General features: G+C 28.5%; 24 protein-coding genes across 24 annotated transcripts in view; 15 read left to right on the forward strand and 9 right to left on the reverse strand.

Moving 5' to 3' along the window:
* Positions 1-624: 624 nt before the first annotated feature.
* Positions 625-1122, reverse strand: GO595_001523 (uncharacterized protein; the record flags this gene model as incomplete). The annotated part of the gene is made up of 1 exon (XM_067914331.1): positions 625-1122. One exon carries the CDS (start codon positions 1120-1122, stop codon positions 625-627), a length of 498 nt encoding a protein of 165 aa, XP_067778313.1.
* Positions 1123-1402: 280 nt separating this feature from the next.
* Positions 1403-1918, forward strand: GO595_001524 (trafficking protein particle complex subunit 3; the record flags this gene model as incomplete). The annotated part of the gene is made up of 1 exon (XM_067914332.1): positions 1403-1918. The coding sequence occupies one exon, from the start codon at positions 1403-1405 to the stop codon at positions 1916-1918; it is 516 nt and encodes a 171-aa protein (XP_067778314.1).
* A 221-nt stretch (positions 1919-2139) lies between these two features.
* On the forward strand, positions 2140-3234 carry GO595_001525 (MOSC N-terminal beta barrel domain containing protein; the record flags this gene model as incomplete). The annotated part of the gene is made up of 1 exon (XM_067914333.1): positions 2140-3234. The coding sequence occupies one exon, from the start codon at positions 2140-2142 to the stop codon at positions 3232-3234; it is 1095 nt and encodes a 364-aa protein (XP_067778315.1).
* A 410-nt stretch (positions 3235-3644) lies between these two features.
* On the reverse strand, positions 3645-4256 carry GO595_001526 (surface protein; the record flags this gene model as incomplete). The annotated part of the gene is made up of 1 exon (XM_067914334.1): positions 3645-4256. One exon carries the CDS (start codon positions 4254-4256, stop codon positions 3645-3647), a length of 612 nt encoding a protein of 203 aa, XP_067778316.1.
* An 18828-nt stretch (positions 4257-23084) lies between these two features.
* GO595_001527 (Importin-beta N-terminal domain containing protein) lies at positions 23085-25739 on the reverse strand (the record flags this gene model as incomplete). Its single annotated transcript, XM_067914335.1, has 1 exon — positions 23085-25739. One exon carries the CDS (start codon positions 25737-25739, stop codon positions 23085-23087), a length of 2655 nt encoding a protein of 884 aa, XP_067778317.1.
* A 224-nt stretch (positions 25740-25963) lies between these two features.
* GO595_001528 (uncharacterized protein) lies at positions 25964-27211 on the forward strand (the record flags this gene model as incomplete). Its single annotated transcript, XM_067914337.1, has 1 exon — positions 25964-27211. One exon carries the CDS (start codon positions 25964-25966, stop codon positions 27209-27211), a length of 1248 nt encoding a protein of 415 aa, XP_067778318.1.
* Positions 27212-27779: 568 nt separating this feature from the next.
* Positions 27780-29060, forward strand: GO595_001529 (PH domain containing protein; the record flags this gene model as incomplete). The annotated part of the gene is made up of 1 exon (XM_067914338.1): positions 27780-29060. One exon carries the CDS (start codon positions 27780-27782, stop codon positions 29058-29060), a length of 1281 nt encoding a protein of 426 aa, XP_067778319.1.
* Positions 29061-32106: 3046 nt separating this feature from the next.
* GO595_001530 (uncharacterized protein) lies at positions 32107-33084 on the reverse strand (the record flags this gene model as incomplete). Its single annotated transcript, XM_067914339.1, has 1 exon — positions 32107-33084. The coding sequence occupies one exon, from the start codon at positions 33082-33084 to the stop codon at positions 32107-32109; it is 978 nt and encodes a 325-aa protein (XP_067778320.1).
* Positions 33085-35604: 2520 nt separating this feature from the next.
* On the reverse strand, positions 35605-36066 carry GO595_001531 (uncharacterized protein; the record flags this gene model as incomplete). The annotated part of the gene is made up of 1 exon (XM_067914340.1): positions 35605-36066. One exon carries the CDS (start codon positions 36064-36066, stop codon positions 35605-35607), a length of 462 nt encoding a protein of 153 aa, XP_067778321.1.
* Positions 36067-41853: 5787 nt separating this feature from the next.
* On the forward strand, positions 41854-42543 carry GO595_001532 (uncharacterized protein; the record flags this gene model as incomplete). Its single annotated transcript, XM_067914341.1, has 1 exon — positions 41854-42543. One exon carries the CDS (start codon positions 41854-41856, stop codon positions 42541-42543), a length of 690 nt encoding a protein of 229 aa, XP_067778322.1.
* Positions 42544-43914: 1371 nt separating this feature from the next.
* Positions 43915-44274, reverse strand: GO595_001533 (uncharacterized protein; the record flags this gene model as incomplete). Its single annotated transcript, XM_067914342.1, has 1 exon — positions 43915-44274. One exon carries the CDS (start codon positions 44272-44274, stop codon positions 43915-43917), a length of 360 nt encoding a protein of 119 aa, XP_067778323.1.
* Positions 44275-45020: 746 nt separating this feature from the next.
* GO595_001534 (ARM repeat-containing protein) lies at positions 45021-46499 on the forward strand (the record flags this gene model as incomplete). The annotated part of the gene is made up of 1 exon (XM_067914343.1): positions 45021-46499. One exon carries the CDS (start codon positions 45021-45023, stop codon positions 46497-46499), a length of 1479 nt encoding a protein of 492 aa, XP_067778324.1.
* Positions 46500-50067: 3568 nt separating this feature from the next.
* GO595_001535 (Calcineurin-like phosphoesterase) lies at positions 50068-51156 on the forward strand (the record flags this gene model as incomplete). Its single annotated transcript, XM_067914344.1, has 1 exon — positions 50068-51156. One exon carries the CDS (start codon positions 50068-50070, stop codon positions 51154-51156), a length of 1089 nt encoding a protein of 362 aa, XP_067778325.1.
* Positions 51157-51822: 666 nt separating this feature from the next.
* GO595_001536 (RhoGAP domain containing protein) lies at positions 51823-52488 on the forward strand (the record flags this gene model as incomplete). Its single annotated transcript, XM_067914345.1, has 1 exon — positions 51823-52488. One exon carries the CDS (start codon positions 51823-51825, stop codon positions 52486-52488), a length of 666 nt encoding a protein of 221 aa, XP_067778326.1.
* Positions 52489-52866: 378 nt separating this feature from the next.
* On the reverse strand, positions 52867-54452 carry GO595_001537 (uncharacterized protein; the record flags this gene model as incomplete). Its single annotated transcript, XM_067914346.1, has 2 exons — positions 52867-52877; positions 53234-54452. 2 exons carry the CDS (start codon positions 54450-54452, stop codon positions 52867-52869), a joined length of 1230 nt encoding a protein of 409 aa, XP_067778327.1.
* A 143-nt stretch (positions 54453-54595) lies between these two features.
* GO595_001538 (uncharacterized protein) lies at positions 54596-56917 on the forward strand (the record flags this gene model as incomplete). The annotated part of the gene is made up of 1 exon (XM_067914348.1): positions 54596-56917. One exon carries the CDS (start codon positions 54596-54598, stop codon positions 56915-56917), a length of 2322 nt encoding a protein of 773 aa, XP_067778328.1.
* A 3145-nt stretch (positions 56918-60062) lies between these two features.
* On the forward strand, positions 60063-61052 carry GO595_001539 (serine/threonine-protein phosphatase alpha-2 isoform; the record flags this gene model as incomplete). Its single annotated transcript, XM_067914349.1, has 1 exon — positions 60063-61052. The coding sequence occupies one exon, from the start codon at positions 60063-60065 to the stop codon at positions 61050-61052; it is 990 nt and encodes a 329-aa protein (XP_067778329.1).
* Positions 61053-61346: 294 nt separating this feature from the next.
* On the forward strand, positions 61347-62198 carry GO595_001540 (Ubiquitin family protein; the record flags this gene model as incomplete). The annotated part of the gene is made up of 1 exon (XM_067914350.1): positions 61347-62198. The coding sequence occupies one exon, from the start codon at positions 61347-61349 to the stop codon at positions 62196-62198; it is 852 nt and encodes a 283-aa protein (XP_067778330.1).
* A 467-nt stretch (positions 62199-62665) lies between these two features.
* Positions 62666-63154, reverse strand: GO595_001541 (KH domain-containing protein; the record flags this gene model as incomplete). The annotated part of the gene is made up of 1 exon (XM_067914351.1): positions 62666-63154. One exon carries the CDS (start codon positions 63152-63154, stop codon positions 62666-62668), a length of 489 nt encoding a protein of 162 aa, XP_067778331.1.
* A 490-nt stretch (positions 63155-63644) lies between these two features.
* On the forward strand, positions 63645-64460 carry GO595_001542 (protein SEC13-like; the record flags this gene model as incomplete). Its single annotated transcript, XM_067914352.1, has 1 exon — positions 63645-64460. The coding sequence occupies one exon, from the start codon at positions 63645-63647 to the stop codon at positions 64458-64460; it is 816 nt and encodes a 271-aa protein (XP_067778332.1).
* A 1296-nt stretch (positions 64461-65756) lies between these two features.
* GO595_001543 (Sas10/Utp3/C1D family-domain-containing protein) lies at positions 65757-66077 on the reverse strand (the record flags this gene model as incomplete). Its single annotated transcript, XM_067914353.1, has 1 exon — positions 65757-66077. The coding sequence occupies one exon, from the start codon at positions 66075-66077 to the stop codon at positions 65757-65759; it is 321 nt and encodes a 106-aa protein (XP_067778333.1).
* A 677-nt stretch (positions 66078-66754) lies between these two features.
* GO595_001544 (uncharacterized protein) lies at positions 66755-67468 on the forward strand (the record flags this gene model as incomplete). The annotated part of the gene is made up of 1 exon (XM_067914354.1): positions 66755-67468. One exon carries the CDS (start codon positions 66755-66757, stop codon positions 67466-67468), a length of 714 nt encoding a protein of 237 aa, XP_067778334.1.
* Positions 67469-70736: 3268 nt separating this feature from the next.
* GO595_001545 (60S ribosomal protein L26-1) lies at positions 70737-71147 on the forward strand (the record flags this gene model as incomplete). The annotated part of the gene is made up of 1 exon (XM_067914355.1): positions 70737-71147. One exon carries the CDS (start codon positions 70737-70739, stop codon positions 71145-71147), a length of 411 nt encoding a protein of 136 aa, XP_067778335.1.
* Positions 71148-71297: 150 nt separating this feature from the next.
* Positions 71298-71362, forward strand: part of GO595_001546 (histidine acid phosphatase) — a gene marked incomplete at both ends in the record, with an annotated part of 1116 nt that continues 1051 nt past the window's right edge. The window contains one exon of the mRNA XM_067914356.1: positions 71298-71362. This exon is cut by the window's right edge and continues 1051 nt beyond it. Within this exon, the coding sequence (XP_067778336.1) occupies positions 71298-71362 (65 nt within the window).

A 71362-nucleotide genomic window follows, 5' to 3' on the forward strand; every position in this document is an offset into this window, starting at 1 on the left:
AATTAACCATCGAATAATAAAATAATAACATAAATCACTGTTTCGACGTGTACAAACTCCAATAAATTGTGTAGGTGACTTATCTAAACTTTCTGATATAAAACGTTTAAATAATGAAAACTCAATACCATCTGGAAGACGTCCTTTAGGAAGATAAATAATTTTATACTCAATAGGACATGGATTAGGAAATTCAACTGTTTGACGAAATAAAAAAATAACTGTGGGTAAAAATGGACTTCTTCCTCGTAAAAATTGATTAACCTCTTGTAATGTAATATTTCGTCCATCTGGAAATGGAATTGGGACTAATGGTGAATTCCCTATATTTCGTAATTTTTCCATTCTGTCTTTCTTCCCTTAAAAAATTAACATCGTATGTGAATTAATTTCAATTGAAAATTGTAAACGTGCTTTTTTCTTTCAAGCATTATTATTACTCCTCGTGTTCTGATAATTTATTAGGTTAAATGAATATAACACATTCATGGTATCATTGTAAACAAATTCAAAAATACATTGGAATGAAAAGAAAAAATTCATTCGCAAATTGAATGTTAATTATCATTTGAGAATAAAAACATGAAAAAAAAATATTTACAAAAAATTATTTATAAATCTATATCATTTGGATGCAATTGCATCCAGTTCTTCCCTCAAAAGCAAACAAACATTATCAATTTCAGATGCGCCAAATTTTTCTCTTTCGAACGAAATCCATTGGAAAATCTCTTCTGGAAATGGGATATTTTCAAATGAATTAATAGTGGCTGCCACCGCCATGATTTCCGCTGGATAATTTATGCAACGTTCTGAACATAAGATAACACAAAGATTACATGGCAATTTGTTTTGAAGATTTTTTTGTATTTCCAGGTCAAGCTTAGAAAGATAAGGTCTAACGTATTGATCAACGTAATCAAATGGAAGCTTATAGTCGAGTTTGAAATCAAGTGATTCAAGAAGATCAAGTTCACATTTATTAATTTGATCAACCTCAACATCAGGAATTTTCTTTTCATCAAGATTGTTTGTTTCTAAAATGGCTGAAATAAATTCTGGTGTTGATTTCTTTGAAAGATTTCTACTGCAATAAAGTAAAGCTGAGTAAATACTTTGCATAGAATGTGGATCTTCGTGTGATTTACATGACACGAAAATCGAAGAAGTAATTAAAGTTAAAAGTCCGTATTCTGTATTAGGGTATCTTTGATAATATTTGTGAAGCATTAAAAAAGCTGTTGATATATGAGGATGTATGCTAATTTTTAGCATTATTCTTGAGTGTGACATTATTGACCATGCAATTCTTCTTCTTTGTACAGTATATTTTGTTTTCCCATCCTCTGACATTTGATATGAATTTTTACACTGAAATGTTATGTGAAATCGTCAATTTGCTATGGCAACTCCTTCGATCGAGTTTTCATCATTAATTTATGGATCTCTCGTCAATTCCTTATTGGAAACAGAGGAAAACGTTGAAGAAGTAAACAAGAAACTTTACGAAATAGGATGTAGAATTGGTGTTCGACTTGCACATGAATTTGCCCGTGATCGAAGTCTTGAACGCATAGATACACCTACTAAAGTTATCAAAGAAATAATTGTCAAGAACTGGCCAAGTGTAGCAGGTAAAGGAACAAATGTTTCATACTCAGTATTAAGTGATTCTGATCCAAAGAAGTATTTGCTTACATTCGACCAATCAATTTTCACACAAAATGTAACTGTTCCTGAACGTTATGCTGGTCTTCGCTATACATCAATGCTCCCAGGTGTTATCTGCGGTATCTTCAAAATTTTCCACTACGAAGTCAGCGCACAACTCAAAGATTCACAGCAGAAGCCTTGTACGGAAGTAATTCTTGAAATTTTGAAGGAAATTCCAATAGCTGTTCCTAAAGAGGACAACTAATTTTGCACCGAAAGTAAAATAAATCCAAAAACGAAAAAATTACAAATTCTGCATGACTCAATATATCACTATTTTTGAGATATTTAATCGTTCATTAAAAAACCAATTCTTAACGTTTTTATTCCATTATATACCGAACTCTTATGCCCTGATTTGCTTCTCATTCTTTGTAATGTGACTTTGTGTTTCTTTTGGTCATAATCAAAAAGTGACAAAATCCTATGTCATCAGATTTTGAAGAATTTATAGATAAAGAATATCCTCAACTAAATAACACAGCTTATTTTGATTACAAATCCTCAGGCCTTGTTTCAAATTCTCAACGTGATAGATTAAATGAACTTTCTCAACAGATTCTTTCATCTCCACATTCATCGGAAGACCAAAGTGAGTTTGACAGAATTTCTGCTTTATTCCGCAAGTCAATTGCTGATATGTTTTCGACAAGTTTAATCAATTATACTGTTATTTTTTTTCCATCTCCACAAGCTGCACTAGATTGCATATTTGAAGGTTTTCCATGGACTAGAGGCTCACATTATATTTTTCATGAATCTTTTCAGATTCAAAATGATACAGCAATTTTATTTGCCGAAAAACTTGGCGCTTCTCTTGCTTCTACAGAGTCCTCATCATCAGCACATTCATTATTCTGTGTCACATACACGCCTACCAATTTAGAAAAAGCCAAGAATTTCGCCAAGAAAAGTTCAGGTCTTAACCATATTCTTTTTGATGCCACACAAGCAGCTCCCTTTGATTTGATTGATCTCTCTAACAATAGTGTTGACTTTATTTTACTTTCGATGAAGAAAATTTGTGGAATTGAATTATGCCCAACGTTAATTCGATTAGATACAGCAGAACAAATTTCGCCTCTGTTTTATGGCGGTGGCGCTGTTGCCTTCAGTTGCGCGCGTGGTTTAATCCACAGAAGCTTCAAGTCGCACGTTAAGAGACTCGAGAACGGTACTCCGCCAATGATAAACATATTTGAAGCTTTCGAAGGCTTAAACCTAATGAGGAAAATGAAAAGTCAATATGACGTTGTTGGAAATGTGAATGAAGTGATGAAATTTTTTATTGATGTGCTACAAAAATATCCACAAGTAAGATTTAAGGTGAATGAAGAATTAAAATTAGTGGCATTTGAAGTTGACGGAGTCGATGCAAATGAGCTACGAATGGAATTTATCAGAAATAAGGTAATATTCGGAATAGATGGAAATGATTTGGTTGCTTCCTTTGGAATTGCAAACAGAAAAAGAGATGTTGAAATGTTTGATAATGTGTTTCAAAGAGTTTTAAATAAATAATTTATATTTTAGATATGATAATAATTGGGATAAACATTTCAAATTCAACTTATTTTATTTAATTTTATAATGTATTGTAATTTAGAATAATTTATTTTAAAATTATCAGCAGGGGCTGTAGCATAATGGCATTGCGTGAGACTCCAGATCTCAAGGTTGGGGGTTCGAGTCCCTTCGGCCTCAAAATTTTTTTCTTTTGTTGGAATTAAAGAAAGATTTTTCAAGATTAAAAAAACAGATCTAAGGAATAATTTTTTTTAATACAGCCACTTAGTAACATTTACTATATTGTGTATATTAGAAAATTAAAATTTCTATTCTATCTGATTTTTAAATGTGTATCTATATTTAACGCACTAAAGATCAAGAATCATTAGCGCAATGTCTGATTTGCATTGTTAAAAGTCCGTCTAATCTTCTGTGAGAACATTTAATAGAACACGATTTCTCATTTTTTGTTCTTCAATTGTTTCATCTTCATTAACTCTCACACCAAGTACCTGAACGAGTGAGAAGCTAATTGGATTTAATTCATTTTCGAACAATTCTTCAAATCCTGATACCCATTGATATATAACTTCACCTTTTGTTGACGGAGAGAACTTTCTTTGAACTCTCCTTCCATTGGGTAGAACTACTGCAATGCAAACACCGTTTTCAGGTTCTTCGGGAATTTGTCTTGCTAATTCTAATATTGCACTTTTTTGTAGAACCATTTGTTCCCTTTCTTCTTCTATCTTTTGGTCTTCTTCTTTTTTCATTTTCTCTATTTCGCGCATTTGTGATTCGAGTTCCATTTCTTTAGCTTTTTCAAGTGATAAGGCTTCAACATACTCTGAGTCTTGATTACTTTTGATTACAGCAGATGCTGTATCTCTTTTTTTGGGTTTAGGCTTTGGTTTTTCAATTGGAGGCTGATCAAGGATAAAGTTTAGTTTTTGTTGGAATTCCTGAATTGGCATCGAAGCAACTTGTTTTGGGGTCAATCCGAAGTATTGCTTAAACTTTGGAGCATATTGCATTCTTTCTGATGCCTTCATCTTGTGTAAAAGTGTCTCCTCATCTCTAAAATTTTCATAAACCATTCAAAATCATCTAAAATTCATTATTGATATTATCATTTATTTAATACTTTTAAAGACTATAACATAACAACTATAAATACTTAAGTATTATAAATAAGAAATATCAAACGAAATGTTTTATTAAATGAAGAAAAAAATAAAATAATTATTAATAAAAAAAGAATTTACAACGAAGTTGTTTACATAGCATTTTTAAATTTTTCAAGATATTTAATAGTAAATTAATTCGAATCATATCCATTGATCTTGTTCTTCCTGCAATAAATCATTAAATTCTTGATTGACGATTTCATTTTGATGATTATTTGAAGCAGAACTTTTTGATGTTGTTTTATGCTTTGAAATTTGCTTTTTTTTGTTTCTAATTAAAAACACAACAATTCCAACAATCAAAATAAGAACATATATCGAAATGCATATAATGCCAATCATAAGGCCATTAGATAACTTTTGGTCTTGTTGGAAATAACTTTGAAGCACTGTAAATAAGTAGGAATAAAAAATGTAATATGTCGAATATTGGTGAACTTTGTATTCATACAAAACATAATCGGATTGGATATAATAATATGAAGAGTTGAAGAAAGTAACAACAATTGTGTTTGTGAAGATAGTAATGGGGATAATCGTCTGCGTAATCGAGTGCTTTGAAATTAATATTCGAGTGAATGTACCGTCAAGTGGTAATGAAGCGGAAAATGTGTTGGAAATAGTAAATGAATTTGACTTTGTGAAAGTGTTTGATCTTGTGAATGTATTACTTTGTGTGTATGTGTTTGATTTAGTGAAAGTGTTTGATCTTGTGAATGTATTACTTCGTGTGTATGTGTTTGATTGAGTAAATGTATGCGTTGGTGGGAGGCATTCATCGTTTATCGTACCTTTGATTACATTTAATTCGCCAAATGTTTCATTTTCATATCCTTCAGGCACAATCACAGATGCTGATACATTAACAAAACATGAATCGCTGAAATCTGGTGAAGTTTCACCATTATAAAATATACATTTGAGTGAAGTACAATACGAAAATGCATTAGTTCCAATATTATTCACATTTTTACCAATGACAACAATTTCAAGTTCAGCACATTCAGAAAATGCTTGTTGTCCAATACCTGTTACAGAATCTGGAAGTATTATGTTTTTAAATGCACAAGATTGAAATGCAGCATAACCAATCGTTTCAACACTATTTCCAAATGAAATTGAAGATAAATTGGAACATGAAATAAATGCACAATCTGCAATTGAAGTTACTGAATCTGGAATTTTGTAATTTTCTGAGATATTTCCTGGAAGAAATTGAATGAGTTTTGTTATATCTTTATCATATAATACTCCATCACATTCATAATTAGAATATTTTGAATTATTTTTAGAAACATTTATGAATTGAAGACTTTTGCATCCAAAAAAAGAAGAACTTGTTAATGAAGAAACTGTACTTGGTATTGTAATTGTCTGAAGATTGTGACAGCCAGAAAACATATAATCTCCAATTTTTTCAACACCTTCACAGAAAAATGCTGTTTCAAGACTGATGCAATCACAAAATGCATATTGTCCAACTGTTTGAAGTGGACATTCAATTGTTATATTTTTTAATGAAGTGCAATATTGAAATGCATATTCTCCAATATATGTTATACCTTCTCCAAATGAAACTATTTCTAAATTAGAACAATAACCAAACGCATTTGATTCAATTGAAGTGACTGATTTATTAATCACTGCTGAAATTAATGATGACCATTCATAAAAAGCTTTGCTTGGAATAGCATATGTTGGATTTGAAATGATAACATGTTCCGCAGTGCTTTTGTAATTATCTGTAAATTCATCTGAATTTGTTATAGTTAATGTTGATGTTTTATCATCAAACATTTGTATAGAATGAGAAAAAAAGAAAGTAAATATTATCAAACAATTTATAATATTATTTGAATCAAATTTTATTCTTTTGAATCCTTTAATAAAAAGCATAAAAACCAATAATTCTTTAATTTTAATATAAATAGACTTTAAAATGTTTATAAAATAATGATAAATAAACCTTGTTAAATATTGACATTTGAAAAAAATAAACATTTGCAAACATTCAAAACATTTGTAATGGTTGCTTGAAAGATTGTATAAAAAATGATAGTGGAAGTTATGATTTCTGAATAAAAAAAATTTAATTCGATCATTTTTTGAAAATTGTTTTAAAAAATTCCATGATAATTTATGTTGATAATCTCTAACTATCATTTGCATTGATGTCATCCCAAAGTAAGTTCGGGTTAAAAATAATGAATGAAGAAAGTTCAGATTCATGCCAAAGCACATTGTATCAAAATTTTTGAGAAAACGCCGAAAAAAGCCGTTGAAATCACTTTTCAGTTAACATTTTTTTTCTGAAAAATCTGAAAGCAGGTAAAAAATTGTTTTCGTAAACTTGTTGTAAAAAATCAATAGCAGCCAAAATTTAACAGCCATGTGAATTATTTCAATCATCGCATGTGATGTGAAATATTTTACAAATGTTCTTTATATCCATAAGATGATACTACGAGCCGCAGAATCAGTTTGATCACCAATGGATGTATAATTGGAATAACACTTGAACCCTTACATGAGTTAAACCACATTTCTTTTGAGTTTCCAAGATTTGTAAAAAATCAGTACGTTTATGTTTATTTATATACTTGAGTTATTCATTATTTAATGTTTTCTTAAAATACTTTAACAAAACTGATTCATTCATTAAAATTATACAAAACTAGAATTTATTAAATCATATAATTAATGTTAAAAACATTAACATAAAAATTTATATATTTCTGATGAATTCGTTTTCTTTAAAATCGTTAGCAAATGGATCTTCTTCAACGTTAGATAAATTCATTACGTTATTCATTAAAACATTAATGTTGTCTTTGTTATCTTCATTTACGATACTTTCTTCAGTGTTTTGTTTCTTATTTTTATTGTGAAAACGAACAAGTAAAATTACAATAATTACAATAATTATAATTACTATAACACAAACGCAAACAATAATAATGATTTGATTAGTTTTGTCATGATCAACATCATCAGCACCTTGATGAAGAATTGTGTAAAAGCCAGAATAATATGAAATATATGATGAATATTCAATAACCACGTACTTATAGTATATAAATATGGTTTCAATATATGAAAATGTTGAACCTAAAGCAGTGAATGTGATGGAATTGGACAAGATTGACTGAAAAGTAAATGTCTTGGTGAGTAAATGCGTATAAAATATTGAATAAGAAAAAGTAATATCAAATTGTAATGATTCATAAAATGTATATAATTCAGTAAATATATCTGACTCAACAAATGTATTACTTCGTGTGTATGTGTTTGATTGAGTAAATGTATGCGTTGGTGGGAGGCATTCATCGTTTATCGTACCTTTGATTACATTTAATTCGCCAAATGTTTCATTTTCATATCCTTCAGGCACAATCACAGATGCTGATACATTAACAAAACATGAATCGCTGAAATCTGGTGAAGTTTCACCATTATAAAATATACATTTGAGTGAAGTACAATACGAAAATGCATTAGTTCCAATATTATTCACATTTTTACCAATGACAACAATTTCAAGTTCAGCACATTCAGAAAATGCTTGTTGTCCAATACCTGTTACAGAATCTGGAAGTATTATGTTTTTAAATGCACAATATTGAAATGCAGCATAACCATTGAGAACGAAACGATAATAACCGTATAAAATTAACGGTTAAGATTTCTATTTTTTTGTGTGATTTATGCAATTGTTTCAATGGACTCAAAGATAACGTGTTCTTTTTCCCCTTACAAAAAATTTTTAATTATTGTACGTTTTAATTCTGGTTGGATCCATGCTTTAAATAGCAAAACAAGATTAATAAAATAACACTGTTTATTTACATTTCTGAAATACCTAAACGTTTTAACAAAGATTCAATTTCTTCAGGACAAAATTCCTTCAATAATTCGAATGATCTTCTGTATGTTGGGCTCTTCATGAAGACTCTAATAGGTTTTCCAATTTCCAATCCGCTTAATATATATTTTGCCATCAATGTTCTTTCATTTTCCAATATATCCCATAACACGTTTATCAACTTCAAATCCAATATTGACTTCGGTTTTTCTGGTATATTCACATTATTTGGAATTATATTTTCATTAAATAAACTCAAAAGCACGTTAACGTCTTCTTCAGAATAATTTTCTAAGCAATATTCAATTGAAGCCGATAACATTTCAGTTTTTGAAGCGAATTCTTTGAACAGAAAAACAAATTGTAAAGCGAATTCTGACACGAAATGTTTTGACATTACGAATTCAATTTTCTCATCGTTCATTTCTTCCATTAACGGTCTGTATATTGTCAAAACGTGATGTAAAACGATCAATAAATTCTGTAGATTATTTTCATTTTGACACAACATCAAACATTCAAATAACGGTTTGAATTGATGCACAAAAGCTTTTGGAGCGACATCAGCCAAATTCCTTAATAATTGGATGTATTGCTCGCAGATTCCTTCATTTCCATTATTTAGACATTCCAATAACTTCGGTATCAAACCAGTCAAGTATAAATCGAAAGTATTAATTTTCCCCAAATTATTAATCAACAAATTCAAGTTATAATTATAACACAAATTCCTTAAATAATGATTTATATCATATTCAGGGAACTTTAACATTGCGGATAATTCATCATATGTCATAACTCTAATTCTTAAATCATCAGCAAATATTAACAAATGTAAAATTTCGAAATAAAACGAAAGGTTTAAATCCAAAGCCTCATCTTCGTTATAAATCTGTGTCACTGGAATCAAATGTGTCAATAAGTTATGAGTCATTTGTGACGCATTTGTTAAGTCTTGGAATATATCCGGACGAATTTTATTAAGCGCAACTACTAATTTGGAGAAGTTTTCGCATTTTTTAATACTTGTATTAACTTTATTAATTTTATTTATATCGAACAGATTTAAAATTACTTCTATGCAACCTTTAATATTTATAATTTCATTTAATATATTTAAGAAGCTATTAAATGCATTTACATGAATCTTTTGTATTTGTAATATCGTTTCTTTTTGTTGATTTGTTAAATATTCCAATATTTTATTTAAAAGTTCATCTTCATTTAACCAATCGATATTCATTTTATTAAAAACGAAATCGATAATTCTAAAAATCATTTTAATTACATTAATTTTATATCCACTTGAATTTTCATGTAATTCCAAATTATTTAATAATATCATTAAAGGTTTTGAATCATTATTAATAATATTTAAAGTATGAATAAATAAATTAGAAAACTCTTCAGTAATTTCATCATTTGTTGAAACTATTAAATAAAGAGTTTTCCCAATTTTATCTTGAATGAAATCATAAAAATAATTACAAAAATTGGAATTAATTAATATATTATTCATTAATGTATTAATATAATCAAAGAATAATTCATTATCAAGTATTGATATTTTAAAGAATACATTTAAACCAATTTCGATTACATTTAAATCATTTGGATTTAATAACATTAAATTCCGTGAAAACTCTACAAATTGTGTGGAACTAAATATAATCGAAGGCCAATTAATTTGATTTTCTTTATTTAATTGTTCCTCGAGATATAATGGTAATTTTGGTGTTTTTTCTTCAATATCAATTCGTTTATAAAACAATAAATAACCTGTAGATGTATCATCATTATTATATCCTCCAAATGCCCAATTTGGAATCGAATTAATATCAAAATATTGGATCTCTTGATCATTACATAAATACCATTCTTTATCATCACCTTGAACAATAGTAATATAATGACCATGTTCTACATTATCACCTTGATGAATTATAATACCATTTAATATATAATCGATATTTTGATTTTTATCATTTTCTTGTGTTATATCTGAATATTTAATAATATCATTAGTCTTTAAAAATGCTGGAAATTGAAATTCATTTAATAATTTTGTACGTTCACTTGTTTCTAATTGATAATCCCAACGTTGTAATTGAATAACTAAATAATTTGGCCAATTAGAAATTAATGTTTTACGTGACGCTTGAGTTTTCTCACCATTTATTGAATAATCTTCGATAATTTCTTCTTTAAAATATTCTTTAAATGATAAATCTAATTTTGAGATATTTTTTGTAGGCATTTGTAAATAATAAAAATCTTCTTTATGTGATGATATTAATTCATTTTTCGCATAAATGTTTACTGTTATTTCACCTCGTAAATAATCAGTAATATATTTATGTTCTTCATTTAATTCATCATGTAATCTATTCACTAACATATTAAAGAATTCTTCGACATCTTGTTGAATCCTAACATCGAATTTTGGAATAGTTTTAATTAATTCTTGAATATTTAATGTGATGCCTCTACAATAATGTAATCTTGCTAAGAAATCTCGAAACTTAACAACAAATTCTGTTAAATCTTTTGTTTCTAATGAGATTAATTCCGAATATAAATTATTAAATATTTGAAATATTTGTAATAATGAGTTAAAATAACATGTTGAGCCCATATTCTTTATACCACATCTTCCTTTATATGTAAAATCATCGGATAATTCTTTAGGATAAAACATTGGGTATTTTAATGTTTGAATTAATGGTAATAATTTATTTATTGTGATTTTGTCTTTAATATAATTTAATGCTGAATTCCATGATTCAATTGTATGGATAAATGGAACTTGAAGATTATCACATGTTGGTGGTGAGAATAATCTTTGTATAGTTAAATCAATTAATTCTTCTGTTTTAGGTATTAATGTTATTAAACCTATAAATGTTTCATCGATATCTGAATAATGTGTTTGTTCGAATTGTTTTAATTCGAGATAAAATGGTATAAATATTTCTTTGTTAATATTAAATTTCATTATTAACTCATAAAACGATTTACTTTTAGATCGATTTTCTTTTTGTGTTGTGATATCAATTAATGATATTAATATTCGTTCATTATATTCATTAACTTCAATGAATTTTTGAAACGTTTTCCGAAAGATTCGACTTGGATAATGAATTAAACAATTTTCGATTAATTCTTTCGGTAAATTATTTCGTTGGAATTCATTTCGATTAATATAATTACATATAATGGATAAACTAACTGGATCATAATAATGTGATATTATTATGTTTAATATGTTTTCGATGTTAATGTTTTCATGGTTACTAACATTTAATGCATAAGGAAATATACGAATTGAATCACCAAAAATTTCAGGTGTTTCACATTCATTAAATAAAATTCGTTGTAAGTCATTTCTTATGTTTAATTTGTTTTGTTCTGTACTCAAAACATTTGTATATAATAAAAGAATTTGAAATAAGATTTCATTGATTTCATTTTCGGTTCCATTTTCTCCTAAGAAATTGAACAGGAAATCAATCTTATTTTCTAATGAGTTCATGAAAATTGGTATAATTTCATTTGTGTCTTCATGAAGAATTTCATCCGATTCTGTTTCGACGGTTATTTTTATGTCATTTGTGCCGATGATTTCATTGATGATTTGTAATGGCATATTATAAAGCAAAGGTTTATCTTCTGAGATATCTGTGATGATTAAATTAAAGTCTTGTATTTTAAGATCTAATAATTTTGAGACTTCGGCATAGATTCGTTTTGTAGAATGAAATTGATGTAATGTTATGTTACAATTAATTTCTTTGTTTATAATCATTTGTTGTGTAAATCCAAAACTTTCACCAATTCGATAAAAATCAACTTCATATATCACTGCACTAAATAATAAATAAATTGCATTTAATGATTTAGTTTCATCAGTCATTTTACTTAATATGATTTCCATCGATTTATAAACATCTTCTTCATTATCATGAATAAATGAAAATAATAACTCGATAAACCATCTCGAAAATATCGGCGGTAATGTATCATTTAATACTTTAAATAAGAACTCAATAATTTTATCTTTTTTGGAGATGTTACATTTAGATAAAATACGTGATATTAATAATGGTAATGATTTAGGACAATTAGAAAAGTCAATTTCAATTAATTTTTGCAACAATATTTCAGAATGAACTTTGGGACTATTATCAATCCAATTAGACAATATGTTAAATAATGATTCGGAATATTCATTAGTGATACCATTGATAAAATTTTCAAATACACGATTAAATAAATTAATTACCATCTTCTCTGACTTAAATTTAGGTAAAATTGGTGTAAATTTATCAAGAATTTCTAATAATTCAGGATGCGATTCACTTAATTGAATTAATTGTTTGGAAAATTTATTGATGGAATCTAATGTAGGTATGTTTAAAAAGAAAAATGATAACGAATATATGGTTTCAAAATCATTATTTGTCTTCATTGCTTCTTTAATTAATTCGTTTAAACGGTCGTTCATTTGTATTTGTAAAGTATTGAATTTTCTTGACGTTTGAATTAACTTATGAAATAATTGATGAGAAACTTCTTCACTTTCGACATGACCAATTAATTCACATAAAAAACTTGGCGATAATTCTTCATTTTGAAGAATTACTTGAGCAAATTCATCAAGTGGTCGAGTAAAACTTGAGATAATTTCTATTAAACATTCATATTTTAAACTATCATTTGTATTAGAACATATTAATAAATGTATTAAATCTTCATCAGAAAAGTCAACCTTCATCTTAGATGAAAGCGTTGGTAAAAATGAAAATATTTGTTTTAAGATAGATAAATGTGAGGAATTAGCTGTTGATTGAATTAATGATTTTTTGACAATCTCAGATGAATCACCTACACCTGCAGTTTGAACAATTTTAATAAGCGAAGATATAATGACATAACGTGTTTGAACTGGTAATTCGGCAGTAGCTAAATTTGAAAATATTGTTAAAATCTCATCTAACTTTTTTGGTATCATAACTGTATATGTTGAAAAGAACTTACAAATTTCAGATAACTCTGAGTTAAATTCTGATTTAAGGATAAAAATTGAAAATTCAATTAAATATGGTAAAAATATACTAACATAATCCTTCTTAAGAATTGGTTCAAGATAATTAAATAGATTTATGATAGGTAAAATTTGATTTATAGTTAAATTATTTTGATCAAACATTTTTTTTGCATGTTGAAAGATTCCTGATGTAACAATAGCTTGTGCTAGAGCTGTTTTTATTGCTGTTGTTTGTGCTCTATCTGGTTTAAGGACATTAATCTCTTTTGAGAAATCTAATAGTTTTTTAACTTGTGGATTTTTAAATTCTTCTATTTTAAATATATCTGGTGGTGAACTTTTCCCTAAAACAATAATTATGCTTTTGATTAAATTTGGCGGTAAATTTACATGGACTATTAGTTGACAAATTTTAGTAACAAAAATCTTACTTTCTGTAATTAATGATCTAGAATGATGTTCTGATGTAAGTGATAGCCTAAAAATTTTTGGCAAATGGTTATAAATAAAATCCATTGTATCAGATGGAATTTTATTTAATTTCATTTTTAAAATAGGCTCAATATTTTTCTCGCGGAGTTTTTTAATACATTCAATGAGCTTTTCCGTGCTGTCTGTAATGAAGTCATCTTCTTTTGGAAAGCTCTTGTTACCTCCACTCATTTATCAAAAAGTGATCGAAAATAAAAGTTGTGCGCAGAAAATGATTGTGTTTTAATGAATATTTCGAAAGAGATGATTAATACATATGAAATTTTTAATAGTTTTTAAAAATTATATATAAAAAATATCAAAAATTAAAAATTCGAAAATTTATTAACAAAAATTCTATTAATGAATTAATCTTCCAACAAAAAGAAATGGAATTTTAATATTATGTTCTGGTATATTAAATTCCCATAATGATTCAACAGTTTTTTGTGTTTGTGGTTTGAATGATATCATGAAAAAGAAATGTTTCCCACTCATTAAAAGAGCAGAAGGGTTAATAACATCAATTGTATTATCAGAATTATCATTTAATAAATTCCAATTTACATCATATGGTGATGCAGTTGGATTAATAATTTCGATTTTCTTAATGATTTTATTATCAATAGCTTTTGCAAATATTTCTATCACTTTTACATCATCAGGTAATTTATAATTTAAGTCGGTTCTCCTTCTCTTTAAATAATCTGACACTTTTATGTTGAAGTGGCATAACGGTCGCCGCGAGATACCGTTTAATTGTAAAAGTGGCGGTTTGCTTTGTAAATAAGGAATTATACATTGGAATTCACCAATGAAATCATCGACTTCTAAAGGTGAAAACTTTGCTTGGAAAAATGTACTTTGGCCTGCTTCAATAAAACCAGTATTAGGCTCTATTGTAAAAACTGGCGGTTGAGTATTAGCATAATCAGTTCTTAATGATTTAAACTCTTTTAATTTCCATTGATACATAAATCGAATTTGACTATTGTTAGTAAGCTTAAATGAAGATGTTCTAGTTTGATACATCATTGTTGGAGCAAATGAAATTTCCTTACAGCTAATTGAATACTTTATGTCGTCCGATACGACGTAAACTTTCAGAAAAAGTTCTTTTGGCTTGTTCATTAAATTCGTATAAACAGGTTCAGGAACAATTGATATCGCTTTAATAATTTGGTCAGCATTCTTTCTATCTTTCGATACTTCTGATTTTTGTACAAATCGAACAACTTTCATTGTATCGTCCCAATCTACATTTTCAGTATTTACCAAATTAATTTTAATGAATTGACATGTGACTTTTACACCTGAATACTTTGTTGGCTTATCAGAATTAAATGTAACTGTGATTTCTTTTGTCTGATTCCGATGAATATGACCTAATTTTGGTGAAAATTGTATTTCCGTTGGCGAAATCCAATTAAAACGAATTGTTTTACTACAAACATTTTTCATTATAAATGTTTTCGTGGTACTTTTACCTACTATAGTATCAGGTAAATGAATATCAAAATCATCTCCATCTAAACCATCAAATATTAATTCTTCACTAAATCCTTCGCCGATACAATTTATTTGAATTTGATTTTTGGGGTTATCCTTAACCGTCAAATTCAATTCAATTTGCGACTTCCGAATTTCCTGAGGTTTATGTATGACGATAAATGTAAACTGATGATTTGCTTCTATAACAATTTTATTTGATATCAAGCCAACTACTTCGAAATCATCGTTTTGATCATAATTTAAAGTAACTATTGCAGGTATAGGAGAATCATTTTTCAAAGAAATAATTTTTTGTTTTTCATACCCAATTAAAGTTTTACCATAGTTTATATTATTACCAAATTTTGTTATGTTTGTAACAGAAGGAATTGCGCCAATACCTTCTAATCCAAATGTATAAGTTAAATTTGATGAAGATTTAACTTGTAATTCTAATTGTGCATTATATTTATCACAAACGATTGGAACAAAATTAATTTCAGTATTTAATTGACCATTTGCTGGAACAATTAAATTTTTATTCGGTATTAATTCGAATGGAATATTTTTATTTTTCGATTTTATATTTATATCTAAGTTACAATCAACAGGTTGTGTATTTATTAATACAAACGGTATTGATTGTTTTGTATTAATTAACGAAGGTTTAAAATGTAATATATTATCATCTTCAATAAATGAAGTTATATCATTTTTAAGAATATCACTTCGAATACATAAAGGTAATTGTGGAAATATTTTCGTGTGATCTTTCATAGATAATTCGGGAGCAAAAACTTTCGCTAATAATTTAATGATATTATTTTTTGGTTGATTTGGATCTAAATCAGGTACATTTAATTGGAATGATTGCGTATATTTACCAGATTCATTTGATAAAAACTCAATAAATATTTGTTGTGAATTCGATGGTTGAATAACATTAGAAATTGGTTTAATAACAAATTTATCTAAAATCAAATAAGTTGTATTCGATTTAGATGAATTTCTTTGTTTTTGTACATTAATTTCTTTTTTATTATTCTTTTTATTAAATTTGATCAAATTCTTTTTGTTTTTCTTGAAATTGTTTTGTGTTGGTTCTTCAATATGAATATGTTTTGGTATAATTTCATATTCAAATGGAAATGGTCCTGTATTCGTAATAGTAATTTCTTTTCGTTGTGTTAAAGAAGTTTGACATGTACCGAAATCGATTTTTTTACCACAAGAAATTGTATAATCATTAAAATTAGTTTCTGCGGAAAATGTAAATTTTTGTGTTGTTACAATAGAATTTGTTTGTGTGTCAATGATTTTTATTTGTATTCCTTTTTGATTCTTAAAGGATACTATTGAAGAAGCAGTAAATTTCACTTCGACAATAATATTTTTTTCATTTGGATTACATAATCCTTCATTAGGTGTAATCGTTAAATATTTTTGTATTGATTTCTCCGTAATGAAAAACTTAAATTGTATTGGATATTTACCTTTGTTTTTAAGTTGTAATTGAAGTATTTTCGATTGTCCTAATTTAAATATACCGAAATTCATTGGATCAAATCCTGTTTTAGGTGTTATAATATCGAAATTAACATCAAATGATTCGGCGGAAACTTGAATTTGTTCTGTTTTAAATAAATGCGTTTTATTTTGATTATATATTTCGATTTGAAATGATTTCTTTAATATTTGTGACTTTTTCGAAAAATATTTTAATATTATTAATGTCGATTCATTTGGTTGAATTATACCTTCAGTTTTATCAAATGTTATAATATGATTAAATGAATTTATATTCTTTAATGACCAATAAACAGGAATTTTGCCTTGATTTTGTAACTCGAATTTTTTGATTTTTTCAGTATTTAATAATATACGTCCAAAATCAATTATTAAACTTGATAATGTTAACGTAGGAATTACTGATTCTCCAATTAAGTTAATAAATAATGGATCAGGATTATCCTTAATTAACAAAACAAGTGTTGCTTGATGAATACCTATAGAAGTAGGATGATAACCAATGATTAATTCTGATTTCTTTTCAGGTTGAATTGTTATTGTTGATTGATCAATACCCCAAAAGTTTTTACAATTATTATTTTCTGTTATTAAATTTGGTGTTATTTCAACATTTAAATATTTCGATGGATTGATTAACGTGATAATTGTTTTATATTCCATTGGTGACTTTGAATTCTTTTCTTTACATATGATACAATATCCAAAGTTTAATTCTTTTGTGTTTGTTATATATGAAATTTCGGGATTTTTAGGATTAAATTTTCGTTTGATTGAAGTAAAAATCGTTTTAATATTTCGATCGATATCAGGATAAGTTGATTCAGTATATACTTTTAATGTTGTCGGAGGTAATGAACTATGTACAATAACAAATGTTAATTCATCAATATTATTTAAAGGTAAAATTGGTAAAAATTGTATTTTTATATACGTTTGTGAATTAGGTTTAAGTTTCCATCGATGAGTTAAATAAGAATAATCATTAATATTATTTGAAATGATTTTAAGATATTTTGGAATTTTATTTGATAATTGATATTGCTGTTCATTATTATCATAAATATATGATTCAGGAATTCGAGTTTTATAAGCTGATTCTTTTAATAAATTTAATTTAGGTATAAATATCAAAACTTCTTTTAATATTTCATCAATTGTTAATTCGCCATTTATAAAAATTGTGGTTTGGATTGTTTCGGATTCTAAATTAATGTTTTGAAGTGTTTTAGGATCAATTATATGAAATCTTTCAGTTGAAGTTTGAAGTTTTTCAAGTAATGAACCTAACGATATTGAATAAATTAATGATTTTTGTTGTAATGGATCAATTATTTTAGAAATTTTACGTTTTTCATTAACTTTTACTTTAGTTTTAGTTTTAATTTTTGTTGTTTTATTTTTATTATTTTCTTCTTCATTAGGTAATTGTTTTTCTAGTAATTTTTTCCGATATTTTCTTCTTTTCTCGTCAACTTTTTCACGTTCTTCATCATTTAACTTTAAATATTCTTCTTCAGACATATTAAACAATTTCTCTTTTTCATGATGTAATTGAGCTCTTAAAATATTTTTCTTTTTACTTTGTGACATTTCAAATCGTTCCAAACTTTTTTCATAAGGAATTTTTAATGAAATATGAAATATATAATGTCCATCAAGTGACGCCAATAAATAATTTAATGCTTTTTCATATATAGATGGATGTAAATGTTGTATAACAATTGGAGGAAATTGTTTAATATCTTCATATAAATTCTTATTTTTATTAAATTGATTTAAAAATGATTCATTATCTTTATCATTATTATCAGTTTCGAAATATAAATCATCGACAATAAAACCATTTCTATATTCATCGTTTGATATAACTTCAATTAATTTATTTACGTAATCATTAAAACTTTTCCAAATTTCATTTAAATTAATTATTGGTAAATTTAATATTTTTGATAATTTATTAGCTAAAATTGTTTTACCACTTAAAGGTGAACCACTAATTAATATACATAAACCAAATTTATTTATAACATTTGAAGGAGCTTTAGCTTTAGGTGTATAAGTAACAAATGGTGATTCATTATTTCGTGGATCATTATTTAGTTCATTATTTAATTGTTCATCGAATTGTAATGAATAAAACTCGATTGGATAATTTGTAGGATTTGTTACAATAACATTATAAATCGATGGTTGTGAAGAAAATGGTTGAATTAAAGGCATATGAATTATGTTTGGTTCGAATGTTATTTGTAATTGTACGCCAACACCAAATACTTTAATATATAATGGTTCATAACCATATTTTAAATATAAAGGAAATTGCATTTTATAATGTTTTGGATGTTGAGGTTTAAAATGTATTAAAATGTTCATAAAAGATGAAGGTAATAATATACCTGATTCTGGTGATACACTAAATATTGTATTAATGTTATTATTTTTTAATGATTTATTTAATCGTTCTAATTCACCAAATTTAAATTCACATTTAATATCACTCATATTTTGTAATTGTATTGCTATAACTTTAGTTTGTCCTATTGTAACTTCTCCAAAATTTGTTGATAAATTAGAAATAGTTAATTGTGGTTGCTTTAAATTCGCATGAATTTTTAATAATATTAAATGTCCATCTGAAAATGTAATTGGTATATCATAATATACATTATTATTATCTTCTTTAATACTTTTTAATGATGGAATAAAACTTAACTCAATATCAACAGTTGAATTTGGTTGAATATCTTTAATTGATATTGGAGTTAATTTAAATCCGGTGTTTTTAATATTTATTATATTAAAATCACATGAAAATTGAAATGGAGCTTGATTTTTAATAGTAAATACTTTTGTTTGTTCTTCACTTAAAAATAAATCACCAAAATCGATTAAATATTCAGCAGTATATAATACATTTACTTTTTGTAATGAATAAGTTGAAGTTATATTCTTTTTAGATTTAATATAATCACATAAAACTTTTCTTTCTATATTAAATAATTGTTCATTATTATCAAATTCAATTTCATTTATTTCTTCTTCTTCCTCTTCAATAACATTTAATTTTTTATGTTTATATTTCTCTTTAGATAAAATTATAGCTGAAGGATCAGTTAAATTTCGAGGTAAAGATAAAACAGCAAAATTAAATAAAGAATTTATAGTAATATTAATACGTACATCTTCTAAACCATTTATTTGTATATAAAATGATTCTTGGAATTGTTGAGGAATTCCAGTAACAATTGATAATACAATTTCTTGTGATTCATTGGGTTCAATAATTCCATCTTTAGGTGAAGATGTAAATATTGAAAAATGATTTCTTTTTGGAATTTTTACTAAAAATTTTAATTTTACTTTCGATGTATTTGTCAAAAAAATCGATTTATTAATTTCTTCGACAAAATTAACATTTTCGATTTTGATTTGTAATGGTTCGATTTTATATGTAATTGTAGCAGAAGAACCTTTTAATTTAACTTGATAATCAGGTCCTGATTTAACATGGCATATTGCTATAGCTTCAAATTCTTGTGTTTTACCTTCAAGATTAGATAAGCCAAAAAATCCGAAATGTGAATCAATACTTTTTCCTTCTTCAATAAAACCTCTTAAAGGGAAAATATCGAAAACTTGATAACTTAAAGGATTATTTGAAGTTAATTCCCATTCATAATATATTATATCATTAAATTCATTTGTTAATGTGATTTTTCTTTCTTGTTCAGAATTGATCATATTAATACCAAAATCGATAAAAGGTTCTGTTGAAAATGAGATATTTGGAAACATTAAAATTCCTTTTAAATTGATATAAAACTTTTGTGGAAAATTTACTATTGTTAAAAATAATTTTTGATTAATAATTTCAGTGATAAAATTATTTTTAAATATTGTGTCAAATGTTACTTCAACATTTTCGATTTGATCTGGATTTAATGAAATTCGTTTTTTATTAGCATTAAAAGGATTTGGACAATCAATATCTACTGTTAATGGTAATTTCGACTTATTTTTTATTTCAAATGATTTTGTTATCGATTTATTTAATATTGGTGAAATTTTAGTTCGATTATCATCTTTATCATTAAATATTATTTTATATTCTAAATAAGTCGGATTAAAACTAATTATTGGCTGTACGAAATTAGCTTTAATTATTGGTGAAAATGGTTCAATTCGATTTTTATTAAATGTTACTGAACATTGGAATTGCGTTTGGATTTGTTGGATAATCGATGACTCAATAGTAATAATAAAATTTTGTGATCGAAATGGTGGAATGATTACATAATCAGGTGTTATATAACATGTGAAATTTAAATTCTCTTTTTTACTTTTAGATATCCACCAACGGACTTCATAGTTTTTATTACTTTTATTTGTTAAACAAAAAACTTTTTCCGATTTAATATCAATTAAAACATCGCCAAAATCAAATAATTCCATATCCGTTGATGATGATATTGGTGAACCAGTACCATTTGCTTTGATTGGAATTGCTATAGGATTTAAATGTTCAAATTGTAACATAAGTTTTGTTACAAATTTAGAAATATCATTTAAATCAGCTATAATTAATAACTTTAATGATTGATTTGGTTCTATTTTACCATTTGTCGGTTCTACTTTAAAAACATCAATGTTTGGATCAAAGAATGATTTAAATGATGCAGGTATAAGTGAATTGTTTGTAATTGTTAATGATTTTTCATGTGTTAATGACATATCAATATTACCAAAGTTAATATTACTTGGCGAAATATTAATTTTAGGTCCAATACAATTCGCATTTATTGTTAATTTTAATGGAGCTTCTTCAGAACCAAATATTCGGAAATAACAATCAATTGTTATTTGTCCGATATAAACACCAGTAAATGTAATTTCTAAATTCTTTGTATTATTCGCCGGTATAATTCCAGACTCTTTATTAATTTCAATAATACCATATTGTTGCGTATTTTTATCAGGTGAAATAAATTCAAATTTTCCGGGATAATCAGAAATGTTTTGTATTTGTATTGTTTTAGTATTTTTATATCCAATAAATACATTACCAAAATCTAAAATTTCAGATTTCAATTTAAACGTCGCACAAAAACAAGTAGCCTTAATTGGAATTTCTTGTATATTGTTTCCACTCTTACCAACTAAAATATCAAGAAATAAACCAAGTGAATACTCGCCGACGGTTATTGGTATGAATTCAATCGAAATTTCGGTTTTACTGAATTCCTTAACGGTCCCAGTCTCGGGATTGATTTGGAATTCTCTTCTTTCAAAGGTTCCATTATGTGAAAATCGTAGGCGATAATCAAAAGATATTTCGGACTTGTTTTCAATTTCAAATGTTTGCTTATGAAGAAAACCATAACTAATATTTCCAAAATTTATTTTTGGTGGATTTACCAAAAAAGTTGGTCCAATAACTTTACCATATAAATGAAGTTGTGGGAAATCTGTGGTAGCTCCACGAATTTTAAAAACATATGTTTCATTAAATGATCCAACAACATTTGCGATTAGTTTAACATTTAGCTTAATGGACTGACCTATAGGAATTGACCCCTTCTTTGGTGAAATGTCAATTTGAACAGATGAATCATGATCTTCCATTTCATAATCAACAACAACATTTCCGGAGTTCTTAAATTCAATTCCATATTCTTGAATAAAATTTAAATTAACATGTCCAATTGCTATAGTGTCATTTACAAAATATGCAACTGGTGGTAATCCTTGACCAGAAATTAAAATTGGTAATCTCATTGAGAAATCATTAATTTGAACATAAGCAATAACTTCGTATTTTATTGCAACTGTGGGATGAAATTGAATAGAAACTTGTTGAGAAGAATGTGGATATAATTCTAAATGGTGTGGCTCAATTGAGAAATTTTCATTTTGAAATTTAGTGTCCTTAACAGCTTGGTCCCTTTGATCAATATTAATATTATTTTGATCAATATCTATATCATCATCATTATTCGATGAATGAAATGAAATTTTTTTTATTTCATCTGATTGGTTTTCTATTTGTACTGAAAATCTAGCAACGGAGTCAATGTAAGTTTGGGGAAATATAACGAAAGTCGGCGTTACTATGACCCCATTCATTTATAACGTGTTTATCTAATTGTGAAGGTCTGTTTGGAAAAAAATAATTATTTACAACTTGAAGCAAAACATGAAAACATTTTTATGAACAAAAAAGTTAAAAATAAGTAATTCGATTTTATTATTATAATTAGATTTATTACATTTCTATTCACAATTTAGTTGCAATTTGTGGAAGTTGTTGCATGAATTGCACTAAATCAATATCTGTCTGTTCCAACTGGCCTCCAATGTTTTGCCACAATTGCAAATTTTCTCTTTGAATTGCAGTCAACAAATTATAAAATTGTTGTAATAACTCATTAGTATTATACCAAGGAGGAGGACTTTTAATACTTACTGAAGTGAACGAACTTGGATTTGTTGAGTATCCATCGAACATATCATCATCTTCATCACCTCCATATAAGTCTTCATCAATTTCATCGTTTGCGGTATCGGATATACATTTGACAGCCGATACGATCATTTCACATTGTAACGGCTCCAGCGGTTTTATCATTTTTAGCATCGAAACGATATACAATGGATAAGCGTGTCCTTCGATCCAAGCTCTTATTAAGTTTTGTGAAGCCATTTGAGCCAACTCGAAGTAATTTATGATTATTGCTGAAAAAACCATTGATACTCCATAAAAACATAATTCCGAGTTTGATGCAATTTCGATTAATTGCATTAAAGGCTGAATAATTTGTAAATTATTTGGACAACGAATAATTAAAGCTGAAGCAACCAACGAAATAGAATCGATTTCATCATTTTGATTTAATGCTTGTTGTATTTGATTTATAATTAAAGGAGATAAAGTATTAATTATTTCGATTTTGTTTTGTAGTTGTGTATCTTTAAATATTAATTGTTCAATAAATGGACAAACTTCATCAAATGTAATAACATTTGTTGTTTCGATTATTTTAAGGATTAATGGAATAACATTCCAATAATTATCATTAAACATTTGTGAAACTTCAATAATTTTTGTGCAAAAGTTCATTAGATCACTAAAATGCTCTGATTTCGCTAGTGGCTCTAATCCTTGTGAGACAATATTAAAGAAAGAGTTGTTTAGATTTGGATCTTTTCCAAGGAGTTCAATCATTTTAATGAGTGAATCAGATGTTACTGTTGAAATATCAGAGTTTGATGGATCATTCAACTCATCAATACATGCAGCTGAGAAATATGAAAACAATTGTGCAAAAAGTTGCTCGCCAAATGGATAAACAGCTTCTTGGAATAATAACACAATGTTAGATAACCCATCAGCTAAATAACTATCTTGATATTCACTTGCCATTTTAGAAAAATGTATATATAAGTTTTGGACATTTGGTAATAAACTTTGTTTAAGATTTTCTTGATATGGAGTATTAATAGCACTATTAAGAAGGTTAGAAAATGAGATAGATGCATAATATGATGCAAGAGGAAATGGATCTGTTAAATGTGAAAAACAAAGTTGTAAAATTTCTTCATTAAATTCAATCTTATGAACTTGACTTAGATATAAAAAAGCTGAACAACGAAGAATAGGACTATTATCATTAAACATTGGAAAAATTGCTTTGATAAATTCAAAGACATGATTATTTGTCTTATAGACAACTGATGAAAGAACATGAAATGCTGAAAATATTTGATAATGACCTTGAGGAGTTTGTATCGAACTTTGGTAGACGTTTAATGCAAATTGATAAACGGATCCTACAAAGGCGTCACTTTTGGATAAATTAGACAAAAAGCGGGAGCACGATGCTTTCGTATCGTCCCAATTTGGACATATTTTATGATTCTCTTGAACAAATGTAACAGGATCATTATGCATTTCTTCCATATCATTTTCTGTGAGTGAAAAGAGAGGATATATAACTTCGGTTACTAATGGCATTAAAACAAAACTAAAGTTATCAATGTTTTTGCCTTGAACAATAATTTCATTTAATAATTTTATTATTTTGCCTTTGTAATTACGTGTGTTGGCGCCTTGTTTATATGCTAATAAAGGTGGAAGTACACGAACTATTTGAAGCTTTTGTTCATCAGGAATAAGATTTGATCCAAGTTTTAATGTATGAACAATGAATTTTGATGATTGAATAATGTATCGAGGTGAATAAGGATTGTTAAGATCTAATGAAACTATGGTCGTAAGGAATGAAGAAATTAGATTTGGAATACAGGATTGAATTCCATTTGATATGACTTTGATAGATAATCTTGAAACAATATGGAAAATATAAGAATGAATAAGAATGTTGTTAAAGTTACAAATACAATGTGGAATAAAGGCTGAAACTGCTTCAGAAAATGATTGATAAAATGATAGCATATCATCTTTGGGATTTTTTAAGTACTTTGTAACTGATTTTATTAATACTAGTGAAGCTGTTACTTGGCGTTCATCATTAGAGCTCATTAAAGTATTTATAGTTTCTAAAAATGAGGAAATTGGCCATTCATTAGAAAGAACTGATGACTTAATGATGATGCTGCAAAGTGATTCAACATTTCCTAACATACCTTCTGAAGATGATATTATAATTTGTGGGATATGATTGATTATTAATTGTTTAAAATCTGGAGGAAAGTTTCCCCAATATTGAACGATGCCTTTTTTTAAGCAGTAAATTCCACAATTTCTAACCTGTGCATCATAAACATCAGGTTTATTAATAATTGAAATTGTTAATAAATAAAAATTCGGATTTGCGAGAAATTGTGTAATTTCATTTGTTGCATCTGCAATACTTGTAGATTGTTGAGTATAAGTGCATTTAAACAAATAAGCTAATTTTTCTTCTTCCATTTGTTCGACCAATTCTGTGAATTTTTTCACTGATGCACTCAAAAAAAAAGTTATTATTAAACGGTCTTTTAAGCGAAATGTTTATTTGCTTCATCTACGCAATTTATTCAAAAGCAATTAAAGCAGGAAATAGAAATTTCATTTCAACAGTAAAGAAAACACCTTATTCAATGGTACTTTTTACAAATGTTCATTGTATTCCTTGTAAAAGCATCATTTCAATCATGGATGAACTCTCCACTAAATTCAATTGCAAAGTAGGTATGATTTATGTTGATATAGGAGAAGCAACTGAAATAGTTGCAAAATATCGAATTGAATATTCTCCTCAAATCGTTGTTTTTCGTCATGACAAACTTATTAAGAAATATTATGGACAATGGACTGCTTCTAGTATATCAAGATTTTGTGATAGACTTATTTCTTCTGATATCACATATCTTAATAGCACCTTTGATGTATTTAAATTCCAACATAGAAGTCCTGCCAATCTTATATTATCATCTAATATGGTTCAGCAAGCCGATAAAATTCTTTATAATTATGGTGGAGCATTTCACATTGGAGTAATTACAAATGATACACTTTCAGAACAACTTGGTCTTCCTCCAGCTATATTTACTCGACCAAAGGAATCATTTTCCCGTGAAGTTACTAATCTTAATACTGAAGATTTAGTTTATCTTTCCACATCGCCATATGTTCACATCAAAAATCAAGAACTTGTTGGCTCAGCGACAATTCCCAACACATTATTAGCACTTGTTGATGAGAAAGATCCAATTCATTTACATGACGTCATTGTTCGTATGCAAGCGGCTCGCGATTACTTTGTTGGTAATTTATCTTTTCAATATTGCGACTTTAATACATGTTCACAGATTACACAACAAATCGGACTTGCCAATTCGTTAAATCCGATTTTTTTGATCAATATCAAATATCCAAATGGACAACAAATATTTGAACCATTCCGTAAAGTGTTAAATACTCCAAACGATTTACTTACTTGGTTAAAACTTAAAATCCAAAACATCGAAGAAGACGAAGAAGATTCTGATGTTGATGATGATATTATTATACCAAAACTTCGCGCAAATGAATTCATGCAAAAGGCTTTGGATGAAAATGTCGATGCTGTTTTATTTGTTGCGGATTCCAAAATGAAAATGTATAACGAGGCAAAACGTAACATGTGGATAACTATGAAGACTTTCGAAGATATAAAAACAGTGAAATTCTTCGAGTTTAATCCTTACACTGAAAATGTGCCCGGACTTTCAATACCAGAATCAGATATGCCACAAGTTTCGATTTGGCCCGCAACAAAAGAATATAACGGAAGGTCATTTACAGCGTGCATAAGCGCACAAGAAATTATGGATAATTTGTTGAAGTGGATAAAAACGAAAGTGGATTCGAAAACTGCGAATAAAATGTTGAGAAAGATGGAAAAGTTGCTACGAGAATGAACTTATTATTATTAAACATTTTTTTGTTAAAAATGAATTCTCAATCGGACGAATATTTTTTTGTGTTTTGAGCTTGTAAGGCTAAAATAGTAATAATTATTAGAATTTTGAAATATTATTTGTGATTTAATTAAATAATTTTTAAAAGCAAAAATGAAAGTTTAATGAACAAAATGCTACTGATGTAAAGATAATAATGTTGCATCAAAATATCGTATTTATGAATTACTTCACTGTTGAAGTATTAGAATTATAAGAATTATAGACAATTTATATCACGGAGGAAGAAGATATTTCAAAAAAACAGGTGAAGCATTTGATGATCTTAATAAGATGAGCGTATGTTAATGATAAGAACCATAAAAAATGAAAATTCTTTTTCAAAAATACCAAACATTATTATGCATTTGATAAAAACACTCAAAAAAAATTTAGATCTGTTCCTAATGATGTTTTATTTTAGTTTTATTTATTATTCCAGAAATTTATCTTACCGTTTAGAATGTCACTTTTATTATTGTGTGTCAATTCAAATTTAATTGTCACTTTTTGGTTATCTCCAATTTGAATGTCAATTGCAAAGCTTCTGGGAACAACTAATTTAAAAACTCTCACTAGATCTCTTAAGCTTTACAATTCTTACTTTGTCAGTAACATGGATGAAGTCTTCGATCATTTTTCTGATTACTTACCATTTTACATGTTTGTTTTAAATAACAGATCATCATTATCTATTGCATATTCCGACTTATCTGAACGTTTAGTCCAAGCAGTAATCAAATATGGTCCAAATATTAATCCGAATGCCATCAATCCAATTCTTACATATTTTTTTTATTGCTTTGATGCTTCAAACATTGGTTTCAAAGCCGATTCTTTCGTAGCTCATACATTTGAACCATCAGATGCGGTTCCAGCTATCACCTCAATTTTTTCAAAAGTATCACCTCAAAATTATTTGGAACCATTATTAAAACTTCTTGCATCCTCAAAGAGCACTGAAATTCTCAACATTCTTGAAAAATATCAAACTGATTTAATTCCTTTAATAATCAAAAAATCTGATGAATTAATCAACACATGTATTCAATGCCTTCTTTCACTTGTCAAAGGCATTGTTTCTTTCATTACACGCATTCTAAATGAAGTAGTTACAGTTGAACCCAATTTAATTGAACATCTTCTTCCATACAGTGGTTATATGCAAGCCAAAATTCCACAATGCCAAGAGCTGAAGACTCTTAACACCCATCTTCTTGATTATCTTTATAAACAAAAGCTTCCGCCACCTCCACCTGAGAATATGTCAGCGCCATTAACTCGTATTCTTCTTAACCAAGATGCCTTTGGTAAGCAAGCCAATGTAAGTGAGTTTAATCATGTCATTACTGCCAAGCCTAAGAAATCAGCAGGTAATTTCAACGCCATGAGCTTATCTAAGCGTCTTGATAAGTTCAATAATACTATCCCGCAAGCAAGCGAGCCTTTGAGACCTTCAATTGTCGCGGCAGCACCAGAGCCACAATTGAAGGAGATCATCGAATCAACCGCATTCAAACTCGGCGGTTTTCAAAAGAATTCGTGGCAAAGCCGTTTCTTTCAATTTTATCCCAACAACCATTGCTTGGTTTGGCGATCTAAGAAAGGAGCGCCTGAAATTAAGGGCCTTTTGCTGTTCGACTCTTCGATTAAAGTCGAAAAATCATCAAAAGGCTTAAAGGGTAAAACAAATGTGGTGACATTAACAATTGGAAAGAAACAACGTGTAATCGCTTATTCTTCGAGTGATGAACTTGACAAATGGTATAACGCTTTTAAGTCAGCTGTCGAATCGAAGGCTACAAACTAATTTTAGTTTGAAAATAAAAAATTTAATTCGAAACATTTTCAATTTTGTCAGTTTTTGTTTTTGTATAGTTTACGTGATTTGATCAGCCTTTTTTTAAAAAATAATGGATTTAATAAATTTGATTAATGAGTCACAAAATCCAAATGAAGAAAAAAGAAGTCACGCAATTAATATATTAATGGAAGTAATATCTAAACAACCATCCGATTTTTTAAATTATTTAATTTCGATTTTAGCTAATAACCAATTTTCAAAAGAAATTCATAATAATACTATTATTGTTTCATTATGGTTTTTTAAATCTAATATATCTGGATTAGTTTATACAAAGGAAATATATTCTCAATTTTCTTTTTTATTGATACAAAAAATTGTTTCAAATGAAATTAATTCTTTGATTTCTGCTGAATTATGTTCAATCATATTAAGTTATTATATTAATAATGAAAAAGATTTTTCTCCTATATTATTTTTAAATGAAATTCTAAAACAATCACAAAACAAAGAAGTTATTTCTTCAATTTATGCATTATTAAATTCATTACTAAAAAATGTTTATCCAGATATTGATATCTTTAATGAAATTATTCAAACAATATTATTTCATTTAAAATCTATAGAAGACATAGATGTATTAAATTTAATAGTTCAATTAATTAATTTAAACTTTGCTGAACTTTTCGAAGAAAATTCTGAAATTTCATTAAATATATTCTCACAATTAATTTCATTTTTTAATAATGAAAACTTAAATATTTCTTTAATGAATTGTATTAAAAAATTTGTTCCTTTTCCAGAAATAATTTCTCCTTTTTTCATTCGAATTATAGAAATTATATTTCATCTTTTTAATTCATCAAATCGTTTAATTTTAATTCATTGTTGTTTATTAACAAAGAAATTTTTACGTTATTCTGATGAATATCCATTTACAAATGATATTTTAAATCAATTCTTTAATAATATAATAAAATTTATAATCTCATGCCCACCAGAATGTGATTTAAACACAGATTGGGAACCACATATATCTGCAATTGCAACTTTATTTCCTCTTTTAAAGATAATTGAAATTGATTTATTGTCAATTATAAATATATTAATTAATTCCGAAAATTATGGTGAACGATTTGTATCATTAATTATATTAACATATATCCTTAAAAATACAAATTCTGTAATTTTCCTTCATGTATTAGAACGACTAATACAACTTATAAATGATCCAATTCCAAGAATTAGAGAATGGTCAATAATTTGTATATCTAATGGATTTACAAAAATGATTATGAACAATCCGCAAATTCCAAACTTAGAAAATATTACTGATGGAATTTTCTTGATAGTCAAAACACATTTTAATGATATACCAAATGTATCAATTCATATATATTCATTATTTTATTCAATTTTTCAAGTTGTTAATATGAAATATGATAAAGAAATGCTTGAATTAATGTTAATAAATTTACTAAATTATGAAAATTTAATTACAATAAAACATTTTAAAATCATTAGGAAAATGATAAAAGAATCACATTATTGTATTATATCATTATTTAAATTTGTTTTTTTTCTATTAGTGCAATCATTAACTAATTATAATTGGCTTGTTTATGATTTATCATTAATTATTTCTTGTTTTATTAAACGATTTCAAAAAGATTTATCAAATTATTATGAAGAAACTTCTATATTGTTTATTCAGATGTTTAATTCACCAATAAATGATATTGCAATTTCTTCAATAATTCCTTTAAGTTATATTTCATGTTTTGTTGTTCCTTTAGATAAAGTATTTCTTCAAAGTGTTCTTCAAATGTATTTTGTAATTTATCAAAGAAATAATCCGATTGAACTTAATGTTTTATATCATGGAATAAAGCAATTTTTAAAAATGAAATTAATTCCAAATGAAATACTTCCGAAATTTATCGAATTTCAAATTAACATATTAAGAAATAATGAAATTCCTTTGATAACAATAATATATACATTTGAAACATTTTTAATGAGCTTAATGAATTTTAAAGAATTATTCATCCAAATGAAAAATATCATATTTCAAATAATTAAATATATTTTTCATAATTGTTCTATAGATGATATTTCGTTTACATTAATTTCATTTATGAATTCATTAAATTTTTTGGTTGAAGCTTTCAGACAAGAAGAAATTGATGAATGTTCACATATTATATTAAAATGTATTTCTTTGTGCTTAAAAACTCAAATTTTTTCATATAAATTTAATCGATTACTTATAAAAATTTTGATGTATTTCTCAGAAAACTTTCCAAATGAATTGTTAATAATGTTTTCTGATGATAACGAAACTTTTCAAGAATATTTCGAAATGACCTCAAAAGATGCGCAATTCTTTAAAGAAATTCAAATCATCCTCAATAAAATCGGATATCAAGAAATCCAAGAAGAAAATACACAAACATAACTAAATATGATAAAAAATTTTGTTATTTTTTGAAATTCGATATTAATGATAATATTAAAAATACTTAGCTTGGAAATCACTAACATTTATGTAAATTAATTTTTAAAATAAATTATTATTAAATCATATAAAAATAAAAAATATTTTCTTTTTACATGTAATAGATTTTTAGATATCAAAAAACTACACAGCTTCAGAATATTAAATTTTTAATGTAAAAAATATGTGTGATATCTATGTCTCTTTCTGTTCAAGCATTTTAACTATTTCTGTATGACCATTTTCGGATGCGTAAATAAGTGCTGTTTCAAATAATTTAAATAATTTCCAAATATTATTTTGAAATATCAAATCATTAAAATAAATTTTAAACAAAACAAATAAATACCATTAGCATTAACATGAATTCCTTTATCTAAAAGTAATTTTAATATTTCTATATGACCAAACATAAGTGCTGTAAGAAATAATTATTTGAGCATCAATTAGTTTTGATCAAAAAATGATTTTTTTTTTTGACTTTAGATAGTATGTAATCAGTTTAAGTAAAACAAATTTATAATAAAGGATTTTTATTGTTAACAAAAACTTATTTTAATTTTTTTCCGAAAAGATTTTGTTGAGAAGTCCAACAAAAGCAACAAAATTGATGTCATCTACCCACGAAGTTAGTTCTTCTTTCTCTTTTTCGCTTTTTTTTCCAGATTTAAGCTCGATCAACTTTCCATCTGATGTTTTGATTTCAATATGGCGTTGTTCGTGAGGGCCTTGTTCAATGTAACGAGCAATACAGCCAGCAAGTTCGAACTCTTTAACAAGTTTTTTCTTGTCATAAACTAACATTTTAAGATTATCAATTTTGTAATATCGTTTTGTAGCACGAACACTACCTGATTTTCTGAGGTACCCACTATGGTCAATCATTGGTTGATCTGATGTTAATCTAAACGTGAGAAAAATTGGAATTGGAATTTCCGAAATTTGATCAAAGATACTTTTCTTTGTTTCATCAGAGAGTCCAACGTCTGATATGTATTCTTTGAAGGTTTCATAATACATTTGATTTGCTCCTATACGATAAACCGAATATAATACGCATGAAGCAAAAACTTTAGAAATCTGCGTTGTATCAATGGCATAGTAAGGATTGGCTGTATGATACGCATAAGCTAAAGTGTCAAAAATTAATTTGATTTGATTAAAATTATTTGGAAACGCAATTCTTGAAAGAAGTAAATATGCTGCTTGGTATATAGTAGTATATTCTAAATTTATGGAAGAAAAGAAGTCATATAAAAGCATTTTAGCGGAACTTTCATTAATAAAGATTGATTGATATAATTTGACGGGATAAAGATCAGAACAAAAGCAAAGATATGAAGCAAACGAGTGTGCCTTTGATGAGGATTTTTGTGATAATAATCTTAACTTTGCTTTTTCTGGATCTAAATTAAATTGCTTCGAAAATTCAGGATAAATTTCGTTGAAGTTTGCAAATGCTTTGAACTCTTCAGGAATCTTGGGGACGTCGCCGAGCCAAGAAGTTAAATTTTTGTCCTTTGCTTCAATCATAAAGTGAAATATTTTTTTTCGAACGTTTTTATTAAACTCAAAATTTTTCGTTATATAACTTGTTAAACATATATTAAATTCAAATATATAATATATTAGTAATTGTTAATAAATGCATTGCTTTATATCTGATTATACCAAATATAAAGAAAGTTATTGATATTTAAATTCTTTTAACTCCTCAATTTTTGTGGATACAATATTGAGAGGAGTATTTTACACTAAAATGTAAAGCTCTCGAAAATTGTGCGCCCCACATTGAAATGACTGTTATGGCCGTACAGTTACAGCAGCGGCATACTTGCAAAGTTTACATGGAAAATGCGATACAACTTTTTGATATGTGATTCGACGTTTTACGCAATATTTGTGATAAAACGATGAGTATTTCTGAGCTAATTTGACAATTTATAACACGAAAAGCAACGTTTTATAACATATCTCCTAAGTTCGAATTTATTTTATCTATTATTGCTTACTTATCACCATCATCATAACCCCTACAAAATCATGTCGTCAATAGCGTGAATATCAGAGTTAAATTTGGCTGCGATTGTAAATATGGAAACATTTCTAGAAGCCTTCATCTCTGCTTTGTTTGTCTAAGCAGAATTATCATCAATGTAATTTGTGTGTTGTGATGATGATTCGGGTATCAATGATTTACAAAATAAATTTAAAATAAAAATTTTCCGATAAACTAATCAGTAACTCAGTTTATCATATTGGAAATTCAGCATTTTGTTATTGCTATACATTAAATAATATTAAATTAAATGAAAATTTAACATCAATTGGAAGTTCAGTATTTTGAAATTGTTCTTCATTAAATAATATTTTACTTCCGAATTCAGTTAATCACATTTAAAAATTCGGTATTTTCTTATTGTTCTTCATTAAAAATAATCAAATTAAGTGAAAATTTAACAGAAATTGGGAATTCAGTATGTTGAAATTGTTTTTCATTAAATAATATTTCACTTCCGAATGTATTAGCATGAATTTAATATTCTGCATTTTATAATTGTTCTTCATAAAAAATAATCAAATTAAGTGAAAATTTAACATCAATTGGAAATTACGCATTTTGTAATTGTTCATCATTATTAAATCATATTATAATTCCAAATTCATTAACATCAATTGGAATTAAATGAAAATTGTTTTCAACTTGGAAATATTCGAATCAAAAAAAATAATACACAATATTCTAATTATCAAGAAGATGGTATTGTTTATGATAAAAACATTACGACTATTATCATTTATCCACCAGGCAGAACAAATGATTCAATATTCAATATATTTGAATATTCATTTTCAAGTATTTTTTATTTAGAAAATATTATATTACATGAAAATGTTACGAATATTTCAAAATATTCATTTATTAATTGTTATAGAATGAAATGTATTTATTATTTAGGAGAAATGTCACCAAATATTGAAAGTAATTCATTTGTTAATATTTCAACGAATATTGTTATTGTTCCATTAACATATTTAAATGAAACATTTGGCTCATTAAATATTGCTAAAGGATTAACGAATGAATGTCAATTATTAATAACATATACATTTTCTAATTCGAATAGATTTTCTAATTCGAATACATTTTCTCAACCTAAAACATTATCTAACTCGAATACATTTACCAAATCATTTTTAATAAATTCTTCATTAACATTTGTAAGCACTTTAACATATTTATATTCTATCACACAAACAATACCATTATATAATACGCAAATAAGTTCATTTACATTTTCATACATTAATTCATCACATACATTTTTATTTTCAAGTGATTTTCAAACAAATGAAAATAAAAATGTAATTATCATTTCTGTTTGCGTTGTAGTCGTCGGAATTATTATCATTTCATTACTTGTTATTCTTTTAGTTAGAATCAAACATAAAAAACATTTAAGTGGAAAAAGAGAGAAAGAGAGCATTGAACCAAATAATGTTGAAATCCAAAACACATTTCAAAATACATTCAAAACTAATATGGATGAAGATCCATTTGCTGATGATTTTAAAGAAGAAAAATTTATCAATCAAATTTAGAAGTTAGTAAAAAATAAAAATAATATATTTTGAAGCATTTTAAAATGCCATAACTTGTTTATATGTTTGGTTAACCAAGTCCTTTGAATAATTATCCATTGGTTTGAGATCTTAATTAAGATCTTTGTTGATCCCGACCATAATTTCAATCAACTCAAAAATTTATAAATAAAATTACTTTCGAAGATTGAAAACAAAGATCTCAAATTGATCTTAAGATCTGTTTAAACAGCCTTCAAATGCATAAGTGGAATTTATCACTTAAATGAAGAAGATAAAAAAGCGATTGTTCAATGCATCTAATCATTACACTTGGGATCATATTCATTGTCATCATTATTCGAATAATAATTTTTCCAGAGATAAAATTTGCAAATCATTTGTTACTTGTCTGACTTTTTCCATTTTATTCATACTAAAAAACGCATAATGAATCCAAAACATTATATTTTACACATCAATTCTTATATCAATATTTTCGACCTTATTCCCAATTCTTATAGCGCACGACGCGTCAGAGTTATGTAAGCAGAAGCTATCGATGTTAATATTACCCAAATAGTCCGGTCTTAGTCCATCATTAAACATCAAAGCGAACACCGAGTTATCGACCACCCCCATTCCTATCGGCAGCTGCCGGTGCACCTCAAATTGCTTAACGGTCCTCCCGAGTGAAGATCTTTCGACTTCACCCATAGCCCTCAAATCGATGATTGCCAATTTTCCATTTTCATCTGCTACCACCAAATCCATCGGCATTGATAATGACGCGTTACAACCAACGATTACATCGTTACCCCATTTAAACGATATTTCCTTTTCGTTTGTTCTTTCATCATAAATATTGATCATACAATTCGGTTGTTCTTGAATGACATAAAACAAAGAATTAAACGGTCCAAGCCATTGCATCCTCAAAACTTTGCCTTTGTCAAACATTACTTCGTTATTTCGTTTTTGTGTTTCAACGTCAAAAATATATCCTTTCCAAAATTCACTTGATGCTAATATATGATAATTATTAATGTTATAATCAGCAGTAATGAATTTACAGATATCAGGTTCAGACATCCAAAAACTACATATAGGTTCAATTGAAGAATGTGAATCAATAACTATAACTTGTGAACTATTACTTACAGCTAATATTCGATAATCATTGATATACGTGTTATATAAAATTTTCGATGGATTCGATTCACGTTGCCCAAAGAACAAATGAAACCTTTGTGGTATTATCGCATAATTAACTTTCGGGTTAAAGAAGTTATACATTTGTTCATTATTAAATGGGGTTTGACATGAAATTATCGCTTTATCATCAGAACATAATAATAATCCGGATGGTGATATTGCAGGCTTATTAATGAACTTATTATTAGTTAAACATAATAATGTACCTTTGGAATTAATTTCGATTTGTTCGTCATTAAATTTATCATTGGAATGTATGATACAAGATAAACATGACTTTGTTAAATTGGACTTTAATTCGATTGGATGTTTATCATTAATTTTGTCTTCAATATAATTTAAGAATTCGATGATTCGATTCGTTACTATTGGCGAAAGTTCAAATGGAAATATCGATAACTTATGTGAGAAATATGTAATCAATGGGTTTTGTATTGATAAACTTATGTCGAATTTCTTACAATACTCTAATAAGTCATTATCAAAGATCGACGATAATTCGATAAGAGCTTCTTCACGTACAAATGAAAATGGATTATCCAAATTCATAATTAACTCGAAGTATAATATATTTCGTAGTTTATCAGTGGGTTCTAAGTTACGTATTAATTGTGCAATCCGTGATATTAATGTGGAGCGACATAATGGATCTTCTTCTTTGTTGATATTAATTTCGGTTTTGAATGTTTCAATGTTATTCCGCATTTTACTTAGGTATAGATTGGATAATGTACGTACTTTGGATGAGCTATGTTTTGTTAGCTCAAATATTTTTGGAGATATATCTTCAAATACATCAAATTGGATAAGACAACATAACGATGATAATATTAATGACTCGGCATCTGCATTTAATATTATGTTCTTCCAGAAAGTCGTTTTGGTTAAAAAAAAAGATTTTAATTCTGAAGATAATAAGATTGATGCGGCTATAACAAATGAATAATTGGATAACGTCTTAGTGTCATATTGCTCAATTTCATTCATCTTGTTGACTAATATTGGAAACCCTTTGGTATCAAGAAATTTATGTGTGGTCTCATTAGAGATTGTAATAAACTTTTTTACAAATTTAATGGAACGCACAAAAAACTTAGGGTTCGCTAACAATGGCGCAATCCATGATAATTCTATTGGCGTTTCTCGATTTATGTTATATAATATAATCCAATTTTCAAGTTGCTGAAGTTGTTCTTCTAATATTTTGTCAAATGAAAAAATAGATTTGATGTTTGGGTTATTGATCGAGTATAAAACTCGATCGACTTGTAAATCAAATACATCCCATAATGGATGTAAACTCATATCAGGTAATGTTGGATATGAGATTGGTCCTGTTGATAAAAACCTTAGGACTCTACATGCGAATATAAAATGATAAAATAATTTTGTTGTAACTTTATCACTCCGAAATAGTCGATAAAATAACGTCAAATCATTTTTGGATAAGGTTTCAAACGCAATACAATCGATAAATTGATCCAATACTTCATCTAACGACGCTAATATCGAACTATTATCATCTAATAAAATTAATGAGTTCAGCGTTAACGGTTTTAATATTCCGAAGTTTATTCCGTCATAGTTTTGTGTTTGAATGAGCAGTGAAATTTTTGATGGGGAAAAGAGACACGAAGTGAATATGTCGTAAGGAAGGTGTGGTGTGTATGGAGTGAACTCGTTGGATAACGCGAGTACAAATATTTGGTCATTATACGTTGTTCGAAGAATATCACAATATTGTGACGAGTTTGGACAATCAAAAATGAAAATAGAAGGTGACGTTTGGATGGAACAAAAGTCAAGAAATTCATTCGGCGTAAATATTGTGTCATTTGATTTTTGATTTCGGATTTCATAATTTTCCCATATGTTTTTGGAACTGTAAGATGATGATTTATGTGTGGAAATATTAAGGGAGTAATCATTGTTGAGAAGAGGAGCATAAATATGACAAATTAAAATTTCATCTTCTTGTGAAGCTGTTAATGTTGAGAGTTTGGAAAATTCTATAGTGCTATTTGGAAATTCATATTTGTATTCTTTCTCAAGTTCTGTACAAACTGTTTTGAAGGCAACTTCATCTGCTAAATAGGAGATATCATTCCAACAAAATACTTTGGGTTCTTTGGATTTTTGGTCATGTGAAAAAGTGGAACCTGTATCAAGATTATCAGATACTTTGGAAATTATATGAACCTTTTTATTCTCAATTGATATTTGTTTTGGTAATAAATATGTTGAATCAGTTGGCTCAATTCGTTTAGGAAATTGATGGTGAGGCTTTGAAATATTTTGTTGCATCAATTCATCAAGAAGTTGGCTCCATTTCTCTGAGTTGCTCATTTCTTGATGAACGGTTATATTTAACATCGAAATAACCGCCCCGATAGTCTATCGTCTTTTTTGCCAATTGAAAAAGAAAAAAAATAAAAAAAAATGTTTTTATTCTCTATTTTTAATATCAATTACAATTATGGATATATTTCTCTTTAAATTATCTGTTATTAGTTCGAGTTTTATTAAGTCAGCAAATTCTTGAGCAGAAATATTTTGGTTTTTAGATAAAAAAGAAATTTTCTCTAATTTTTTATCCAATTTTACATTCGATATAATTATCCATTTATCATCATCAGATAATTTATTATCATTACTTTTTATTTTAATATTTCCGAATACATTTGCATTTACAATTTCTCGACTTAAATTTTGTCGAAGAATTTTCATATTTCCATTTTCGTTTATAGTTATAATTTCAGCATTACCAAAAACAAAAGAAACGAAACAATTTTCTTTTAAAGACAAAGCAGCGAAAGAAATTGTATTTGTGATAACTTCGATACAGTTTTTATTATTTATTAGTTGTGAAATAATTGGTTCAGTATATGAAATGCCGTTACTTCCATTAAATGTAACAAAAAGAGTTAAATCACTTCGGCAAATGTTTACATCGAATGAAATCGAAAGTTTATGTTTAAAAGTCGACAATGAAAACCAATTTTGTAATTCATTACCGAAAATTTTTAATTTTTTGTTTTCGTTTTTAATATTTGTGTTCGAATTTGATGTGTTTATATATTTTAATGGGAAATTTGAAACATTTAAATTTATTTCTGTGTTTGATATATTTAACTCATTAAGTTTCTGCAAATAAAAATTATTTGGAAATGTTTTAATTTTATTCGAAGAAATTGATAAACTTTGTAAAGATGGAAAAGAAAAATCTTCGGGCAAACAAATTATTTTATTATTCGAGATATCCAAATTTTTTATTTTCTTTGATAAAATTGGAAATTCGTTCAAATTATTATACGAAATATTTAACGAAATTAAATTCGGTAAAAATGGAATTGTTTCCAAATTATTTTTTGCAGCATTAAGTTCAATGAAATTAATGTTGTCAATTAACGAATTGGGTAAATTATTAATACCACAATTAAATATTGTTAAAGTTTCGAGATTTTTTGGAAGTTTATCGGGAAGTTTTGAAATTAAATTATTTGATAAATTTAATATTATTAATTCACTCTCAGAAATATCAGTTGGTAATTCAGTAATTAAGTTATCCTTAAGATTTAAAACACGTAAATTCTTTTGGCTAAAAAGTTCTTTTGTAACAATTTTAATTTTGTTGTTTGAGAGGTTTATATCAGTGATGTGATTTGGAATTTGAGAACACTCAACTTTTTCAATACAATTTGCGGTTAAGTCGAGTTTAAACACATTTTTGCAATTTATTTTTGGAATTGATGAAAGTTTGTTGTATTTAATGTCAAATATACGAAGAAATTCCATTTCAATTGGTTCAATATTTGTTATTTCATTATGAGAAAGATTTAATGTTGAAAGAGAATTTTGAAATGATCCGACATAATTAATTTGATTATTTGAAAGATCTAATTTTGTAAGATTAAGAACATATAATTGTTCTGGGATATGTTTTATTTTGTTATGTTGTGCATAAAGAATAACAAGAGATTGTGGAAAAACTGAAAGTTCTTCAATTTCGTTATGTGATAAATCAATTTGATGAAGATTTGGAGTAACATCAGCAAAAGGCGGAAGAGATTTGAGTTTATTACTTGATAAGTCAAGGACTGTTAATAAATCAAATGAAATGTTTGGATTGATATATGAGATTATATTACAATGGAGTGAAATTCTTTGGATAGAATTACTTCCAGAATCAATTGATGAAATAATGTTATAATCAGCATTTACACCGGTAATGCGAGAAAATTTTATTGGAAGTTTGGTGATTTTATTACAACCAATATCAAGCATATCAACATTTAATAATAAATCTGGAATTTCTTCGATATCATTTGAAAATAAATTTAGACGTACAAGGTTGGCACTACTCAATAAGTCACATGGAATAGTTTTTAAATGGTTATGAGAAAGATCAAGAAAAAATTGCTTATCAGTTTCCTCAATAATTTCTTGAACGAAACCCTGTGGAATTTTATCTAATCCCTGATTAGAAAAAAACAAATCAGTTATATGCTTTTTTTGGGCTTTCTTTGGCTCATTTTCCATTTGTTTTTGGATTTTTGGGTGTCCCAATAATGGGGCACCCTCGAATTTTCAAATGCAACTTCTCGCAAAAGCATGCAAACCTTTTGTAAACGAAGAATGCTGTCAAGCAATCCTAGTAAATTTCGATTTCAAAAATAAGGAATGCCTTTCATTATTTATAAGCAAAGGCATAGGATTTGGTTTAATATTTTTTTCATCAATTCTTAAAATTCCACAATTAATTCAGATTATAGTGCACAAAAGTGGCAAAGGACTTAGTGTTACTTCGTTATATATGGAAATTGTTGCAAATGTTCTTGGTCTTGCATATCATCGTCAAAAGAAATTTCCATTTTCTACGTTTGGAGAAACTATTATAATACTTATTCAGAATCTTTTGATAGCATTTTTTACAACTCATTTTGATCCCAAGTACAATTTATTTAGTTGGGACATTTTTCTTTTATTAAATTCTTTGTTAATTTTCTCGGTCGAAAGAGGCGTAATGACAGATGGAATAATGGGATTTCTATGGCATGTTTGTTTGCCGTTATCCATTGCTTATAAAATTCCTCAAATATGGCATACGTATAAGGCAAAATGTAAAGGAGAGTTATCTACATTAAGCTGCTTTTTGACTCTAATGGGCTCTTGCGGAAGAGTTTTTACAACTCTTCGTGAACTCCATGATTGGTCTGTTCTCACAATGTACATTTTAAATGTACTATTAAACGGCACAATTTTGGTTCAAAGTATCATATATCCAAAGGAAAAGAAGCCTGCAGCATTTGATTAGCTATATATGAGTATACTTAAAAAATTGTTCAAAATTAAATTTAGATTTTTTTTTAATTATATGTTTTCACAATCATTAAGCTGAATAAATTAAAAGATAAGTAGGCAGTAACTGATGTTTTTTTTCTCTTAGAAATTCGGTTTCCTTTAAATTTTCCCAAAAGAAAATTTGCCAACTTTCCAAAGAGAAAAATGATGAAAATTCATCTTATTGATTTCGAAGATCTGGACATTGAAATAGAAATCGAAGAAGGAACGACAACTATGCAATTACTATGTTATATTCATGATAATTTTGGAATTGATGTTTCTCATTCATTTCTCATTAGAAATGGAATTGAACTCGAATTTAACGAGAAACTTACACAAGAAATGTTTGCTGATGATAACTCACTTGTAGTTTTTCACCGAAAAGTTTTTCCAGAAAAATCTTTTCCAAAAGTAAATCGTTGTTTTAATTTTAAAGATACTAAATATCACGAATACTTTCAACCCCCAAAGTATTACAGCAACGACAATAATAATAATGATTTACTTACTCTCTCCGAAAATCCGTTCGAACAATTTCGACAGTTAGTAAATCGACTAAGAATTAACGACCCTTCTTCTTCGAGTGGATCAGAATCATCTAGTTCCGCAGACGATGAAAATCTAGAGGATTCTTCATCAGATGAAAATGACGAGAATGCTGAAACATCAAGAAACTACAGCCAACAAGAGAGAGAGGATATAGAGTACCTTGTTCGCTTGGGTTATGCTCCTCGAAGTTTAACAATTCAAGTCTATGAAACAGTCGGAAGAAATGTCGAAATAGCAGAAGGCGTTTTAAACGGATATGATAGAGATGGAGAAATTGATTACCAATATGCATTTTTATCATAATTTTCTCGAATAGTTAAATGATTTTATAGTAAAAATAATTATTACTGATTTGGAAGATAACTTAAATTGACCAAATTTTTTTTTTAGGTATCAAATAGTTCGGAAAGTGTTTGTTTTTATTTGAATAGTCGAAAATTAATCAATAGATGGTTCTTTGATTGAGTAATTTCTCTTATTAAATTAATAACTATTATAAAAAAATAGATAACACGGCATTATAAAAGTTTATATACGATAGAAATTGTTTTAGTACTCAACAAAAGAAATAAAAAAGATTTAAAAAATATTAAATTTTATATAACATTTCAATATGTTAGTAAAACTCATAACCAGCCCTCCTCGCAAAGATTAATACATCCAAGAAGTTTAATATTAAAATGTATGAGGTAAATTGAAATCACGATTGTGAACTTCTTAAAATATATCAATCAAATCATCATAGTTGTCTTTGGAAACACTCCTCTTAAAATTCCTTTTTGGAATTTCAACACTAATAGAGAATTTATGTTTTGGTTTTGGTAAAATATGATTGTTTCCCTTTGAAATATGTTTTATTCTGAAAACTTTTGAGTTGTGATTAGGAATTCCTTTGTAGTGGTGTGAAACCTTAAACCTCCCTTTTAATTCTGAATCTGAAGAATTTAATGAAGATGTAGATTTTTCATATTGTGAATTTTTGTTGAGAGGGGTTACATCAAGCTCGAATTTTTGGTTAGTTTCCTCTGTTGATTGAAGATTTGAAGGAATAGGAAATGAATAAGATATTAATTTGTCGAACCCTGATTTGTTATTACATGTGTACAGATCTGTATGACCTGGAATTACTATCGAATCGAGAAATAGATCATCGATAAGCTGATTTGGCGTTCCCTTCATAATTTGGTCGAAGTTTTTTTGTTTTAATTTTCAGTTTAAGTTGAATATTTCAGATAAAAATTGATTCATTTTTTCTGAAACAAAATCAACAAGTTTGGAACCGAAAAATTTGAAGTCAAATTCGTTCAAAAATTAACCCACCCCATTTTATTGTTCTTTTCAAAAGAACTCAATCTTTAGCTGTATCTCTTCTTCAAAAGTTTTTAGTAACTGCAATATTATAATTATGCTTTTGCCAATAACAAAACTGGGATATTTGAAGTATAATATTTCTACAAAAATTTTGAATTTCTTCAAGAAATTTAAATGGAGTTGCATAACCTAACTGCAATATCTTAAATACTCATTAAAATAGTGAAAAGTGGTAACGATTTTGGTATAACTTGAGAAGAAAAAATAAAAGAGTAAATGAATTAGATTTCTTAGCAACGAATACAAATATTTACTTTAAATAATTCTTTAGCATATGAAGAATAATAATGATTAAGTAGTTAATTACCATTTGTCTTTTGATGAAACAATAAATTTTTCGGGAACAACTTGTGTTGTTCCATCAAAGAAGGTTAGTTCATATCCACGATCCTCCGTGTCATTTTTGTACCTGTCACAAGGTCTTTTGGATACGGTTGCAGTATAAAATATGGATGACCATTGATTTGATTCTTGATTCATCCAAAGTGATAACACTTTAGCCCCTTTTGGATGCTCGTACCTAGGGCTAGGGTGCTCTGGAATTATTGTTGGAAGTGGTGACCATTCGTTTTTTTTCAAGGGAATAATTTTGAATTTTGGGTATGTAGATGGATCAAATGCATAACATATCTGTGTTTCCTCGGTACAGTTGCATGTAATCATAAGGCGCTCTGTTTCTTCGTGTGCCCCACAAATTATTTGATTTTGTTTTGATTTTTTGTACCGATGAGAATAGCACCCAGCGTTCATAGGCAAAGGTGTTGGCGCTTTTGATATTTTTTGATTGAAAAAATCTGTTACCATTTTGAGTGCATCATCTTGAGGAGGAAGTACATTTTTGCTTACTGTATTAGATTTAGGTATTGATTTTAATGAATCAATTGCGCGTAGACAATTTATTGATGAGTTTAATGAAATTTTAAAATTTTGATCAAGTTCATTTTTCAAATTATTTAAGTCAGCAAATGTATTACATTCAATGTCGAAATTATTAAGATCACGTAATCCATTATTTAACTTCCTGACTATGGATTCAAAATCAGTTAATGCTATAGATAAATCATTTATTTTACCTGAGAGCATTTCATACTTTCACCGATTATTTTTTATTCAAAAATATTCTATAGTCCGTTGATCTTTTGTTTAACGATTTTGTTCTTTCAAGGAATAAAATTTATTTATAATTTACTAATTCAAATTCATTGACAATAAATTGATTTCATATCAATATATTTGTTGCTATCATCCAAATTCGACCTTCGAGAAGATATTTCGATTTGGATTTTTATTAATTCAATCCAAACCTGGTGTAAAACCCCCGGCATATCTCTATTTTTCATTCAAATTTGAATTAATAACCGCCTTAAATCCGTAAACGAAATTGATTGGTTTACACGATATAAATAAGCATGTCAAGGAGAGAAGTTCTTCAATTGATTTCTGATGCATTAGATAATGATGAGGATGCACAGTACATGTTTGCCTACAACCTTCATCAAGTTGCTGCCGCATTTCCTCAGAAAGTAATTTGCGAACAATTCATCCCCTTCTTAATTAATTGGCTTCCAAGAAATGATTACGAAGTATTGTGTCTTGTTGCAAAAGCAATCCCGTCTATCGAAAAAGCAGCAGGTGGAATTGATCCTTTATCAGAACTTATTGAAGCTCTTTTAGCAAGCGAAGACACTGAAGTTGTTGACACTACAATCGAATCTTTCGGAAATGTTAACAACACTGACAACGTAATTCTCAATATATCAAAATCCAAATATGATAAAGTACGTGTTTATTGCCTTAAATTCCCTCAATTATCAGCAAATGAAGAACTCGCTATGAAGATTTGCAAGAACCTTATAAAAGATCCCTCTTTTCTTGTTAGATTTGCTGTTGCTGAATATATTCCCAAGTTAAGTCATGATAATGCATTTGAAATTGCAAAAGAATTAATGAATGATGAACACCCCCGCATTCGAGCTTATCTCCCAGTTGTCTGTTGCAAGATGGACTTTTTCTTTGATATGGTTCCAACTCTTCTCACAGATCCTGATTGGGGCGTACGTTCTTCACTTGCTACTGGTCTTATTCAAGCCAATGATCCTGTCAAATCCTGTGAAATTACCACCAAGTTAATTTCAGATTCAATTTGGCAAGTTAAACTATGTGCTCTCCGTTCACTTACAGCTCTTCTTCCACAGCTTTCACCAACACCATTCCCGCAAGGTCTTAGTGTCATCTCAATACTTTCAAAACTAATTTCGTCTCCACATTATCATTTGAAAATAGCAGTAATTGATTGCTTCTTTGCAATAGGCAAAGCTTGTCAAGGTCAAATACCTTCCGAAACTCTCCAAGCATTCGCCGATGAGCTTCTTGCCAAGCAGAAGAATAACATCAAATTGCACTTCATCAAAGCTATCGTTCTCTCAAAAAGTGAATTGATGGCGTCGATGATTTCGAGTAATATCAGTTCCATTATTGATGCCTTATCACGTGATGATCAATGGCGTGTTCGCTTTGGTATTGTTGAAGAACTTGAACGACTTGCTGAACTTCTTCCAAAAGATTCAAATTATCGGGAAAATTTCAAAAATGTTTATATTAAGCTTCTCGAAGATGAGGCATATCCTGTACGTATGGCAGCCATCCATAACTTGGCATTATCATTTGTTAATGGTGAACAAAAAATTCCAAATGAGGTAATCGAAATGAAATCTGTTGAAAGTTTCAGAAAAAGACAAACAGCATTGTTGATCATGCAAGAAATGTATAAGAATACTAAAGACGATGAACTTAAAAAGGTTTTGAAGGATAATATGTCATCGCTTTTCGACGATAAATGTAAAAGTGTGGCACTTTTGGCAAAGAAACTTGTGGAAGAGATCTCATGAATGAATAAAAGCAACAACTTTGAATCATTTTAATGTTTGAGTTGCAACTTTCTTCTCTGGTGTGTAACAATTAGAATAAATACGTTCTAACTTACGCATAAATTGATGCATCATTTTTAAGGTTCAAAATTCTTCTTTTTCCTCTAGAACTCAATGATTTGAAAAGGGAACAATCGTATTTAAAGTACTTTAAAACAATATAACAATGAAAGAAATATTTCATATAATTTATACTTCAATTTTTTTTCTTTCTGTAAGTTTGATGTAAGAAAAAAATCGGGGTATGAATGTAATTTATAAATCACAGTCTTAATAATAATGAATGTTCTTCTTATAAAATAATTTTTTTCTTCATTAAATCAAAAAAACCTTTATGCTTTTTTTAGACATCTTCTACTTAACGACAAGTTCCTTAAATCCTGTGTTTGGATCTTGTTCTAGAGTGAAAAAACATTCCAGAACTTCATGATCATTTTGTGAACCCAGAGTTTTTTTTTTACCAAACAATTAATTTATTTATAATGCCTAAGTCCTTTGTGTGCATCTAGAAACTCTATCTAATATTGATTCAATTTTCAATTACTTTCATTGGAAATAATCAATCAACAATAATGATGCATAATAATCAATTTTATAATGTAAAGTGTACGAATGTCTCCTACTCACAAATTTCTGTTAAAAAAAAATACATACAATGGTTTATCTCTTTTAATTAGTAGTTTAATATATACAGCTTTTTTATCTCAAAGAATTGAAACAATTTTATATTTGAATTTTTTGAAATCTATTGAAACATTAGTAAAAGACATTCACTGTTACTCAATAATTAATGTTTTTAAGAATTATTTATTAATAATAGAATCACAAGAATCAAATCATTTACTTACAAAAATGATCGAATTTGAACTAATTCAACCTGATTTTGTTCATAATAAGAGATCATTATGTTATGCGCATTATTCTACAGATGAAGAAATCCATAGTTATTACTATAAATTTCAAAAACAGTTTCTTTTGGATCTTGAAGAAGTATCAAAGAATGAATGGGAACTTCATAAGCAATTAATTAAAGAAGGACATAATCCGAATAAAATTGCAATTATAATTCGCAATGATGAAATTGAAAAACTTCAAGAAATTTCATCACATGCAAACTTCGATTATAATCAACATGTCAAACCATCACTTTATGAAAGGTGTTCATTTATTAATGAAAAGAATGTTTCAATAATTGATTTTGCTGCATTTTTTGGTGCAATTAAATGTTTTCGATTTTTACTGATGAATGGTTCTAAAACCAAAAACACATTACGGTTTGCAATTGCTGGTGGAAATCTAGAGATTACATATTTATGTAAACAAAACATTTTATCATTTGAAAATGTCTATAAAACAGCAATTGAATTTCATCGAAATGAAATTTTTCAATATTTTTACGAAAAGCAAGAAATACCTAATAAAGACTTAACAAAATACGGAATTCATTGCTTAAAACATTGTAATTTCAAAATGTTTATGTTCTTAAAATCAGTTGGTATGAAAAAAAGCAAAAAAATTTTGGAAGAAGCAATTTTATATTTTCAAATAATATTTGGAAATGATTTAAATTATTTCTTACAGCACTGATGATTGCATTTGAAAATGGTCATATAGATATAGTTAAACTACTTCTTGCACAAAAAGGAATTGATATTAATGCTAAAGATATTTATTTGTTTTATTTAACATATATTTTAAGATTTTGATATTTCCAAATAATATTTGGAAATTATTTAAATTATTTACAACTGCACTTATGATTGCATCTTATAAAGGTTATACAGAAATAGTTAAATTACTTCTTGAACAAGACGGAATTGATATTAATGCTAAAAATATTTATTTATTTTATTTAATATTTATTTTAATAGTTTAATATTTCAAAATAATGTTTGGAAATTATCTAAATTATTTTATATAGCACTTATGAAAGCATTTGCAAATGGTCATACAGAAATAGTTAAATTACTTCTTGAACAAGACGGAATTGATATTAATGCTAAAAAAATTTATTTGTTTTGTTTAAAATTTATTTTAATAATATAATGTTTCAAAATAATATTTGGAAGTTATTTAAATTATTTTATACAGCACTTATTTTAGCACTTATGATGGCATCAGAAAATTGTTATACAGAAATAGTTAAAATGCTTGAACAGAAAGAGACATAGATATCACACATATTTTTTACATTAAAAATTTAATATTCTGAAGCTGTGTAGTTTTTTGATATCTAAAAATCTATTACATGTAAAAAAGAAAATATTTTTTTATTTTTATATGATTTAATAATAATTTATTTTAAAAAATTAATTTACATAAATGTTAGTGATTTCCAAGCTAAGTATTTTTAATATTATCATTAATATCGAATTTCAAAAAATAACAAAATTTTTTATCATATTTAGTTATGTTTGTGTATTTTCTTCTTGGATTTCTTGATATCCGATTTTATTGAGGATGATTTGAATTTCTTTATAAAAAATCATCTATTCATATAATTAATGTTTATTTTGAATTTATGGGATTTATTTGTGTCATTTGACACCACTTATGGTTACAATTCAAAAATGGTAAAATTGAAGTTGTTAAATTTTGACGTAGATATGAAGGAATTATAAAATTAATGCAAAAAAAGAAATTTTTATATTTTTCAAATGCAATTTTAATTTGCAATTTGATTTTTCAAAAAATATATGTGGTGCTTGTTCTGTTTATTTGATACAGCACTTATAATATCATCATCAAAACATTATGCTGGTTTTGCTAAATTGCTCCTGAAAAAAAAAGGATTCAATGTTGACGTAAAAAATATTTTTTTATTAATTTTAATATGGTTTATATTCATATTAATTATCATTTCTTTATTTGGAATTTATTAAAATTATATCATACAGCACTTGCAATAGCATACTCAGGGGCACACTCAAATTGTTGAAATGCTTTAAAAATTTTCTTTCCCAACCTGTGCTAGTTACTGAAAGTGGAATTTTGACATCATCAATAGGTTCGTCGTCTGAAGATGAAGATGAATAATAATCATCGTAATCACTTCCTGCTATGGCAACTATGCCACCTTCGTCAACTCCATTAAGATTAATGGATGAATCTATGGTAAAATCATTGATTTCATTAGCTAATGAAAATATAATTATGAGCTATTGTATCTGGATCAACATCAACACTAAGTTGTTGATTAATACCTTGGATACGTTGTGCATCTGTTAAACCTTCGTCTAGACGTAAAAGATCATATTAAAAAGTATTTGATTTAAGTAATAACTTCTTTTTGAAAATTTGACTAGGAAGCTAATATTAAGTACTTATGATAGGTTAGCAAACATCTGCTATAGTAGCAAAATTCATTCCAAAATACTTTTAATAAAAATAATATTTTTATATTAAAAAACTTCAAACGATACGCCGTTATGCATTTAAAAAGTTGTCACGAAATGCCGATAGTACATAAAAGACCCAAATGGAAAAATGTTTACATTTTGACTCTAATGGAAAATTCAGAATTCTTCTAATGAGTGATATTCATTCTTCGCTTAGAGACACACAAAAATCCATCACCTTGATTTCAAATGCAATTTCGAAAACAGATCCTGATCTTATCGTTTTGAATGGTGATCAAGTTGCAGTTAAACTTCCAGGGGGACATTTTGAAAGATCTGTCAATAAATTTCTTGAAGTAATTGATTCCAGTAACGTGCCTTTTGCACTAACATTTGGCAATCATGATCCTGAAATTTCATATCCTATATCGCAGCAGCTTTCTTACTATCAGAAGTATCCTCGCTGTCTTGCAATTTCTGGCCCAGAAGAAATCACAGGTATTGGAAATTATAATTTACTTATTAAAGATTCTAAACAAGAACATAACATATTCAACCTTTGGTTTGTTGACTCAGGGCCTGATAGTTCAAGTTTCTTTACAGCTCCTGACCAAGTTTCGTGGTACACATCAAAATCGAGGGAACTTAACTCCCAAAATAATGGCCGCCCACTTCCATCTCTATGGTTTCAACATCGTCCTATTCCAGAGGTATATCAAACCATGCTTATTAATAGCGATTTTCCTCATACGACCACAGCAATAAGCAAAGGAAATTATTTTGGAAGCTTTTTATCATTAAATCCAGAGTTAAAGTATGATCCAACCGGACTTTTCTTTGAAGGTCCAGATGTAGCATTTGGATCTGAATATGAAAATGGTCTTTATGAAGCATGGCTTAATAACGGCGATGTAATTGCTGCGTTTTTTGGCCATAATCATGGCGACTCATTTTTCGGATATACGAAAGATGGAATTGGAATCGGATTTGACTCGTCTGCAGGATTTGTAGGTTCATACGAATTTCCTGGAATGGATCGGGGATGTAGAGTCATAGATATCGATGAAAGAGATACAAATCACATCGATACAAGAATGTTGTACTATGGGGAAATAGTTGAAGATGCAGAGATTGGATTTTTAACTAAGGTTGGGACTTATGGTGGATTTAATAGTGCATTAGCATTCTTAAGGAAATGTTTGTTCCCGAGTTGCTTGCAGAAAAAATTGGGAAATAAATTAATGGTGTTTTTGAAGACAAAGTTTGGACCTAGTAATTAAAATGTTTGTAGTTTTTATTTTATGTAATGTTTTAAATAAAAATATTTAAAATGGATAAATTTTATTGAAATTATGTGAAGCAGAAGTATGTAAATTTGGAAAATTAATATATAATGAGAAATTTGCATTTTTACATTAGATTTTAATATATACAGTATTTTATATAGTAAAAAGAAATACGAAAGTCTCCGTAGTCTAATGGTTAGAATAGGAGTTTAACACGCTCTTGACGGCAGTTCGATCCTGCCCGGAGACAATTTTTTGTTTTTTTAATATCAATTGATAGAATCTATTATTATTATAATATATATCAAATAAAAATTCTACATATATGTTCAACAATTAATGCCTTAAATGATTCCATATAGGCATTTTATAAAAAATGTAATTAAAGATATTTTTATAAAGTCAAGAAACTTAATTTTTTTTAATAACATTTCGATATCGACAAAAGTAAAACCACAAGTTGGTCTATTTTTGTCACAAAAAAACGAAAACAATGAAAAAATCAAGATGATATTTTTCAGACATACCTCCATAACGATGACAATTATTAAAAACAATCATTCAATTTGCTGTAAACGCCGTTTAAAATCGATACAAACAAAATTCAAATGTTTACGAATATTTTGGGAAAATAAACAAACCTCCAAAAAGCCGATCATAATGAGTATTAACAAAGCGTTTTCCAACTTTCCTTCAATTTTCAAAAGAAACGAAACACAACCAGAACCAACACCAGAACCCGAAAAAAAGGAAGAAACCATATTTGGAATGGATATTCATCTTTTACCAGTGAATGATAATGGATGTCCAATATTTCTTCCAATTGTTATTGACGAAATTATCAAAAACGCCAATGTACAAGGTCTTTTCCGTATATGCGGAAGTCACAGAGTTGTTCAAGAAATTGGTCATGCAGCATTAGATCCTGTCAAATTTGTACCACCACCTGATTGTCACATTCACGAGTATACTTCTTTTCTTAAGCAATGGTTACGTTCTTTACCAGAACCGATACTTACCACCGAAGTTGTTAATACATATTATCGTAAAGATGATCCAAAATCAGTTTCCGAGACCTTAATGCTTCTTGATCCACTTAATCGTCGTTGCATTGCACTCATATTTAAAGCACTCAAAGCCATTCTTAGCAAATCGTCTGTTAATATGATGACATTTCAAAATCTGGACATATGTTTTAACTTATCATTTCTCCAAACCGATTCTCCGTATCAGTACAAAGACGACTTTGACTTTGAATTTTTCTACTCAACTCTAATCAAAAAACTGAATAAGGATGGAACCGATTTTATTTTTGACATAATCTAGTCGATTGGTTCGACGAAGATCTCATTTTTCTTAATTCTAAACTCGAGTGACACTATTCTTTCACCTGAAGGGAATCTGACCAATTTTTTGTATATTTTTTCATATGATTTTAATGTCTGAATATCTTTTGCATAGCCAAACGACTCTGCTAATCTGTTAAACTTACGTAAGTGCGGGCTTGTTTGAAGCCATGATGTTGAGTGATTTAATTTGCTAAAGATGGGATAAAACTGTGCAAAGTTTTGCGAATAATTGCCATAATATTTTGAGATCTCATCGGCTTTATCGTCGATAACCGTTCGATTCGTTAAAATCGATTTCAATGTTTTACTTAAAATACTTTTGTCAATGGGAACGTTAAATTGGCGGAGAACTTTTTCATAGGCAGACTCTAAAACAATTGAATAAGTACCCGCTAGAATTGAATCAGGCGAAAATAACGGTCGTATTACGTTACATAACATATTGAAATAAGATAACGAATTAGCTAATGAACTGTTGCCAAAGATTTTGATAATATAATCTGTGTTAGTAATTTGAAACTTGGGTAAGATTTCATTGATAAACCATACAACACTTGGGAATTTTTGTTGACTTGATTTATGAGTAAGAATAACTTGTTTCAAAAAAAGTGTCACTTCATCGTCAAAAAACGGAAATTCAAACGAAGTCCCTGAATAAAAGTTTAACGGTTTTATACTCTGAATGAAACCGTTTGTGGGTTGGGTTTTAAGATATTGCATACTGAATGTACGCTCGTTATAATGATTATCTTCAATTCTAGGTAAAAGACTTCGAAGCCTTGATATTACATATTGTCGTACTTCTCTACTTGTTAAATAACTTTCAATTTCCTCCCAGGCAGGTCCATATATTTTCATACCAGGATCACGAATTACATATTTAAGTTGATTGATGTCTATGTTAAAACCAATAATTTCATCACGTAAATGCTCAAGTACTTCTAAACGTTCTAGAAGTTCATTTATATCACGCGTTGGAGCAGGAGCTGCTTCTACATGATGTGGAATTGGCCTGGATCCTCCCTCGTGGCCTACAGGTGTTGATTTAGTTATAAAGTTAAAGATAAATGAGGTACCATTATTTGGCAAATCAGATAAACTTTGACTATGTGATGGCGTAAATTTGACATTGGTTGGTAAGCTTAATGCGCCTCTATGATGCGTTGACAAGGCTTTTTGTTTTTGAAGTCGAAGTTTTCGTTGCATCGCTAGAGAGACATCTAATACACGTTTTGGAATAATAAATGGCGAATTTGGATCTTCAATTCCTAAATTTGTTGCTAAAGAAACATTTTCGATTGGTTTAGGTGAGACATTAAAATTAGATGATGAAAGATAAGGAAATAATTCAAGCGCAAATTGAAGGAGCTGTGATGTACAATGCGGTGTGAAATTTTCGAAGTCATTTGTTATAAGATAACTTAAAAGTTTGATTTGAGATAATTGTTGTTGCCTAGAATCTGATAGAAATTTAATGAAATTAACGCACATGATGGATGGTATTTGATTATTTTTGAACCATAGTACAATTTTGGAAATCTTGTGAAATAATGGTTCTTTGGAAATTGCTTTCCTTTGAATAACAGCTTGCCAGCTCGTATAAACAATAGGATAGTGTTGTGTGTCTTGAGATATTATCTTTGAAACAGTTGTAAACCCGATTTTATTTTGAAGTAACTTTAGAAATAGAAGATTTATTTTCTCGACCAAAGTTTTAGGTAGGCATAATTTAGATATGATTGAAAATGTTAAGCAATCTTCTTCACTAGGAATTGGGTTGTTATTTTGAGGATTATTATTATTAGTTGTATTATTATTATTACTTGAAGGAATTGTTGGCTTTGAAATATTTTGATTGACATGTACGACTCTACGCACAACAGTTGCCTGCGGAATTTTGCTCTTAGTTGCTTGTCCATTGAGAAGTGAAGAAATGGACATGTAAAATAAGGTTGAATTTGGGGGTGTCCAAAATATAAAAAATCTTGAGACCGTTTAGAATGGTTTTGGATAGTTTATGTGTCAAGTGTAATTTTTATGAATTATTGTTAGCAATAAAATTTTTGAATGAAAACTAGCAGAAAATGAAAGTAAGTCTTCCAGAAGAATTTCGGCCTCTTGCAAAAGAGTTACATTGGAAACAAATTGAAACAAAATTGTCTGGATTGACTAGTGGCTTCTCAAAGTATGATGTTGATGTTATAGGTCCATTTGCATTCTTTTCTCAAAATCGTGCAAAAAATTATGCATTTGCTCTTTTTGTTCCTAACTTTACGCCTTATGAACCAAAAAAGAAAGGAAGTAAGCATCTTCTCAAAATTCAATCAATTTTTAATTTCAATCAATATATTGAGTTTCAATTTAAAAAAGAAAAAGATGCAAAATCTTTCTTCAGTTATTGGGGGGACTCTCTTAAAAGTATTTCTTTATTTGTTCGAAATTTTCAATTTGAAAATCTTACATCTGCAGATCACTCCATTGAAGCGTTATTTGAAGGAAGTACAAAATTTGCTAATGTGGTATTAAATCTCAGTAACATTTCTGGAATTCGTTTTCAGACACTTAATCTTGATACTGCTGCTGTTGGCTTTGATGTTAAACTTTCTTCATTAATTACAATATCCACATGTATAGAACCTATTAAAAGCCTTGGGCATTACCCTCTCTCATGTTGTTTTGTTGTTTACGAATTTTCAACAAAATATGGAAAACCGCCGAAAACCGTTTACTACAAATGTGCAAATGAAAACGAAATGGTAAAATGGGTTTTGCACCTATTTGCAGATGCAAATGCGCCAACAACTCCTCGAAGCCCAGCGCCTTCACCAAAACCTTCGCCAGCTCCTACTCCTCAAATTGATCATTCTGAAGAAACTAATAAAACACCTACACCTAAAAACATTACAGTCATCCCAGAATCACCAACACCTGAACCACTTTCATTAGAACCAGAAAGTGAAGAACCAGAAGAAATTCCTATAATGGTATCTGTTGAAGATATCTCAAATATTCCTTTAGAAGAAATTTCTAATGACATTGTCTCAATTGAAACAATAGAACCTGAGCCTCAGCCGCCATCACCAACAGTTGATACGCAAAAAGAACAAACTGAACAAGATGAAGAATGGCATGAAAATGAAGAAAATACCGAAGACAACTTAAGGTTTAGACTTACTGAGCTTAACGCAGAGCGTGAGCATATGTATCATCGAAAAGAATTTGTTCCACCATCATTTGAAATGATGCATGAACTTTTAAAGAAGACATCTGACTTTACATATGACACTGATGTTTCCCAACAAATCGCTAGCATTAACTCTTTGTTTGCAAGTGATGATTCTTCACAATTATTTTACAATGAAATTGAATCTTTAACAACACCTCAAATTATTGATAAAGTAATCAATAATAGTTTGAAAGACGCCAAAGTAGACTTCACAACTATGGTTGATTTCTCATATTTTCCAGATTTTACACCAAAACAATTCTGTGACGGTTTTCCGGGGTGCCCCTATTTAACCGAACTTGAACAACATCTCCAAAAGATAAAAACATGCCCAATAACCTCACACCAAGACAATGATCCATTGAATCAACGTCTTTGTGAATTAGTTTTAATGCTTCTACTTAATGGATTTTCGATTTCAAATAAATCGTTAGTACCAGCTTTCTCTGAACTCGATATTGATATAAAAGAATATCGACACATATGTCAGCAAATGAAACAAAGGGTTAATATCCTTACACAAGCAACATTTGCATCATGTAATCTTGTATCCAAAAATTTATTAATAGTATTCTTACGAGAAATCATTCGGAACCAAGAATGGCTTTGTAAATATTATAACACAACAGCTCTTCTTAGGTCGCATGAAACAATTGTCAAAATTATCCAACTTTTGCGTTCTGTTGTTTCAATTTATTCATTTGACATTTTAACGGTCCCCGAATTAACGGTCGCTCAGGAAGAAGCCGATAGATATATCTTCACGCCAGCATTTGCACATAAAGAAATAGACCTATTATTCGAACCTAATTATGATCCCGTTAAAGTAATTGCGCATCAATTTAAGATGTTTCTTCGGAAAGGTTCATTATTCCAAACTAATGATCCATGGAATGTATTGATTAATATTTGTACGAATTCTTATCAGTCACCGCTTTGGGAGTCATTTAAGAATTCGATTCTTTCCGTGAATAGATTTGAAGCTACTAACAAACGACTTGAAACTTGGATAAGCGAAGGGATTAAAAATCGAAAATTACATATATGGATAATTTTGGTGGTTGTGAACCAAAGGATTCTGCAGAATTGTTACTACCCGGAGTCATCGCTGGTACAACTCCATCGGGCATACTACATTTGTCGCGTTATATACCAATATATTTGCAACCAGAAAAAGTGACAGTTTGTTCAGAAAATAAACTTTTTGAATGAGTAAACATTTTCTTTTGTGTCTTATTACGGATTAATGACTTGTTAAGTGTGATGCAACTAATACAACTAATATTTGAATTGAAAAATAAAAACATTTCATGAATATAAACACGCGATTTATTTTAATAGAGCCAAACCACCAGAAGCAATTGTCTCAACTTATTCATATTATCTAAAGGAGTGAAATTTATCGCCTGAAGATTATCGATATTGAGAAATTATTACGATAAAAGAACCACTAATTCCACATGGATCATGAAAAGTTATTGCAAATAGTGAACATTGTGGAAATAGTGAATCTTGTTTTACCTAAAGAACATTATATATTAAAATAATGAAAAGTTCAACAATAAAATTGATTTAAATATTTCTCGCATTGTTTGGTTACAAAATTATTGAGGATACTGTTTGGGAATAATTATGAAATAGGGTCATCACTATTGGGTACTCTAATAAAGGTAATGCATATGTAAACGAAATTAATTAAAAGATTTTTTGATGAACTCCTTAAAATTTTAATAATATTTTGTTAATAAATAATATTGCAAAATATGTTTTTTATGTGTTAATAATAATAATTTTACAATCTTTTTTTTAAAAATTGTTATATATTTAAAATTTATATATTTTATCAAAAGTTATTTTCATTAGATATTGATGAGAATATTATTTAAGTTATTCCTACTTGAAATTAATAAGCTTTTCATCAATAAACCATAAAATTCAATTTATTAAAAAATATGATTCTCAAAATTTCAATATAACAATTACAATGTAAATGATATCACTACATAAACAGTTAGAAGTTTTATTATGGATATCGAACCTTTCACATATTTGTCATCTATAGTTATTCTTTATATTAAGAACTTGTTCAAAAAACTCAATATTGAAAATGACTTCAATATTTTAAAAACTTTTGATAGTACTCATTTACGGGCTCCTTTTAAAAATGAGTTAAAAGCACAAAATTTGTTTTTTTATTGATTTTATATCAGAATTTGAAATACGAAATTAAATCATATATTCATTTTAATATATGGCAGACCTCCAAAACTCAAATTATAATTACCAGCAGAATTATGATCAAAATTATCAACAAAACCCTTATCAGGCAACTGATTATAATCCAACTTATGCCAATCAACAATACACTTATGATCCATATGAAATTCAATATCAACATATACAATTTGATCAATGGCATGAAATTCCTGTTGATCAAACAGAATATTCTCAATATTGGTCAGATCCACATCAATTCGAACCAGAACAATTCTCAAAGAACACAGTTAAAGAAAGTCGTTGCAATGATATTTTTTGGGTAATTCTATTTTTTATAAACGTTGGAGGAACAATAGCATTATTTGTGCATGTATATTCTAAATATAATATATATTATTCTGAGCATAAAATCGCAGAAAATTCGATTAAATTTTTCTTAAAATTTTTTGGATATGGATTATTAATAGCATTTGGCTTAAACTTATTTCATTTTCTATATGCTACTTTATTTCCAAGTTTTTATCTTAAATTTAGTTTATTAATCGATAGTATTATAGCCACTGGTGTTGCCGTCTATTTTTATATTAAATTCCATTTATATTTTTTCTTTATATATCCCGCGATCTATGGTTTTATTTCCTTAGTCGTATTTTTATGTGTTCGAATGTTTATAGGCTTTGCGTTAGATATTTTAATACTTACATCCAAAATTATTAAAAAATTCCCTTCAATATTAATATTTGCCATTATTCATGCAATACTACAAATGTTGTTTGTAATATTTTTCGACTTATTTTTCATCATTTTGCTTATCTCAAGTCAATCACTTTATTGGTTATTATATATCGTTATATCATATTTATTCATAACAAAAACAATGGGATACATAATTTATATGGCAGTTTCCGGAACTGCAGCTTCATGGTATTTCTTAAATGGAACTGAATATTTCCCGAAATATCCAATCTTCGGATCATTAAAAAGAGCAATAACAACATCGTTCGGTAGCGCAGTGTTCGCAGGCGCTATACTTACAATTGCAGAATTGTTAAATGCAATGATGAAATATTGGGCACGAATATTCTGTTGGCTTCCTTGTGTTTATTGCATTTGTACATTATTAAGGAAATGTTTGAAGTCTTTGATTTCTTTAATTAATAGATTCGCTTTGATATATTGTTCAATTTATGGTGTGCCATTTACAGAAGGTTGTAGAAGATGGACTGAACTTTCTTGTCGTAAGTTTTGTGATGTGCTTATTAAGGATGGTTGTATATCAGCCACAATCACTTTAAATGAAATTATGTTGTTGGTAACAAGTGGTATTGTTGGATTTTACTTGGGTAATTCAGATGAAACGAAGGGAATTTGTTGCGTTTGCGCTTGCACTTTTACATATTCATTGTTTACTATTTTGGTTCAGCCAATTTTGACAGTAGCTGATACATTGATTGTATGTTTTGCTGAAGAACCAAGCAAATTACAATATATATCAGGAAACCTTTATGAAAAATTCTGTGATCAATATCATAAAAGAGTTGAAGATAGTAAATCAGAAATGAGCCAAGTGAATTAATAAAGAAACCATTTGATTTCACTTTTTTCACTATAACCGTTCCGAAAAAAAGTGCTATTGACATTCAAATTTGAATGTACTTTTTTGGACAGAAAATCGAAAATAATTTCAAAATGACATAAAAAAATGGAATTTCAAGCATCGGACAATTCTTTCTTTCATATTTAAAGAATGGAATGTTGTTTAGGCAATTTATTTTAATGTTTTTAAAAAAATTACTAATTACAATTGTATACAAAAAAAGGATAATTTCTTTTATTTATATTCTTTATATAATGGTTTTAACTTCTTAATAATTAAAATTGATTATTTATTTTCATAACATGAGATATTCACATAATATTATTTAAGGTTAAGTGTAATAACTTTTCTTTGTGAATAACAGTTTCGTACCCAAACTACTTTTTCATTCAAGCGAAAAAATGGCGGTTATTACAGAAAAAATGTTCTCATTTTCTTACAAAAAGTAGACTTTTCTCGTAAACCAATCAAAAAATGGCCAGCGTCTTCAATTGAATTTAATAAATTAATAATGTCCGAACCAAACGCACAAGATATTATAAACAAGCTTTGGTCCATTGAGCACGAGCCAAAAACAGTCCCTGCTGGTCTCTCGTTCGAAGAAATTGAGTGGATTCTTTCATCTGTGAAAAAAATATTTCTTGAACAACCTGTTCTTCTTGAACTTGCTCCACCCCTTACAATATGCGGAGATACTCATGGTCAATACCATGATCTTTTACGACTTTTAAAGATGGGAAAGGTTCCACCTCAAACAAGATACCTATTTCTTGGTGATTATGTTGACAGAGGCGCTCAAAGCATTGAAACAGTTTGCCTTCTTTTCTGCTACAAGATTGTATATCCAAATGATTTCTTTATGCTTCGTGGAAATCATGAATGTTCATATATTAACCGTCTTTATGGTTTCTATGATGATTGCATCGACCAATACAACCTCTCCATATGGAAGAAGTTTTGTGATGTCTTTAATTGTCTTCCAATAGCCGCAATAATCGATGAAAAAATCTTTTGCATCCATGGAGGCATTTCACCAAGCTTAAATTCACTTGATGATATCAGAGCACTTCAAAGACCAATGGAAGTTCCAGAAGAAGGTCTTCTTTGTGATTTATTGTGGTCAGATCCAGATGGTGAAATTGAAACATGGGAAGAGAACGACCGTGGAACCAGCGTATGCTTTGGCTTGCAACCAGTTGAGGATTTGCTCTCTAAACTCGGTTTTGATTTAATCTGCAGAGCGCATCAGGCGGTTATGAACGGTTATGATTTTCCATATTATCCAAATCAAAGCGTCGTTACGCTTTTCTCTGCTCCGAACTATTGTTATGAGTTTGAGAACAAAGGAGCAATATTAACAGTCGACGAAAACCTGTTTTGTACCTTCCAAATCCTTGAACCTGTCATAGAGGATAACGATGTTATTATCGATCGTCCAGGAACACCACCAAGAGCTGGGAAATCACCAGGAGATAACTCAGAAAGCCTTACACTTGAGTAAAACGTGATACCAATTGATTTGGTGTCATATTCAAATTTTGATTTTTTTAACTCTTCTTCAAAATATTGGACACTGTTTAAGGAGTATTGTTGCATTGTATTAATTACGCATTTGTTTATTATCTTTTATTTTTTGGTGAATTCGAAAATTTTGCATAATTTCACAGGGTTTGTTTGGCTTATTGAATTCAATTTTTAAACGTACAAAAAGATGGATGTAGCGTTCAAAACAATTTCTGGAAAAACTTTCAATCTTTGCCTTGATAAAAATTCTACAGTTCTTCAGGCAAAACAGATGCTCCAGGAAAAACATGGCTTTGACGCAGCGTCAACATCATTGATTTTCAAATCTAAAAAATTATCAGATGACCAACTACTTTTAGATTGTGGAATAGACAGCGGTAGCTTTATTATCCTATTTTCACAAAAGGTGATAAAAAAACCAAAATCTGAACCTAATATAAATCAACAGCAATTAAGCCAGGTTGAAACAAACAAAGAAGAACAAGAAAATAAACAGAATGAAACAAGTGAATATTTGGGTCCTCAAGATGAACCACTTCCATTATTTGTACAGAAATTTGACGGATTCATCCCGGAAAATTTTGATGAAATGGTTAAAAATCTTCAAGAGGCAACACAGATGTCACAAATAGATTGCGAGAACGCTCTTAGAGCAGCATTGTTCAAACCAGATTATGCTGCCCAATATCTTTTCTCTGGTCACATTCCTGATCCATCAAGAATGACGGTGCCAATTTTATCGGATTATGAATACAGTGACGAAGAAGAGGACTATGGTTCTATACGCGAATTACTTACCATCAAAAATCAACTTCAACAGAATCCTCAATTATTACCTCAAATAATGGAAAAAATCAGTGCACTTGAAGGTCGGAAAGTTGATCCATTTGTCTTTCTTCAAACAATTGGGTTAAACCCGAGCGATTTTAATGTAAAAATCGAAGCTGATTCCGAATACGAAAAATCGATGCAGCAGTTCACGTCAGAAGAAAGAGAAATGATACATCGTTTAGAAAAGAAAGAAAACTCTATGGATTCAATGACAATCATACAAGTTTTTCTTGCATGCGAAAAAAATGAAGAGCTGACTGCTTCGTGTCTCTCTTCAATGAGAGAAAAATGAACAAATTTACTGAATAAAACGTATGTGCTTAATTTTGCACCAATTATGATAAAACGGTCGCAGAACGATAGACCCTTATCGTTCTGGAATTGTAGTTTTATTTGGTCTTATTCTCTCAAAAGCTGACGATCATTTTACGTGTAAAATATTCAATGTTTTTATCGTTTTGACAATGTGCTTCAAAGTTTACTTGTTAATGAGTTCTTCTGATTCTTGTTCAGTTCATGTACCAAAGCTGGAGCTCTCCGTGTTCCGAAGAGGAGAGGCGATAGTTTTCACCTATTTCAGATGATCACCGTTTCGAATCAAACGATAATGGCAGTTATGATCGTTGATGGCACCTGTGTAAATTTAGCTTTTAAAATTTGGTATTTTCATTCTTTAGATAAATTGCTTGTTAAAAACTTCAAACTTATGTGAATGTGATCAAAAAAATCGTTGTTTACTTTTATAAAAGATTATATAATTTAATTTGTGAACCAACTATTGTGTTTTGCAACGATTCTAAATTTCCTGCGGTGAAGCTTCATATCTTGTGTGCTTCCTGGTGGTGGTGGTTCTGCTGGTTCACCAGGGAAATAATATCTCATTGCCAAAAGAAATTGTTCAGGAAGATTCACTGTTTTACTGCCAGCCTTCCTTTTCTTGGCACGTTTTTGCGCTTTTTCTTGTAATATCTTTTGTTTTTGTGCTTTAACAGTTGATATTAAATTCAAGCAGAGGTCTTTACCTTTCTCGATATCATCTGGAGAGTTAGCCATTAATAAGATATATATTGGTCCTTCTTCATCCAGTGAAAAGCCAGAATTAATTGCACCATGAACAGTTAGACGACAATGTGATTGATCCTCGATATAATGCAAATTTTGGTTGTTAGGGCCTTCAAGGTGTGCGACAACATTAAAGTTAGCATCGCTAACACAATCAACAGGAATTCTTTCCTTCAGGCTTTCCATTATGGCACTTTTTACTTTGTTTGACTTTGTGCTAAATTCAAAAAATAAAAATAACCTTTAAAAGAGATAACTATTTAAAAATATAACACATGTTTCCTTAATTCAACCTTATTCCAACTAAATATCACAATTAAAACAATTTAACCTTTTAATCAAATAAATGAAATGCCAAAAAAATATAAACAAAACCGTTTAAGCATCAATAATTTATTTGATGCAAATATTAATTAATTTTAAAATTGTCAATTATTTAAAAAATGAAACACTGTTTGAAATATTTTATTTATTTCAGCATTAAAAATGGAAACACGATAGAACTTTTTGAAATTAATTCAATTATATTTGATCGTTCCCCACGTTTATTCTAAAGTTTATTACATTGAATTATAGGACGATATCTTTTGACCCGGTTTTATTTCAGCAAGCCTTTATGAACTCAGATATTCTCAATGTTCCATCTATTGAAAGGGTAATTGATTGTTGTTTCAACATGAATGGCACTTTGCTAGCATTCCTTTACATTGACGGCTCAGTTAAAATCTACGAGTCAGATGAAAATCGCAAATTTTCACTTGTTGCCGAGACCTCTTCCTGTTGTCATCGTGCCACTTCCATTTCCTTTTCATCATCTGATTATGGTGCTATTTTTGTTGTATCCGATGAAGTTGGTAAAACGTATTTATATCAAAGAGTTAAAGTAGGTGAATTTAATCAAGTGATGACCTTCCAACAACACAAAAGCCCCATCAATGCAGTTGCTTTTCAACCATTTGCACTTTGTTTTGCTTCAGGTGCTTCTGATGGTTTTGTCTCATTTACCAGTTGTGACATGAAATCCTGGTCAATTCAAACACAGAAAGTATCTGACAAAGCCGTCACTTCTTTGTCATGGTCACCACCGTCAAACATGTCATTTATTGATGATCCCAATGGGCAAGATACAACGAAACTCGTTGCTGCTTCAGCCGATGGATACTTCACTGTCTTTGCATACAACGGTACTTCATGGGCGCCATATTTAAGACCAGTTGCGGCTCACCAAGGAGCTGTGAACGGAATTGCGTGGAGGCCATTGGCCGGATTTTCTCGATTCGAAATTGTTACGTGTGGGAATGACATGAGCGTAAAGATGTGGACATACGAGGACAATGTCTGGAGCTCGTATGAAATTTGTAAGTGCTATGAGGAGCCAATGGCCGTTCGGTGGTCAAGTTGCGGGTTTTTGTTGAGCGTAAGTTACGGAGCGAATACGACTTCGGTTTGGAGAGAAATCGCCAATAAGCAATGGAAAGTTATAGAAGAGTAATAAAATCTGTCATTATAATAGTTTTGTTAAAGCGAAATGTTTTTTCTTCGTTCTGTTCGATTAATTATTAAATTGAATTTGTTTTTGTAATATGTTTTCTTTTTGGCTTTTTTGGATAAAGAATATCATAAAAAATGAAATTTTATGATGAAAATATTTTTTTTTTATTAAAGCTGCTTTTTGCATTATATAGTTTTTGAAATATGAACTTATGTTCGCGAATATAAATTTATATAAATCATTAATGATAGTATATATATTTATATAAAATATTTTACATTATTCATTTTTTTCTTGTATTTACGTATATTTCCTTTAACAATTTATTTTAGTAATAAAGTTTAAACAAAATATTAATGTAATACAAATTATATATTTATAAGAAATCATAGCAATCTTGATTTTTATAAATAATTTCTAGACAAAAAGAAGTCATAGCAAGCACAACTACTATTCCTCCAACAACTCCAAATGAAATTACCAAAACAATACTAATGGTTTTCATTTCTTCATGATTGATCGAAGATGCTATAAAAACAATAATTTGATCAGTTGCATTTTTACATTAGATTGCAGTGATGAATGGAAACATTATAAAAATGATATTATAAACATGTCTTTAGGATAAAATATTTACCATTAGCAGTGTATTTATCGAAAATAATTTTTTTGAATAAAATTCAACATTTTTTCTTCAATTGAACAAACAATCGATACTTATTAGGTTTTAATATTAATTTAAAATTATAATTAATATTGCAATTTTTTCCACGAAAATCACCAACTAAATATTTAGTTGGCATATGACTTATAGAATAATATCATTAAGGTAGTTGTTGATCAAAAAATATATTTATTCTATTAAATTATTATCATTATTATTTTTAAAATTCATATTTATTTTGGTAAATTCTAATTGTCTATCTATTTAATGATCTTGCTACAATCCCATGCAAGTCAAAGTCAAAAAATCATTTCTTTTTGCATGTAATTGTTTTTAACGCAAAATGATCTATTTTATTTACTAAACGATTTTGACAATTTATGGAAGCTCGTATGATAGCATCCTCAAATGGTTATAAAGAAATTAGTGACTTAATTAGCACTAAAATTGCAATGGGCTAAAAAATTATTTTCATCATAGGAAATAAAATATGAAATAAAAATGCGTTTTGGCAATATCGCTCGAGCTGGAGTCATATCATCTCATTTTTTATTAAAATTATAAATATATATTTGAGATTTAATCATTAAAATCTCTGTTTATAAACATTATTTACATTAAAAGAATCGTGCCTAATTCGACTCTGGCATTGGCGATGAGCTTGCAACAGAAAGATCAATATATCCATCAAGATCTGTAAAGAATTTCTTTAAATGCTCGAGATACCTCATATTTTTATGTGCTTCTATATTCTCACCTTTTGACTTTAAGTAGCATAAAGAAATTGTCATATTAGCATATGCTAAAAGAGTTTTTAATTTTGCTTGTTCGAATTCAGATAATCCATTAAATGTTTCTTCAAGAGGTCTTGAAGTAAGCTTAGAAAGGTGTGCTTCTACTTCTTCCAAAACAATTTGGTAGTTTTCTAGTTGATCCTTCCTTTCTTTTTCCATTTGTCTCTAAAGTAAACGAATTCTTTTTGATTTTTCTCGTTTTTTATGGGGCGCCCCAAAAACCAATGTTAAGTGAAATTGAAAGGAACCCACGCCTGGAATCGCGATGGTTACAACCAAATCCAACTTATCAAAACTATGTTTTACCAGAGATTAGTGTTGGTCTTGAACCAGTAACTCCTGATATTATAAACCATTTTCTTCAATGTCTTGAATTGCTCGATCCATCTTCACCACAGTCTATAGAATTATTAAACCAAATTTTACTTGGTATTATTCATCACGGAATTCATTTCAAAAGTGTCATAGCACCACCACACATCTATAAAATGATTAATTGTCTCAAAAATGAATCTCTTCGAGATGCAACCATTCAGGTAATTTTGCAACTTGTTTTTCTTCTTCCAAAAGAAGTAACCAACGTTCTAGTTCAAGAAAACATATTGATATTCTTCAAAGATATTCTTACAGCTGGTTGTTGTTGCCAAACAGAGGAAGCAATTCTTTTAATATTCAATTATGTAAATATTGATAATTGTGATTACTTAATAAATATTAGTTTTTTTCAAATTCTATCACAATACTGTTCTAGCAACAGAAATAATTTCACACCCCTTTGTCTCCAAATCATCAAATCATGCAAAGTTACAAATAATCTTATTCATTCCACTGCTGATATGGTTTTTCAAGTTGTTTTTTCCGGTGACTTAGGGAACATGATTTTGGCACTAATCATTTTGATGAGTTTTATTCCAGGTGAAAACGAAGAAATCGAAGATAATGATTACATTTTAGAAATCACGATTGAAAAGGACTTTGATTTATTTTTAGCACAATACTTAGATAAAGATCAAACTAGCTTGGTTGTACAAATTATTTCCTTTTATACAAAGCTAGCATACTACGGCAATCCAACGATCAAAAGGTTCATTGAATCGGGTATCGTTTCTGCTTCAATTTTGAACTTCCAAAGAAATTGTGAGGTTTTGTCAAGGGAAATTTTCAACTTTTTGAAGGTGTTAACGATAAGCGCCGATGATGTGTTCGAACCGTTAGTGAACGTTATTTTTTCGTTTGATTTTGCTGATATTGCTGAAGTTACACCTTTTTTCATCAGAGAAAAAATCGTTAAGTTCGTTCTTCATATGGCTTCGATATCAGGACCATTTTTCACAAAGATGATTTTGAGTCCGAAAATGATCGATTTTTTGATTCAGTTTTCGGAATGTTGTGATTCTTCTAAGCAAGAAAAAATTATTCTTTGCTTGTCAAATATATTGCGTGGCTCTGGTGATCCAGAATTTGTGCAAATGGTCGTTCTAAAATGGGATGAAAGCGTTTCACTCACGTGCATATGCCCAGACTTGTTAAATCCAGAGATTGTTTTATAAACCATTTTTCATATTTTAAATATATGTTTTTGAATATGAAATACTTTACAAAAGGTGTTATACAAGAATGTAATGTTAAAAGAATTACTTTTTAATTGGTCTCAAAGTGGTCGTTAATAAACTAAAAGCAACTCAAACATCAACAACAACAAATACAGCAACACAAACTGGTGGCGAAAGTACAGCAACACCAAGCCTTAGTTCAAGTGATGGAGTTAAAATTGGTATTGCAAAATATTCAATTTTGATAACATTTCTTGCTTTAACATTAGGTTTAATTAAAAAATTCATTTGATTACTTTTTTTCCTAAATATATATATTCAAATCATACAAATATAAAAGCATTTTAACGCTATTTTCATATAGTGAGACTTGCAGACACCTCGGCTTCATTAAGATGTTGAAGAGAGGGAAGTTGATGTGGATATTCTAAATATATGGAGAAACACAATTTGATAATTAAAGAATTTATTTCAAAGTGCCAAAAATATTTGTAAAGGCAAATAAATTTTGGTATTTAGTTCTCTTTGTCCAATCTGTTGTATTTTGAGTTCTAAAACAAATGAATTTTTCACTGTGTGAAATACAATGTTTAATATTCAATAAATAAGAGACAAATTAGTGAACCGGCATTTTTTTATAATTTATGAATCCAATATTTTAATTACATGAAAATGTTCACACGATTCGCATTTGAGTAAAATTATGAAAATGTTTGAATTCAAATTTCATATCATTTCTCATTAATGCATAAAATCACTTCTGTTTGTGCATTGTTTACTTGTTTACTTACTTATGCAACTTTCACGTCGAATTTCACACGACCATCTTCTGATGTCGTAAATGTAACAATCGCTTTAACGAATTCTGATTCCCATTCGTGAACTTTCTTCTTCAGTTCTTCCAATGTACTTTCAACTTGACTTAGATCGATGGTGCAGCAACGTCAACAATAACAAATTGCGAAATTGCATTCATCGAATGATTGATAGGACCTTTCATATTGTTTTTCTTTTGGAGTTGATTCTTGCTCTTATTATTATTTTTATCTTTATTCAAACTTGCTATAAGTTTCTCTGCTTCTTTATTAGAACGTTTCGTGTTGAACATTTTGTTGTTGTTTGTTCTCTTTATGCTGCGGATGTCCATACATTCCTTCGAAATAAGTAATAAGTGATTTACCCGCTGCAATCTCTTTTTGATGGGGATTTTCGCGTTCTTTAATTTCTCCAACTTAAGTTTTTGTCCTTCAAGAATTTGTAACATTGTACGTTATGCTTCACGATAAATAACATACCGTTCATATTTAATATATGTGATTTGATTAAGTTTGTTTCGATATTCTTTAAGTGATTTTCGATTTTCATTTTGTTCTTTACCTCGTTCTCCATTCATTTGATTTAATTCTTCGCGAAGTTCTTTGATTTCATTATAATAAACTTGATTATTATATTTCTTGGTTTCTTCGCGAAGTGAACAAGTTGTGTGCTATTTCGTTTTTGTAATAATTAATTTGGTTGAACTTTCTTCATAAAGTTGATTAACGCATTTACGAAAGTCCTCATCTTCTTTAATAAGTTTGTCTGCATTTCCTAACTCTTTCTAGCCGGATAAAATTCGATCACGTTCTGACATTAATTTACGAAGTTGTGTACTCGTTAATGTTTCAACTTCAATACAATAATCATTATTTGATCAATTTTCGCAACATTGGTGTAAGAAGTTGAATCCTTTAACGACGTGGTTGTTGTGTCGGTTTATCTTCTTGTAAATTACGTTTCTTATAATTAACATTGTTATTGTTGGTAGGGTGTCTTTATTTGTTATTAAATCCTTGCTTCCTTTGTTGTGTTTTTACTTTGGAATCCATAAGGTAAAAAGTAAAACCTTCCAATGATAACTTTAATATATTAACAAGATATTAATATTCTAAAAAAATTTAATTTACATACTGTAATATAAGCGATTAAATTATTTCTCCCCAATTCAATCGAAACTCAAAAATGTCGCCAAATATTATTTTTTACAAGAAATAGAGTATTACTCAAAATTAATTTAGAGAAAAATACTTACTGGATTTCTTGTATCTAGTCTCTATTTTATAAGCCTTGAATAATAGTATATAAACTTTTTTAGGTAACCTAAGTTGGAATGGGTTACCAATGGGCGGAAGGTATAAATTTTATTTTAAATCATTTTTTTTCTTTTCAAATTTAATTGACTAATTCTAAGGATGATCTTTTTTGCAGTGTTACAAATAATATAATTTTATAAAAGAAATTTTTATGAATCATCAAGTCTTGATGATTTAAAGAGAAATAAAAACATGAATTAATGCCATCCCCTTGATGAATATAAATTATGAAAAATTAAGAAAAACAGAATCCTAATTACAAAATATTTAATATGTTAAGTTTTCTAAAAGTTTTTTCAAGTTCATTAACTCATTATTCTCTCTTTCAAGTCTTTTTGAAGTTTCAATCTGGAGATCTATTGCAGCTTGAATCTGTTCATTTTCTGCTTTGAGGTTAATTATCTCTGTGCACCTTTCGTCTAAAGCATGCTTCGATATTATCATTTTGCTAAATGCATCAGAAAGTTCTGTATCAAATTTCTGTGCACGTAGCATTGATAATTTAAGTTTCGCTTGCCGAAGTTCATTTGAAAGTGTGTAAATGATTTCGTTTAACTCTTTAATAGTTGATGCATCTTCTTCCTTTTCAAATTCAACCTCCTGCTTTACAAATTCTTGAATTTGAAGACATTCCCGCTGTAAAAATCGAATTTTTGACTTAATCTTTTTTTCTAAAAAGGTTGAATTTTCATCACCAAGGGTACGAGCAAAATTCGATTGGCATTTTGTTGTCTTTTCAAAAAACGAAATTTGTTCTGCGAGAATTGCATTATGTAAGGATATTAATTGTTCTATGCATGATTCTGGAATTTTAGTTGATTGTTGCTTAAAACCTTCGAGTTTATTTGTTTGTTCGTATACAAGAGATGATAGAAATAAATATGTTCTTTTAACTTCTTTTAAAAAATTATTTTCATTTTCAATATCTTTTTTTAAATTACATATTTCGTTTGAGTTATTTCGAATGGATTGATTTACTTTAGCCATTTTTTCTGTTTTTGATATATCTGCTGTGTGTTTTTGTTGTTCACCATCCATTTTATAAACGTACACAGAAACCAAGATTTGCGTCGACCGTTAAAAGTTTGCTTTTATTCGTTTATTCACTAGGTTTGTTTGGCCTCTTCTCTCCAATGAAGACGAATCCATTTGTTTCATCACAAGCTCGTAAGGTTCGTAAGGCATTTTTCAATGCCACAAAGGAAGAAAAACATATTGCTATGAGTTCTCCACTTAGTAAAGATCTTCAAAAGCAATATGGAATCAAACGCCTTCCAATCCGTCGTGATGACGAAGTTGAGGTTGTTCGTGGTCAGATGAAAAAACGTACTGGTCGCGTTGTTGCAGTTAAACTTTCGACAATGCGTATTAACATTGAATCTGTAACAAAGCAAAAGATCAGCAATGAAACAGTCTTCATTCCTATCCACCCATCAAACGTTGTTATCACCAAGATAAAAATGGATAAGTACCGCAAGAACCTTATCGAAAAGAAACGTCAAAATCGCGAAAAAGCACTTCAGAAGCTTGGTCGTGCTAAGTAAACATTTGGGATTTTTATCTTTTACTTATTTTCCATCTAAAATTTTTCGGATTAATCCAATAACATTTATCATTAAATTTGGAAGGAAGAAAAAGTACGTTTAGAACGATCAAATGGAATTCATTTGTGTGAACAATGCAATTTTTTATAAATGGGCTTACCCATATGTCTTGCTGAACCTAAACTTCCACTTCTTGTTCCAAATGCAACCTTACT

This window comes from Histomonas meleagridis (genome assembly GCF_020186115.1).
Source record: "Histomonas meleagridis strain 2922-C6/04-10x chromosome Unknown contig_145, whole genome shotgun sequence".
Lineage (NCBI taxonomy): Eukaryota > Parabasalia > Tritrichomonadida > Dientamoebidae > Histomonas > Histomonas meleagridis.